The following is a 72,089-nucleotide window of genomic DNA, read 5'->3' as shown; positions in this document are numbered from 1 at the left end:
AGATTTTTAAAAGAGAAATGCCCAAAAGTCCTGGTCAACATGACACAAGATCACAGTGAGAAAATGTATTTAATTATCATCCACCTGTGGTCACACTATCTTCTAAACTGAATGTTAAAATCAATTGCATAATGGATTTTACAAATGATTTTATTCTTTGGCCCTTTAATTCTATTGATTTGGGCATCCTCCACCCAAACTTCACTTTGCCTGACGTTCGTTGCCCGTTCCTTAAATCATACCATCACTTCCATCTGTGCATCTAGTACAATCTTATTTCCTAAGAGAATACTTCCAAATATTATTTTACTCTAAATTATTTTGAAATATTTTAAATTGGTTTAATTCTATTAAAAGTCCAAGGTAAAACAAAACACACTTAAATATTTAAATGTTAATTAATTATAAAGAATTCCAGTATTGTAATTGATTCAACAAGTCCATAAGACCCTTAAATGTATTTATGTAGTATTTTCTCTAATGTGTTCTAAACATTTTATAATTTACTGTTAATTCAGCAAGAATATTTTATTAAGCACATGCTATAAGCCATGAATTCTGCTAGATGCTCTGACAATTCATGACTCAGAGTATTTCTCAATTAGGTATTGCTCTATCATTTACCACCACTCAGATTTATGCTTAATGTGTTTATTTGAACTGCACTGCTTATTAGGAAAACAAGCATTTGAACAGACCATACCGTTTACCGTATTTATTTCTATCAGTTATTTCTTGCAATTTAATATTAAATAATTAAGATAGAAACGAGACTATTTGCATTTGTATTAGTAAATTGATCAAGTTATGGTAATAGGCTCACATAAACAACTTCACATTATTATCTGAAAAAAAGCTATGAACAATGACAAATTTCATGAACTAAATATATAGAGGTGTTTATCATCATGATAATGCAAAAATGGAAGAAAGTTTACGTTTTTAAAATTTATTTTTTGATTTACTCATTTGCAATTGCTTTGTCAAATATTTGAAAGCTTTTGATTCTTGCTGAAGTCATCAACATAAAATTAAACACAATAGGTATTCTGTTTGATTCAAAATAACTAAAATTTCATTATAGTTTCATTATCTGCAATGAAGCTATGACAATGAATAAGTATTTTAGATTTTGCCAATCTGAGATTTTATGTTGTAAGAAAATACATAGTGATATCAAAATAATTGCTTACAGTGATACTTTTTTTTGACAGTTTCTAATTCTGTCAGCCTCCTAGTATGGTATGGAATTAAACATATGTTATATTTTGCGTAAGATAAGGGTCTCACAATATGAAATCATCAACCATATTGACTATAAATTGGAATATGTGAAATTTCTAAGAGGAAGATCTTTAGATGTAAATCTGTGAAGTAGAGATAATTATCCCATCTTTACTTTGACTTCTGGAATGGATATACTACAGATACATATATATATATATATATACACATATATATACACACACTTAAAAACCCTTTTATTTTTCAAGGACAGATGAATAAGATATAAATATCTGTCTAATTCAATGATTGACAGTGAACACAAATTAAATTACTATGGTATATGAATAGGAATACTCTATGCAAGGTCTGGGACCCAACCCAAAAAATAAAAGTACTATTCTGTATCATGGATATGAAGGTTATTGTTCTTATTTGGTAGAAGATAATTCAATATGCCCCCAAATTTCAGTAGTGCCAAAAAGGCAAAGAGGTTAACTATAAAACCATTTGTGGGGAGTGATGCTAATTTAACTTAAATATCAAATTAAGATACCATTTTCAAAACTAACACAACATTGTACATCAACTATACTTAAATTAAAAAAAATAAATATCATTTGCAATTCAGGAGAACGCATTTATCACTGCTGCTAAGGTATAGTTTATTGGTTGTTATAGACTTTAAAAAAAAGAGACACAAGGTTTGATATATATTCATACTGTAGAGTGATTTCCTATTGCAAATGATTGGAACACACTTCTGGCATGCTAATGTTCCTGTGCTGATGGGCTCTTGTTTTGTTCAATGTGTCTAAAGCAATAAAATCTGCTTGTAAGCTCTCCTTTGGCAGCTGAGCACTGCATGCGTTCAGGTCATTATGGCGGTAGGGATGCTCAGTGGGGAAAATGGTATATAAATAACGATAACGTGAGCAGAGTCTGATTAATCCTTACTGGCCAGTGACTATTTTTAGGATCCCCTTGCATTTGGAAGGATTTATGCTTCTGAGGAATTGAATGTAGAGTGTGAATGCTAACTCCATTCTGACAGCACAAGAGGAGCTTTTAGAAAACAATTACTTTAGAAATGAGTTCTGAAAATCAGAGCATTTTTAAGTATATTTATGTAGTTTTTAAGTAAGTATGCAATATGTTTTGAGAACTATTACTATGAGAATATTTTATAAAAGTCCCCCCAAAATGTAAATCTCAGGGAAAGACAACAGTTGTTTTCCATTAGTATTATATTCTATTTCTTAGTGATAACTTTTTGATGCAGTCTCTGCAATTCATTTTATTTTATTTTATTTCATTATTTTAAAAAATTATTTCTACCTGATACAGTTTCTCATTCTCTCCTTTCTTTTCTCTCTCTCTCTTTCACACACACACACATACACACACACACACACACACACACACACACCCCATACAGATATAAAACAATTTTTCCCAAATAAAGAAATAAGGTAGAACTCAAAGAGGTGGATATATTCATGTGTCTGATATTTGGGATATTTATATAATTGAATTTCCAGTTATACAAAGCAACATGGGTAGCTTCCAAAACAATTAAGTATTTTAGCTCTATCAATTAAGAGAAACAAGCTAATCCTGTCAGTTAATAGCATACATTTTCATATCAACTGTGACTACATATTTTAACGTTTTCATTACCTCAAAACCACAAAACATCTGATCGAGCTACACCTGTCTATTATTTGCAGCTTTTTCTGTGCTGGTAGGATCTAATGTTTGACAAACATTATCATAAGCTCTATCAGACACTTAATTTAGATTTATAAGTACACTACCACAAATATCTTGTGTTGATGACCTAACCAGATTGATTGTTATCTTAATTCCAATATGATAGACTTATTGGTGCTTTCGTCAAGCCAGTCTTTAGATAACTGATAATACTGACTGTGATTACTTCTCCTGATACTAGCCACCAATTTTTGAGCATTTGTAAGAGATGCTATTCCAGGTATTCACATTTATGATTTATAATTATCAGACCTACTGTGAATGTTATGTAATATTATCCCTATTATACAAATAAGAAGGGTACTACAGTTCAAGGGTAATAGCTTGACCTATATAACAGAACTAAGTTAGTGAGCTAGGTCTATAATGTAAAGGTGTGTGGTTCCAAAGCCATGTTATTTTACACATTATGTCATGCTACCTGAGGTTGATTTAATTTGATTTCTATTTTTAAATATTTTTGCAATCTATCTGAAATCTAATCAAAATTTGTCATTATCTCTTACCATAGGCAAAATGAATTCTTGAAACTAGTCACAGCCATTTATAGTGAACATTTGTGACTCATGTTGGCCATGGGGCACTACAAAGATGAATGTGATAAGATCCCTAAAAAAAACACATTGCAGATTATAATGAATAGTATTAATACACACTTGGGATTTAAAAATGCTATAAAGGAGTAATTAATTTTAACTTGTACAATCTAGCAAGCCTTGTAGGAGAAATAGGTCTTGACAAATAAGTAAAACTTGAACACATAGATATGGGGACAAGAAAGGGGAGATAAAAGATTTTAAGCAAAGGCACTGAAGTTGAGAAACATTAGACTGAAAACTGCAAACATGGACAGAACATAGTTGTGCTTTCCCGAGATGGTATATGTCTAGGATTTGTGTTTGTTGTAAGATACAATGATAATACCCTCACTACCACCAACACTACAACTTCTTTACTTCTTTCCCTTCCTTCTGAAAATACTAAAGTTGACAACTAAATATAGTAATTGACTAAAATTATAGATTCTATAATATATAATGTGCTTTTATACACATTTTAGGTTATTTTTATAATAAAATAGTAAGCCAATTCTATATTTCAAAATTACCTTTATGACCTATTGAGAGTTGTTATGAATGAAACTGCTTGGACACTGGGAATAATTTGATTTGATGATTACAACTCACCACATTCTAAGGAAGAATTAAACTTGGAAAGAAATTGAACCTATGAAAGAACATGTGTATGCATGAGCATATTTATTAACTCTTATCTCCTATATCATCTCTCAGCATTTTGTACCTGCTTTTAATATATCATTTAGAGAACTGTATTTGAATTATTTTACATGTTTGTTTCTCCCCCCAAATTCAGTCTCTTCTGAATGAAGTTCCACATCTTTCCATTCTCTAGATTAGTAGGGCAAAATACTTTGTCATATTTTCATCTTTTGAAAAAGTGTAGATTTATATTTAATAATGCTTTGTTAAATTCAGAGAATAACCTTTACTATGAAAGCACAAGTATTGTCATATTTCCTACAGAAAAAAATGTACTTGTATGACTCTGAACCAAATGCATCTATTTTATGAGCACTATCTTATTTGTAGTTTAAGAAAGCTCAACAATTATTTCAAAAATGATGTTTTCAATTGGGGTATAGTAATGTAGATAAACATGCATAACTCATCTGGATAAATGCCTAATGAAAAACATTGAGATAATTCTATTTTAAAGAGGGAGAGACACAAGTCATTTACAATTGTTAAAAGAAGTATAATTAAAACCATAACAAAGAACCAAACAGAAATTATGGAGTTGAAGAATAAAATGAATGAAAAATTTTAAAACTGCAATGTAGAGTGTCAACATCAGACTTGATTAAGCAGAAGAAAGAATCTGTAAACTCAAAGACAAATTATTTGAAATTACCCATACTACTCAAAGTGATCTGTAAAGTCAAAGCAATCCCTATCAAAATTCCAATGGCATATTTTATAGAAGTACAAAAAAAAATCCTAAAATTCATATAGAACCACAAAATACCCTGAATATCCAGATTAATCTTCAGAATTAATCTTGAGAATCTTGAGAAAGATGAACAAAGTTGGAGGTAGCACACTTCATGATTTCAAACTATATTACAAAGCTATAGTAATCAAAAGAGTATGGTATTGGCAAAAAACAGACACATGGATCAATGGAGCAGAATAAAGAGCCCAGAAATAAACCCACACACATACGGCCAACTAAACTTCAACAAAGATAGCCAAGAATACCCAGGGAAGAAAGAATAGTATCTTCAAAAATGATGCTGGGAAAACTGGATATCGACATGGAAAAGAATTACATTGTACCCTTATCTGACATCATACACAAAAACCAAATCAAAATGAAGTAAAGACTTAAACGTAAGACCTGAAACTATAAAACTTCTAGAAGGAAGCATAGGGGACAAACTCCTTGACATTGGTCTTGGCAATTTTTTAAAAATTTGATACTGAAAGCACAGGCAACAAAAGCGAATATAGACAAATGGGACAGCACCAAAGTATAAAGCTTCTGCACAGCAAAAGAAGCAATCAACAAAATGAAGAGGCAACCTATGGTATGGGAGACAATATTTTCAAACCATATATCAGATAAGGGGTTAATATCCAAAATATATAAGGAACACATTTACTCAACAGCAAAAAAAAAAAAAAAAAAAAAAGCAATCTGCTTAAAAATTAAAAATTCAGCAAGAACCTAAATAGACATTTTTCCAAAACACATACAAACGGCCAACAGGTATATGAAAAGATGCTCAACATACTAGTATTTCAGGGAAATGCAAATCAGAACCACAATGAGATATCACCTCACACCTGGTAGACAGTCATTTTCAAAAAGTGAAAAAAAAAAAAAGTATTGGTAATGATGTGAAAAAAAGGAACTTTTGTACTCCATTGGTGGCAATGTAAGTTGGTACAGCCATATGGAAAACAGTATGGAGTTTCCTCAAAAATTTAAAAATAGGACTATCAAATGATTCAACAATTCTAATTCTGGGTATATATCCAATGAAATAAAATCACTATCCTAAAGAGATATTCTTCTCCACATTATCACTGACCTCCAGTATCATTTTCCTCTCTCACCAAATGCACATACTCTAATATATTTCAATTCTGTCTTTGGGTGTATATCCATCCTCATAAAATATTTAGTGCTGTGTTTGTTTATAGGAATTTATGCATATTTCCCTTTTTATTTTCATAACTGCTATAACTCTTTAGATTTTATTCTATTCCTTGCTCTTTAAATGTACATAGTTATTAAAGTACATGTATATTTGCATTTGTAAATGCTTTTCCTTAGAATTCCCTAACCGAGCAGCAATTTGATATTTTTGTATTTTTTTCTACTTTATTTCTATTTTTCTAAATTTTAACGTATCTCCATCCTAATTTTAACTTCTGCTTTAATCATACTGAAACTCCTTTGGTCCCAGGCCACTTGTCATGCTTTTCTTTCCTTTCCATCCTTTTCATCTTCCTAAAATTCCTTTTCCTTTCCTGTGTGCTTGAAAACTCTCTTCCAAATACTGTTTCTTTAACTTTTGACATTGCCTACATTATTAGTAAGTTAGTTAAATAAATGAAGTAAATTAAAACTTAAATTGACTTAAAACACACACACACACACACACACACACACATATACACTCATTAATTTACAGAACCAGAGTCTTAAAGAGAAGGCAGGTAGATGATTAAAGCAAGGACAAATTGTTTTGCTAAAATCCTGGCTTTGCTTTGCCCCCAGCATGTTTGCTACATCCTGAGACTGGACCCTTCATAACTGCAGCAGCTATTTGGGCTACACTTCCTCATGCATAGTTGTGAGCAAGGGAGCCTGTCTTCCTCAGGTTGTATTTTAATGGTAAGGAAGCTTCTTTCCATGAAGGCTGTATCAAATTCTTCTCAGGTTAACTGACCAAATTTGCTTAGGCCTGCCCTTTTGTATATCAGATACTTGCAAGGGGGAATGCGTTTACCAGCATTAGATTAGACTGTTTTGAACACATCAATCAGTTTCCCTTAAAACACATGGGTTGAGATCTTGAGGAAGCATACGTGCATCAATCAGGTTTCTCTTACAAAAGGAGAAAGCAGCATTTGCACACTGAGAAGAAACAACATGGATACCACACAGACTCACTCCTTACCCTGTTTAGTAAAATTAAATAAATGCTCCTATCTCAGACTTACACAGCACAATAAATATAAACATGCATATGGGTATCATATGTTTCATTGTGGAAGATCACTACTTTCAAAAACTGGATGAATATTAAAGAGTTAACTTTATTAGATTTGGCTTCCTCATCATTGAAGAAGGGACATGATGTTAATCGCCTCCCTGTGCGGTTGTAGTTTTTAGCACCATTATTAGCACATCATACTTGGTATTGCCCTAAGCCTGGGTTGATTATTCAACAGTGCTATTATTAATAACTCTCCATTCTAGATGAGCATGAGCTCTGCAGTTTACAATTTTCTAGTATGATTTAAGTTATAACATTTGGCTAAAGTCAAAGTTTAAAAAAAACAGCCTCTTTCACTCTTGTTAAGAAATTATATTGTAATTGCAGTTGTTTTTGAAACACACATTTACACACATACAAACACATACACACACACCCATACACACCCTCAGCGTATAGATTCTCAGTTGCAGGTGAGATAGTATCAGGATTTCTTTTCAGAGATATTTGGGAACACCCATCTATTACCTTAACGTTTTTCATTCTCAGATATCCTTCCTGTCTTAGTACACTCAAACTTGCCTATTTATCTTCTTTTGATCTTTCACACTTTAACACGGATGTCTTTTCAGCAGAGACAGCTTCATTGGCCCACCTCTCCAATACTAGGACCATGCTTTAAACAGATACCTAGGACCATGTCCTTTGTATTCATAATTCAGAAGATTTATTAAGTAATAAATTGTACACATTTATTTGTAATGATTTGATTGTCATGTTATTTTCAACAAGACTCTTTGGATTTTGTTCATAATATTATTCATTTCCTACCACATATTCAATAAATATTTGTTAAATATGGTGTACTGGGTAAGATTCTCTGGAGGCTGTTAATTTATGAGTGTTCTGTGTGGCCTGGGGGAAAAAGTCAGTATTCTAAATGGATATCAATCTCAGGCTATAACCTCAGGTATTACAAATGTAACTTCACTTTTCTATTAAAGAACTTAATTTATAAATGAGCTTTATTACATTACATGATAGAGAAACATTATTCAATCAGTAATGAAAATCTCAACCCATTATGTGTTTCCCCAGTCAAAACAGGTCTCTTTCACCCCATAGTGAGTTCTATGATCTGGGGCTTAGGTAGTAACCTACTTGGAGGGTGAGATTATAAGTTCTTTGGGTACAGTCACCTCACCCCACTGGCATCTGCTGAGTCATCTCCATCCTCACCAAGTCTCACAGAGTCAGACCTTATAAAGTGCTGTTGAGGCCTCCTTCTCCCAATCACAAGACTTCTCTAAACCTGGTTGTCAACACCATATCCACACCTTTCTTGGGCACAACTACAACATAATGTTACTCATACTGGTACATAAAAACCAAACAAAACTTTCTCAGGACCCTCTGACTAAAGGGCTCTTGCTAGTGTCTCTATCCTATGACTTCTGAACTATGCTGGATGCCATAAATGCAATGAGGTGTGCCAACTTCTCAGGCAACATAAAGAAAGCAAGGCTACATTAACTGTGTCAGTTAGAAAGGTTTGATTGATAAAGAAGACTCATATGACCCAAAATAAAAATACTTACATACTCATAGTCTATTGCAGGAAAAGATACAATATGACGACAGCATTAAAGTAAGGATATGTATCACAGATGAAGGATGCCTCATAGGAAAGTGTCCAAAGAAGCCAGGTGTAAGCCACTAACTGCCCTGCTTCTGTAGGGTTTATCAAACAGACTTTCCCTCTTAGATCAGGACCATTATATGTATACAAAATACTTCAGAAACAGAACCCAAAATGGGGACTCCCTTGAGGTTTCTGATGGTCATGTAAGCATACTCTACCTAATCAGACCCAACTGCAAATTGTCCCAGAAACCTCACAGATACCAGGTGAAAATCATCAATCTCACTGTTATCAATAGAAGAACGCTGACAAGCTGATACAAACCATCTCCAAACTCCATAGACCTATGGCTACCAACCAACACTATTTAATCAATATGTTTCGTGCCTCGATCAGCATTCAGTGCCCTGCAGGTAATTCAGCAAGCAGAGCAGGCCAATTCCAGGGTGGAATTAAACTCAGCACAAAGGAAGAGCCTGGATTTATTTGAGCAATGTCTTCCAAAATATATTTACACCTAGATTATTTCTCTCCTTTTATCCTCCAACAGCAGTCTATAAATATTTAAATCATTTGGAACTGCACCAGTGTTCTGGCAGGAAAAGAAGGCACATTCAAATACAGCAATTAAGGAGCCTTCAATAAAGAGACATTTTCAAACGGCAGCTGGTTTGACCAATACAGGATGTTGCTATTCCCAGAACTAAAAACAATGGTAAAATATTAGCAGCCCTAGGTCAGAGTAGCCAAGGAAATAATAGCTTTTGAAAACAAGAAAAAGTAACTGTATGGAAAGGATAACTGATGGAAGGTCCAAGAGCTGTGCACTTCAGACACTGGATGCAGCCAACCAATGTTGATCAATAGCAATATGGCTCTAGGGGAATGGAGAATACATACCCTGGCTGTATTCTCTTCCTTGACTCTGATATTCTTCCAGAGGGCAGGGGAAGTCATCGATACATTCAATACAGTGCAGAGTCTGAGACACAGAGCATGTGAAGAATATGAAGAATGCATCTGGAGAGGCAAGAGGAGAATATCCATCATGGTGTCAGGGAAAGGTAAAAACCTGGCTCTTACGTCATGGTGCATTTTTGAAAATCCATAGTATTTTATGGAATATAATTTATGCTCGACTACCCTCAAGGATTGAAAAGTAACATTGCAGGACAAAACAACATGAAAGTATAGGCATTTTATACTCAGAATCATTTTTTTTTCTTTTAATTGGGGAGATTTATTTATTTTATTTATTTATTTATTATTAACATCTTTATTGGAGTTTAATTGCTTTACAATGTTGTGTTAGCGTCTGCTGTATAACAAAATGAATCAGCTATATGTATACATATATCCCCATATTCCCTGGCTCTTGCATCTACCTCCCACCCTCCCTATCCCACCCCTCTAGGTGGTCACAAAGCACCGAGCTGAACTCCCTGTGCTGTGTGGTTGCTTCCCACTAGCTATCTATTTTACATTTGGTAGTGTATATATGTCCATGCCACTCTCTCACTTTGTCTCAGCTTACCCTTCCCCCTCCCTGTGTCCTCAAGTCCATTCTCCACGTCTGCATCTTTATTCCTGTCCTGCCCCTAGGTTCTTCATAACTATTTTTTTTTTTAGATTCCATATATATGTGCTAGCATACAGTATTTGTTTTTCTCTTTCTGACTTACTTCACTCTGTATGACAGACTCTAGGTCCATCCACCTCACTACAAATAACTCAATTTCCTTTCTTTTTATGGCTGAGTAATATTCCATTGTATATATGTGCCACAACTTCTTTATCCATTCATCTGTTGCTGGACACTTAGGTTGCTTCCATGTCCTGGCTGTTGTAAATAAAGCTGAAATGAACATTGTGGTACATGACTCATTTTGAATTATGGTTTTCTCAGAGTATACGCCCAGCAGTGGGATTGCTTTGTCATATGGTAGTTCTATTTTCAGTTTTTTAAGGAACCTCCATACTGTTTTCCATAGTGGCTGTATCAATATACATTCCCACGAACAGTGGAAGAGGGTTCCCTTTTCTCCACAACCTCTCTAGCCGTTATTGTTTGTAGATTTTTTGATGATCACCATTCAGATCGGTGTGAGGCGATACCTCATTGTAGTTTTGATTTGCATTTCTCTAATGATTAGTGATGTTGAGCATCCTTTCATGTGTTTCTTGGCAACCTGTATATCTTCCTTGGAGAAATGTCTATTGAGGTCTTTTGTCCATTTTTGGATTGGACTGTTTGTTTTTTTGATATTGACCTGTATGAGCTGCTTGTATAGTTTGGAGATTAATCCTTTGCCAGTTGCCTCATTTGCAAATATTTTCTCCCATTCTGAGGGTTGTCTTTTCGTCTTGTTTATGGTTTCCTTTGCTGTGCAAAAGCTTTTAAGTTTCATTAGCTCCCATTTATCTATTTTTGTTTTTATTTCCATTTCTCTAGGAGGTGGGTCAAAAAGGATCTTGCTGTGATTTATGTCATAGAGTGTTCTGTCTATGTTTTCCTCTAAGAGTTTTATAGTGTCTGGCCTTATATTTAGGTCTTTAATCAATTTTGAGTTTATTATTGTGAATGGTGTTAGGGAGTGTTCTAATTTCATTCTTTTACATGTACCTGTCCAGTTTTCCCAGCACCACTTACTGAAGACGCTGTCTTTTCTCCATTGTATATTCTTGCATCCTTTATCAAAGATAAGGTGACCAAATGTGCATGGGTTTAACTTTATCAAGATTGCTTTGGCTAATTGGGGTCTTTTCTGTTTCCATACAAACTGTGAAACTTTTTGTTCTAGTTCTGTGAAAAATGCCATTTGTAGTTTGATAGGGATTGTACTGGAACTGTAGATTGCTTTGGGCAGTATAGTCATTTTCACAATGTTGATTCTTTCAATCCAAGAACATGGTATATCTCTCCATCCCTTTGTATCATCTTTAATTACTTTCATCAGTGTCTTATAGTTTTCTGCATGCAGGTCTTTTGTCTCCTTAGGTAGGTTTATTCCTGGGTATTTAATCTTTTTGTTGCAATGGTAAATGGGAGTGTTTCCTTCATTTCTCTTTCAGAATTTTCATCATTAGCATATAGGACTGCACGAGATTTCTGTGCATTAATTTTGTATCCTGCTACTTTACCAAATTCATTGATTAGCTCTAGTAGTTTTCTGGTAGCATCTTTAGGATTCTCTATGTATAGTATCATGTCATCTGCAAACAGTGACAGTTTTACTTTTCTTTTCCGAGTTGGATTCCTTTTATTCCTTTTTCTTCTCTGATTGTTATGGCTAAAACTTCCAAAACTATGTTGAGTAATAGTGGTGAGAGTGGGCAACCTTGTCTTGTTCCTGATCTTAGTGGAAATGGTTTCAGTTTTCACCATTGATGACGATGTTGGCTGTGGGTTTGTCATATATGGCCTTTATTATGTTGAGGTAAGTTCCCTCTATGCCCACTTTCTGGAGGGTTTTTATTCATAAATTGGTGTTGAATTTTGTCAAAAGCTTTTTCTGCATCTATTGAGATGATCATATGGTGTTTCTCCTTCAATTTTTTAATATGGTTTATCACATGGATTGATTTGTGTATATTGAAGAATCCTTGCATTGCTGGGAGAAACACCACTTGATCATGGTGTATGATCCTTTTAATGTGCTGTTGGATTCTGTTTGCTAGTATTTTGTTGAGGATTTTTGCATCTATATTCATCAGTGATACTGGCCTGTAGTTTTCTTTTTTTGTGACATCTTTGTCTGGTTTTTGTATCAGGGTGATGGTGGCCTCGTAGAATCATTTTGGGAGTGTTCCTCCCTCTGCTATATTTTGGAAGAGTTTGAGAGTGATAGGTGTTAGCCCTTCTCTAATGTTTGATAGAAATCACCTGTGAAGCCATCTGGTCTTGGGTGTTTTTGTTGGAAGATTTTAAATCAGTTTCAATTTCAGTGTTTGTGATTGGTCTGTTTATATTTCCTATTTCTTCCTGGTTCAGTCTCAGAAGGTTCTGCTTTTCTAAGAATTTGTCCATTTCTCCCAAGTTGTCCATTTTACTGGCATATAGTTTCTTGTAGTAATCTCTCGTGATCCTTTGTATTTCTGCAGTGTCAGTTGTTACTTCCCCTTTTCATTTCTAATTCTATTGATTTGAGTCTTTTCCCTTTTTTCTTGATGAGTCTGGCTAATGGTTTATCAATTTTGTTTATCTTCTCGAAGAACCACCTTTTAGTTTTATTGATCTTTGCTATCATTACCTTCATTTCATTTTCATTTATTTCTGATCTGATCTTTATGATTTCTTTCCTTCTGCTAACTTTGGGGTGTTTTTGTCTTTCTTTCTCTAATTGCTTTAAGTGTAAGGTTAGGTTGTTTATTTGAGATGTTTCTTGTTTCTTGAGGTAAGATTGTATTGCTGTAATCTTCCCTCTTAGAACTGCTTTTGCTCCATCTCATAGGTTTTGGGTTGTGTTTTCATTGTCTTTTGTTTCTAGATATTTTATGATTTGCTCTTTGATTTTTCCAGTGATCTCTCCGTTATTTAGTAGTGTATTGTTTAGCCTCCATGTGTTTGTATTTTTACAGTTTTTTTTCCTTTAATTGATATCTAGTCTTATAGCGCTGTGGTCAGAAATGATACTTGATATGATTTCAATTTTCTTTAATTTACCAAGGCTTTATTTGTGACCCAAGATATGATCTATCCTGGTGAATGTTCCATGAGCACTTGAGAAGAATGTATATTCTTTTTTTTGTATGGAATGTCCTATAAATATCAATTAAGTCCATCTTGTTTAATGTGTCATTTAAAGCTTGTGTTTCCTTATGTATTTTCATTTTCGATGATCTGTCCATTGGTGAAAATGAGGTGTTAAAATCCCCTACTATTATTGTGTCACTGTTGATTTCCCCTTTTATGGCTGTTAGCATTTGCCTTATGTATTGAGGTGCTCCTATGTTGGATGCATAAATATTTACAATTGTTATATTTTCTTGGATTGATCCCATGATCATTATGTAATGTCCTTCTTTGCCTCTTGTAATAGTCTTTATTCTAGTCTATTTTGTTTGATATGAGAATTTCCTCTCCAGCTTTCTTTTGATTTCCATTTGCATGGAATATCTTTTTCCATCCCCTCACTTTCAGTCTGTATGTGTCCCTAGGTCTGAAGTGGGTCTGTTGTAGACAGCATATATATATATATATGTCTTGTTTTTGTATCCATTCAGCCAGTCTATGTCTCTTGGTTGGAGCATTTAATCCATTTACAGTTAAGGTAATTATCAATATCTATATTCCTATTGCCATTTTCTTAATTGTTTTGGGTTTGTTTTTGTAGGTCTTTTCCTTCTCTTGTGTTTCCTACCTAGAGAAGTTCCTTTAGCATCTGTTGTAAAGCTGGTTTGGTGGTGCTGTATTCTCTTAGCTTTTGCTTGTCTGTAAATGTTTTAATTTCTCTTTCGAATCTGAATAAGATTCTTGATGGGTAGAGTAATCTTGGTTGTAGGTTTTTCCCTTTCATCACTTTAAATATGTCCAACCACTCTCTTCTGGTTTACAGAGTTTCTGCTTAAAGATCAGCTGTTAACCTTATGGGTTCTTTCCAACTCCAGTGTTGAGTGGAGTTGGGTCTTAACTTTGAGACGGAGATCTCTGGGAGAGCTTTTGCTGATTGATATTACATGGGGCTGGGAGGTCTCTGGTGGTCCAATGTCTTGAACTCAGCTCTCCCACCTCAGAGCCTCAGGCCTGACACCTGGCTGGAGCACCAAGACCCTGTCAGCCACACGGCCAGGTAGTGGGGAGTGTCTTGCCTTTTGGGAAGTCTCAGGTCTTCTTTCAGCGTTCAGTAGGTGTTCTGTAATTTTCCACATATATATGTATTTTTGATGTTTTTGTGGGGAGGAAGTTGATCTCCACGTCTTATTCCTCCACCATCTTGAAGGTCCTTCCCTATAACATCTGAGAAGCAGGTGTTCTGGCCTGTGTGATCTGGCTTTGTGTGTCTCTGTGAAACCGGCCTCACTGCATCATGCTTCATCAGATGAAATTTTAATAACCCAAGGGGCACCACTGAAGTCCCAACACATCTTTAACCTGACGCTGTTTTCAAACTCATAAACTCAACATATTGAGAGGCCAACCAGAAAGTATTCAGATTCTTAGTTTTCTTTATTAGCAGTAAATATGAAAACAAGGTTCTCTTTTTTTCACAGCTCTCCCAGGAATCATGAACTGAAGTCTGAGAAAGGCAATTATGTAGAGCTGTGATGGAAATTAACAACTAAAGCAGTGCCATTCGAATTGAACTCCGGATACAAATGCTGGTCCAGGAACCATTTGATTCTGGTCTTTAGATGGCTTGCATGAAATAGATTTTTGGTTAATTACAATAAGGCACAATGGAGGAGACTCCTTGCCTGACAGCTGTCTTCCAACAGCCAGATGAAGAGACACATAAGGCCGGGTCCTGAACAAAGGAGCTCTTGTCCTCGTGGAGTTTGGGGACCTCTTTGGGTCGGTGGGAATTTCTCACCCTCCTCCCCTTCTCGTCCGTTCCCAGCAACTAGAAAGGTAATCACAGAAGGGATCGGAGAGGTGGCGGCAGGGAAGAGGGCAGCAGCTGCTGCAGCCGCCTCTGGCTGTGGTGTGGTGCCTCCCGCAGAATCATTTTCTCTTCTGTGTTTTTTTAGGGTGGAATTCCATCTTGCATGTAGTGATAAATTGGCTGGGGAAAAGGCTATGGGGCAAAATGAAATTACCAAAAGCATAAAAGACATTGTGTTAATATACTAAAGTATCATTTACTACTATGGTTATAAATCCTTTGATTTCTATTATCTCATTTTAATTGATAATAAGATATTTATATCTTTAAATAATGTTTTGATATTTATATATTTATCAATATATTTAAGCTAATCTTTTCTATAGTTGGACAAATAAAGATATTTAGGCTCCAAGAAATTAAACCACTCTTCTAAAATCACACATATTTTGGTTGCTTAGTCATACCTAGAATCCACACCTAGTTCTCTGATTCATTTTTCTTTCTACTATAAATCTGACTATATAAATCACATATTTGATGCAGTATAGTAAATAGATAAGCAAACAAAAATTGGCCATACCCTTTCTTCTACATTTCAACCATTTCTTCTAAATTTTAACGTGACACTGGAGCACAAATATTAGAAAAAAATACAAAAGTTATGCATTTTGAAAAATGAACTCCTCAATTAGACAACAACATAATAGAGTACACTACATTGTGACTATTTATATATTGGGATAATATTAAGAGTCAGAGACTGAATATTTCAACAGCATTTCAAATGTTACAAATTAAAATATGTATAGTTACCATCTCATTTTATGAATTAGATTTTTATAGAAATTACAGACAAAATGAGATATTTCAGACATGAAACTTATTGATTAACATGCCCAAATAAAAATCTATATATTTTTTGAAATTAATGTTTAAAGTCCATCACAGATAAGTGCTACATTGTTATATTCTGGAAAACTTTTGAGTAGTCAACTATACCTATATGGTACTAAAATGAATTTTCATGATTTAAACTGCAATCACTAATCCAAAAGCTGAATTATTGGGTGTGATGACAAATTTTCTATGTCAGCTTGGCTAGGTACCCAGATAGCTGGTCAAATATTATTCTAGAAGTCTATCAATATGTTTTCTACTTTCTTGTCCAGGTTCACCACTAACCACTATTTCCTGTTCCAGGGCCTCTAGGTAAATAACCCAATGAAGTTTGTATTCATTGGTTCCAAAACACTTCATTCTTTATGCTTCTTAGTCTTAGCTCACTCTCTTCTCTCTCCTTGTCTTCAATGATTTTTCAGCACCCTTTCCTTCCACTCCAGAAAAATCATTGCTTATTCTTTAACAGAGTGCCCAAAATTGCACTCTGCTAAGTCCTCTTTAACTTTTCCAGACAAATTTGTCATTTCCTTCTCTGTGCTCCCACTGTATTACTCACACTTAACATGTAGTATTAAATATTTCTGATATTCAAAAAGTTTAAACAATAATATGAGAGAATCATGCTCACACAAGCTATTGTAAGAAACAAAATATTATCAGTAAAATAGAAGCAACCTTCTTCTCAGAGTTAACCACTATCTTAATATTGGTATTTGTTGTTTTTATAGATATTTTATGTTTTTATTACATTTTATATCCTTAAGTATATAGAGATATACAAATATATAATATATATATTATTTGCATGTCTTAAAGTTTTAAATTAATATTCTCTATATATGTATTAATATGTATGTATTAATATATGTAATATATGTGTATGTATGTGTGTTTGTTCTTTCTTCTACAACTGACTTTTTTGGAAAAGAGGTTCAATAAATTTGTGGTGTATAGATTTATGAGGAAACTTGTGGTATCTTTGCATGGCATAGATGTAACTTATTTAATGTTATCCTGATAACAGACATTTTGGATGTCTGTAAATTTTTTTGCTGTTACAAAATCTGTTGCTCCAATATCTTTGTACATATATGTGCATTACTTTCTCTAGGCCTCACACTAAGAAGTGGAATTGTTAGCATCTAGGACATGCATATTTTACCTTAATTTTTATATACTGACAAATTGTTTTCCAAGGTGGTGTTCCAATTTTATCCAACTAACAATGCATAAAAGTTCCCACGGCTCCATATGTTTGCCATCATTCGGTGTTGCTAGATATTTTATTTTTTCATAATTTAATGGATGTGACATAGTATCTCACTGTGCTTTTATTTTCCACTAACTTCGTATCCTCTTGGTCATTTACTGTTTTCTCTTCTGTAAATTGCCCATTCATTTTTTTTTTTTTTCTTCCAGTTTACAAGACATCTTTTCTGTAGCCTGTGATAGCCTCAAGGGCAGAGGCCATGTATTATTCATTTTTCCACCCTGGCATTTTATGATGATCAATTAAATGTTTGATGATTGAAAATCATAAGTTCCCGATAGGGGCTGGTGCAGGCATTTGGTATCTTTCTCATGTGATAGCCACTACATAAGTTCTTACATTTATGTTACCAGTCAGGGTACAGTTTCCTATTGTGCTTTGAATTTTGATATGCTTGGTTAAAAAAGTTAATTCAAAAAATATTCTAGTGGAGAATAATGATACATTTACTAGAAATGCTGCACATGGCTTCCTCTGCTTAGCTTAATTATAGCAATTTTAAGTAGTGAAATCCTGTGGTGGAAAATATTTTTTAAAAGTCTGTCTTTATTTTTGTAGTCTTAAGTATATGGCTAGGAATTCATAAGGCATAACATTTATAAAAGTCATAGTGGAAATGTTTTCCTTTGTTTTCTGTTGAATGTTGCTCAAAATAAATTGTATGTTAGCTGATGCCTGTAAGTATTTAGATTTTATAATAATGCTGTAGTTTAAATAGAATGTGTTTCAAAAGATTTTGAGCTTCATATGAACAAATTGTCCAATATTTTTCTGTCTATGCCAATTATTATACTTAACATTTATTGGGCTTCTGTAATGTACTGTTTGAAAAATATAAATTATATAAAGCATTTAGTAGAGATAATTCACATTGTAGAATTTAGAACGTAAAGATGTTCAAATTGCTACATACAAGGCAACCAAATTTTGACATATTAACTGTTGTGACCTTCCTTTTTATTTAGGAGATATTTGGAAAATTCTATGTTCACTTCTTTCATATAAAAAATGTGACTCCTCAGAACAAAAACAGTGAAATGGTTGGCTTTTGATTTTGAAAGCTAAGGTCTAGGCATATGCAAAAAAAAAAAAAAAAAGGGGGGGTCAGTAAAATGACAAAGTTTGCTTTTCCTAACATTGAGTAATACCTCAAATTAGTTTGACAGGTAGGAGGGACAGTATAATGTAATGAGAGCAATAGAATAGATACAGTATCGATATCTGAATAGAGGGTCTCTGACTTGCAGGTACTCTGGAATGAGGCCGAAAGGCCCATAATGCTATATGAAAGAGTTCAGATTTATACCATAAGGAATGACAAGGCATTGCAAAATATTAAATATGGGAGTAGCAGGATTAGATTTGCATTATACAATAATTAATATGACTGAAGAGTGAAAGATAGAGGAGGGAGTGGTTAAAAGTAGGGGCACTTAGAAGTCAATGGCAGGTCTTAAGGAGAAATGGAAACTGAACAATTGATATACAATGGGGAAAGGGAAGAATAAAATCTAGAGTGGTTGTCCCAGATGAATTGAGAGGGCTTAAGAGTAATAGTAACAATAGCTAACATTTATATTGTGGTTGCAATATGCTAAATAGTAGCTAAGCAATTGTAGCTAGTAAATGTTTAACCACCAGCTCTCTGGAACCAGGGCTGGGTCAGGGGAGGGCCCTGATTTGTAGTTTGTCCATTGTTTTGGTGTAAATACCCCCAGTATGGCCAACTTCAACCTACCAATAAAATATCACTCAATAGCAGTTGGTCAGAGATGTGAAAAATCTGCTCTCACAAGCTGGTGTGAGTTGGCTCCAATATGCCACTAAATTTTTTTTTACATGTGTTAACTTATAATCCTCATGACATATCTGTCTAAGTCAGGGTTTCTTAACCTCGATATTGTTCACATTTTGAACAAGATAGTTCTTTGCTGCAGGGTACTGTCCTGCAAGTTGTTGAATGTCTAATATCATCCTGGCCTCTACCCCTTAGATGCCAGGAGTACATCCCCCACATTAGTTGTGACAACCAAAAATGTCTCCAGTCATTGTCAAGTGTTCTCTAGGGGAAAAAAAAATCAACTCCAGTTGAGAATGACCACTTTAAGGCATATAATTTTCTTCTTTTCCATCTTCTTTTCTTCCTCCACTTCTTCCTGATTCTTTATTTTCCTCTATTTCTTTTTATCTTTGCAAATGAAGAAATTGAAACTTAGAAAAGTTAGATACATTTTCCATTGGACCATTCAATATATAAACTCATAGTCTGACCCCAAAGCAGATAGATGGAAGGACAGATAGATATATAGCGACATAGACATAAATATGTAATCTCAATGCTATAATTATTGGATAGGAATTATCATGAATCAACCAGTCCTTATCCTGACACCCATTTTGCATGGTCATTAATTTCATCCTTGGTTTAACAGAGAGTTTCTGCTTGTAGAATAAAACAATATATTAAAATTAATAAATGATTAACATTATTTTAAGATAAAATTTTGTTGTGATCATTCATAATCATATCTCTGTGACTCAGTTTATTTTTTGTGAAAATGGGATAGTAATATATCTACATCAAAAACTGTTATGCAAAAAGTAAAATAAGAAAAAGACAACTACTATATGATATCCCTTATATGTGGAATCTAAAATAGCTGAACTCACAGATATGGAGACTAGAATGGTGGTTACCAGGGGCTGGAGGGTGGAGAAAATGGGAGACATTAGTCAAAGAGAACAAATGTCAAGTTATAAAATGAATAATTTCTGGGGAATCTAATGTACAGCATAGTGATTATAGTCAATAATAATGTATTATACACTTGAAAGTTGCCAGCAGAGTAGTTACATCAGTACCTGTTTTCACTAACTGAAAGAAATCTGAAGAGGATTTCCACTTAAGAAAAAAGCCGTTACTGTACTAATACAGATATTTTGGACAAGCAAATTGGCATGACTGGGACTTTTGGAAAGTAGGGGAACACCCTTTGCTTTAGGCCATTTCAGCTTAGGAAAGGTTTCAAAGGAATACTCTACTTTCAGAAAGCACGGAAAACCTGTGTTAGCTAACATTATGGTAGTAATCATTTTGCAATATATAAGTGTATCAACAAAATCAACAGCTTGCACACATTAAATTCACACAGTATTATATTTCAATTATATCTCAAAAAAGCAGGAAAAAACCCGGCTTGTTACGCATATTAACTAAGAGACCTACTCTGCTTAGAATAGTGCCTGGCACATAATTAGCTATAAATGAGTCTTAGTATAAAGCAAACAAACAAATAAAAACAATGAAGAGAGATACTATTAAAGAGTAGCAATGGTTTACATATTTTCAGTTTTATCAGATGTTAGGAAAGTTTCAGGTACAAATTTGGGGAATCATAGGTTTCTAAATCTACAAGATAAACAACAAGACCTTGCTCTAAGCACATCACAAATGTTTTAAGAAAATGTTATGATGACATAAATTGTCCTACAAGTATAATATATTATACATCCTCTAAGACACATAATGTTATGGATATGCATACCTAAAAGTTTGGATTGGTAGTTTATCAAAAGAGGAAGAGGAAGAAGTAGGAGGAGAAAAGGGAGAAGGAAGAAGAGGAAAGAGAAAGAAAAAAACTATTTGGAAAATTTGTCTACTTCAGTGTCATTTTTCTTTTTCAAAAATTTTAATTATTTTGGAGTATGCTCAGAGGTCAGTAGCGAACTCACCATAAGTCTAAAGAACAAGAAGCCTGGGAATTAACTTAGGAAATTATTCTGAACACATGTGCCAGTACATGGTTTAACTCTCAGTAAGTAGAAAAAGTCTAAAAAATTTTAGTACAAATAACATTGTTTTATATGTCCCTTTTAGTTTTTGTTTAAATATCTATTGTGCCTTGATTGATAAATATGATTAAATACAATGCTCTCTAACTTCCCCAACGAAGTTAAGGAGAAACTGGACTGAAAGTACAAAATTCCAAGTCCAGCTGCAAAATTATATTATAAAAGTTTCCATTAAAGGCAAGTGTTTTCAGTCCCCTCCCGTCCCGACCTACTGATATCATCTCCATAAAACTTAACATTTCAAAAACTTTTGTTATATATTTGATTTGTTTTTGGTTATTTGAATGAAATAATTTTTAGATCTTCTAAGGTGAAAATTTTCAAACATATTTTGTATAGCCCTTTTATCTTTATAATATATTATCGTATTTGAATACTGCAATATCTCAATCCTGGTGAGTTAAGCAAAACAGGACTTTTAATCCAATTTTTAGAATAAAGAAATTAAGTCTCAGGGAATCTTACATTATAACTTTAGTACATACAGCAGGTAGCTGCCAGAGATAGTAGGAATGTGATCTTCCTATCCTTAGTGACTTAACCAAGCTTGCTTTACACTATAAAAATTCATTCTGATTTCATTTATGAATGTAATTTAGCTCTCTGTGAACCCTGCAGGGGTCCTTTCTTTTCCCCCTGGGTAGTTTTAACTCATAATGAGTATGTCATGTTTGCAGATTTCATATTTTAAAAAGTTGAATTAAAATATACTTTCCATTTTAAATTTACTAACTTCTGATACATCTGTCATAATAATTTCCAAAAGTTGTGAGCTTTCAATAATTAAACTATCTGAATAGTTTCCCCATGTTTCCAATTTTGTAACACTCATCCAGCAAATATCAAATGCTGATTAACGCCAGACTTTGTTTTAGGCATAAGGGATACATGCCTTATTTATTGGAATTCACACTAGAATAGTTTTCATCATAGAATGGATCCAATGAAATTATTTTGGTATCACAAAGAACTTAAATACCAGCTACATAATCAACCTAACAGAAGTACATATATTTATTTAGCCACTGTTTTTAAGTACCTAAGAGGAAGTATAACATGGAAGTTATCTGGGGAGTCTCTGATACCTGACTTATCTTAAACATAGCTTCACCACGTACCAGCCATGTAAATGACTAGTGTCCACATCAGTAATATGGGAGAATATGTATGTCTATAATATAAATTCATATATATTATATTTATATATACATATAAGAGAGAAAAATTACATGTCAAGAAATATTAGTACCTCATATAGCCTTAACTCAAATAGATATGTCCTAGAGTACAGAAGAATTATAGAACATCAAAAAGCTTAAAATTCAGCTTCTAAGACAGAACTGAAGTCACATAATACAGTTGGATGACAGAATTAATTAGTACCTAATGGAATCTTGGCACTGGACTAAGTGCATGGATGGAGGGGGTTAGAATACAGAGGAATGATATAACATTCATCCTACCTTCTAGAAGTTTTCGAATATTAAATGTAGCAAAGTCCAGGATTCTTAATTGTAACATAAAAAATCTGGACTGGTCTTTGTCACAGTTTCTTCCCAATTTAATACTCTGTGTTCAGTGTACCAGTAGCAACAAACAACTCAAGAGGTTAGAGCCTAAGCACTTGATGCAGTCAGCAAGTGTTGTGAAGGTGAGAGGTAAGAAAACTCACCAAGCATTACATTCTCAAGGGGAAATATTAGCAAGTAGATCTTAAAGAATTAGTAGGATATGGATAGAATAAAATGGGAAATCATTCCAGGCCAAGGCCAACCATAAGACTGGAATCGAGAATGAGTGAGCGAAAGTAGCAGCATATAGAAGAATACAAGTGGGATAGTCAAGACGATTTGAGGCTTTAGAATTCAGAGAGAGGAAATATTTTTGTTGTCATAAACGGCAGGATTTTCTTTTTTTTTAAGATAGAGTAATATTTATATTTATCTATCTATATCTATATCTATACCACAATTTCTTTATCGATTCATCCATGGAAGGGCACTTATGCTATTCCCACATCTTGGCTACTACGAACAATGCTGCAATGAACATAGGAGTGCTGGTATCTCTTTGAGGTACTGATTTCATTTCCTAAAAGTACATACAAACTTGGAGGACAATCCTAAGTGAAAAGCCAGACACAGAAAGAAAAATAGTGCATTATCTCACTTCTATGTGAAATCTAAAAGGTTGAATACATGGAAGCAGAAAATAAAAAGGTCATTACAAGGGTCCAGAGGGTACAGAAAATGGGAAGATATTGGTCAAAGTGTACAAAGTCACAAGGATGAATAAATCTAGATATCTAATATACAGAATGACTACAGTTAATAATACTGTGTTGAATACCAGAAATTTGTTAAGATTGTAGGTTTCAGGTGCTCGCAACCCACACAAAAATGGTAACTATGTGCTGAGATGGATATGTTAATTAGCTTGACTGTAGTAATCATTTCACTGTGTATTTGTATATCAAATCATCATGTTGTATACCTTAAATATATATATCATTTATTTATTAAACATAAATAAATTTTAAAAGAAGAAAGAGAGAGGCTTTGTAAATTTTGAAGAAGTGACATAACTCAGTAGTCTAATTACTCGGGCAATAGCAAGGAGGATGTATTGAAAAGATCAAAGCCTAGAAACTAAGGTATGAGTGAAGTGACCCTTTCTGTAGTTGGACTGTAAGGAGGTAATATCCCAGGGTAGAATCATAATAGTGAAGATAAAGGAGAATGGAACTGAGACGTAGATTTCAGAAGTTGGACAAATACAGAACCTGAAGGAAAACAATGACTAAAAGATTACTTTCTGGTTTCAAACCGAGGTGATTGTAAGAATGGGAACGCAGCCAACAGAAACTGAAATAAGAGGAGGGAAGTGTTTATTGAGGAAAGAAATACTCTTCATATGTGACATATTGAGTTTTAAGGGATGGTTAGTTAGCTACCACATAGAAAGCTGAGTGGTGCAGCTTATAAATCAATTGGAAAAAACGTCAGAGATTTAAACTATGTAGGCAGCCATGTAAAGCTCAGATTGTGAGCCTGGGTAATTCTGCAAGGAGAGAAGAGAATGTTCCAAGAGTTGAGTTTTAGAAATAACCACTATTAAGATTCAAGAGAGGGGAAGGTGGATCAAGAAGCTAAATTACCTATGAAACGTCTATTGAAAGAACTTATGTAATGTCAATTGGAATAGCCCCTGAAATGCCACATTTTTATAGCCAAGAACAATTTTAAAAGTCAAAGAATACAAATTAAGTTAGAAAAGAAATATATGTCATTTCATCAAAAACAAATGTTGACATTTTAATTAGGCATGCCTTTCCTCTCCTACAAGTCCTGCGTAACACATAGTACATGTGAATTGAACGTGGGCTGTTTGTGAAACTGAGCTTGAATATTCAATATGGTTGGCAAAGAGAACCTTATCTGGTAAACTGTGACTATTGCTTGATGTTGTGGTAATTAATTTGAATATTTGAAACCATATATCTTACCGGAAAATTCATAAGTCTAAGATGGCTTTTCTAATCTATAAATTATTTATAGATTATTCACAGGAAGAAACATTTTCTTCTCACCCATTCTTCTTCATATGTAGATTTTTGCTAATTCTTGTTTGTTTTATTTGTTTCTAGATTCATTTTCTCTTGATGCTTTTATTTTACTTTATGTTATTGGTCTTATTAATATTATTTTTATTAATTTTATTCATTAGATTTCAGGGAACATTATAGTTTGTGGAAAAATATTCTGCTATGTGCATTTGTAAAAAATAACAATTTTTAGAATCAGAACCAATATTTCTGATATTTCAACATTCAACATTTAATATTTTTTACCATTTACTTTGTGGAAACACTAAGTGCTTTATGTGCACTAACGTTTCATGTACAAGACAATGTTATGAGGTAGGTATTTCTGTTACACGAATGTTTTGAACATGAGAAAAATGAGTCATGGTGCAGTTAAATAACCTACCTAAAACCACACCTGTATGACATCCCAGCTGCTTTCTTAAGACCTCTGAGATTTAATGACAAGACAAATTTTTTTGTTACTGTTGAGGTGAAGTCATTAGAAAACAAAGAATATTGGGTTGTTTATTTTATGGTTTCGTTTTATTTTCCTCCCCATCTGCACTTTGTGAAATCTGTTATCATTTTAAGTTTGTCTAGCAATACTACTTATTCATAACTTACTTATTTCTGATTATCTTCTAGGCACCACAATGATATTTTAGGCATCTGACATCAAATGGAATAAAGTGACTGAGATTTTGGTTTTATAGATCTAATGTTTGATTTTCTACTAGTGTGAAACAATAAAAGAGAGAAAACACTTAGCACAGTTTATTTTGCTTTTTTTCCCCCAAGAAACATATTTTATTAGTTTGCTATAATACCACAGACTGGATGGCTTAAACCGCAGAGATTTATTTTTTCACAGTTCTGAAGGCCAGAAGTCCAAGATTAAGGTGTCGAGAGGTTTAGTTTCTTCTGAGGCCTTTCTCCTTGGTGTGTAGATGGTCACCTTCCGGCTGTCCTCATGTGGTATTTCCTCTGTCCATGTGCAGCTATAGTGTCTCTCTGTTTGCCTAAATGTTCTCTTCTTATAAGGACACCAGTCAGATTGGATTAGGGCCCCACCATAGCACCCTTATTTAACCATAATTACCACTTTAAATACCTTCTCTTCAAATTCAGTCACAGTCTGAGGTACTGAGGGTTAGAACGTCAACATATGAATTTGGGGAAGACATAATTTAATCTATAATGTATTATTAATAAATTCATAATATATAATCAATAAACACAGATTTTGCATATATTTTTCAGTAATTGATACATTAGTGGGTAAAGTTTTATAAAAGGCAAATACCTGGTTACCTTTCTGATACCAGATTTAAGTGTTACTAATCAATGTTAAATGTAACTTTAGTCTAAACCAAGTCTGAAGAAGTATTCACTTTGAAGTATCTCTCTGCAATTATAGCCCTGAAGGGAATATCTAGTTTGTTCTCTGAGTTTTAATTATAGATTATTTTAGGATTTGGCAATAAAGGACTTTTACGAATACTTCCCCCATTCTCTATCTCTGTTAGAGGAGGTCTTGTCCCAATCTAGTAATGAAACCTATATTTGAATATAAGAATCTTTGGCTTCACAGACTTTTATTTTGATTAGTTGATGTTGGCCAAACTCAAATTATTGTGGTTGTGGGTCTTTTGAAGTATTGTTTTAAATTTGTTGTTTGTCACTTATTATGGGTCACAAAATAGATTTAGTTTGTGAGAGCCATTATTATTATTTCAAATGAAACAGACTAAAAGAGAAATAACAGAGTACAGCATAGGTTTTATGCATTTCAGGTGTGTGTGTGTGTGTGTGTGTGTGTGTGTGTGTAGTGTCATGATGCAGAAAGTGTATTTTTAATGTGCCAGAGTTAAGAGGTTCAAAAGTCACCATTCTAAACATATTGTAAAAAGGATAAGTATCAGATTTGCTTCTGAATCAATAATCAAAATCCCCTATTTAATTAAAGATTTTAAGTAATTTCTGAGCCTTTAGAGAATAGAAGAACTACTTTAAGCCTAAATCCACAGGTACTTAATGAAAAACCTTTTAACTGGGGCCATAGTAGCCAAGAATAAGCACTTATTATCAGCTACAGCTATACACTTTATTTTCTCATTCCTGAGAACCACTTATACACCAGCCATATCACTTAGAAATAAGTGTGGCTTGTGATGAATGTTGTAGACAGAATTCCCCTTGGAATTCAATGTTACTAATCAGAAATGCTCATCTTAATGGGTGACTCCAGATAAACTGAGGGGTCATCTAATTTTCAAGATATCACCTAAAGGAACAGAACAATTGGGCCACTGTCTCCCAGATCAGTCAGTTCCTACTCTGTTGTCAAGAGTAGGAGATTCTTCCAAGAGGAACATATGTACCTGAATTTTGGGGTCAAAAATATGCTGTTATGTTTTACTAGCATATTATCTTATATATTTTAAATGATATTAACATTAGACAACAGCACAACATTGCTGCAAATTTTCTGATAATTTAAAAGATGTTTTATCTTTTTCAAAATTGCACTATTAGTAAATAAATATATTTGGTATTTTTATTATTTATTCTTCCCTAATCAGTGCAATCAAATCTGTAAAAGAAAGCCCCTGTACACACATTTATTTATAGGGATCCATGTTAGTGCTGCTATCATGAAAAGATAAACAGGAAAATAAACAAAAAATTTAAAACAACACAGATATTTTGGAAAAAAATTTGAATGAGATAGGAAAGAACAGCTGAAAGATACAACAGATAGAAGAAGAACATATTTAATTTTAGGTAGAAACTATTTAACAATTGCACCAGGTTAAAAAGAATAATCCATTGCTTAAAAAATGAAAGATAACATAGTAGAATAAAATGAAAGCATATCTGATAATGCCTAGAATAGACATTAAGGGGAAAGCAACAATGATTTCATAGAATTTAAAAAATAAATTATTAACACTTAAAACACATAATTAGCACTATTTATAATAAAAAGAACATAGTATAAGCTTTAGGACTCATAAAGAGATACTAATAAGATTGACCCAGGAAAGGAAGAGACTGCCATTAAGAAGAGAATAAATGAAACATAAGAGAAGTGAACTTTGCTAAAAGAGCTTGTGTATGCAATATCAATGTGTTGTAGTCTCATAAAATTTACCAAGTAAAGCAAACAGATGACCTAGAACATAACCAAAAAAAAAAAAAGTAAGCTATTTCTAGGTCTATTTTCCTTAACATTAGACTTCAGAAGACAGAAGACAGAGGAAGATAAAATAATGAACCCCCAGATTTTTCCAAATGAGAACATTTAGAAACACTTATAATGGCAAACAAATGAAATAATGACTAAAACAAATAGTCAAGAATTCTGAAAGGATGTCATCCCTTCATAAAAGAAAATATAATTTGAAATTAAAGAAACCTATTAAAATAAAGTTACAAGTAGGGAACATATGAAACATATGAAGTATATTGCTTCACCACTTCGGAGCAGGAATATGGGAAGGGAGGAATGAAACAGCGCAGAATTCTTGTTTGAAGTAGGACCCTCAAAATCTGTCTTGGGGTCTTCTAGGATATTGTTGTTTAAAGCTGGCTTTTCTTTCAGGGTATTTTTAGGGACTTTTTGAGATAAAAATCCCCATCACCAGGCACTTCCCACCAATGGTTGTTTTTACCCAAGACAGTGAGTCCTTGCTTCATGTGGCTGCAAATATTTCTTTTCTCAGTTCCAAGACTTCTCTTGGTTCACAAGTCTCATTCTGCTGACCTCTCTTCTCCTCTCCAGGTGGCAGTAGTATGCAAAACTTAACACAACTTCATTTATTCTTTTTTTTTTTTGAGGTATAGTTGATTTACAATATTATATGTTTCAGGTGTACAACATAGTGATTCACCATTTTTAAAGGTTATACTCCATTTATAGTTATTATAAAATATTGGCTATATTCCCTGTGCTGTTCAATACATTCTTGCAGCTTATTTATTTTATACATAGTAGTTTGTACTTCTTAATTCCCTAACCCTATCTTGCTCCTCCCCTTTTCCCTCTCCCACTGGTAACCAGTAGTTTGTTCTCTATATCTGTAAGTCTGTATCTTTTCTGTTACACTCACTAGTTTGTTTTATTTTTTAGATTCCACATATAAGTAATATCATACAGTATTTATCTTTCTCTGTCTGACTTATTTCACTAAGCATAATACTCTCCAAGTCCATCCATGTTGTCGCAAAGGGAAAAATTTCATTCTTTTTATGGTTAATTCTTAACAAATGAATGTTTTCACAACCTTCTCTTATTATTCTTCAAGTAAGGGAAGGCATTTAAGAGTCTTCAAGACTCCCAAAACAAGCTCTCTCCAATTCTTTTGACAATCTGCATGTTGCATTTGACATTTTGTTTGTGAATTTCACACCTACTGTATGTCCATGTCACACAGAAACTTAAAATTTAAAATATCATTGCCAGAAAAACTAAATTAAAAGAGAAAAATGTAAGTAGAATAATGAAGGAACTTCAAACTAAGTTAAATAAGGAAATTTTGACCTTGTGGCTTTGACTATGTAAAAGATAAATTTGAGGAAATGATATTTGTCTTCAAATATTTGAGGAAATAAAATTAGAGTTGTTGAAAAATTGATAAAGAATATAACTGTTTCCAGGGGGTAAAACCTTATAGGAGAGAAGTTTTTCTCAATAAAATTGAGATCTTTCTAAGAAATGAATGAATAAAAGTTGAATGAATCAACAATTAATGAGTGAAAACAAGAAAAACAAAAGTCATCCTCATAAGCAATAAGATACAAAGGACACTGATTTCTGAGATTACCTAAATATTTCCCCATATCATTCTTTCTTGTCAAAAATTATAATTACTCTTAACATTATAAGTGCATGGAGGACAAACAGACACATGCATTTTCTCACACATACTACATCATTTGCTACTCAGGAGGTCAAGATCCTTTCATCCTGCTCAATATTTTTACTGTATTCACAGCTTTAGAATTTTGCTTGGCAAATATGCAAGCATATCAAAATGAAGTTCTCATTTTAAAAAATGCACTTTAGATACTGGAGTCAAATATTACTTAGTAGTAGATTTTTGTGTTTTACGGCCTTCGGTTTTCAAAGACAGAAAAGTCCTCTGGGTTCTTTATTAGTTTCTGCCATTCTTGAAGTGGTAATAAATAAAAAAAGTTTTCTCATAAAATAAACTGAATATTTCACTGGTAAAAAGTGATTATCTTCTTTATTCCCATGGCTGACCTTAATAACTCACAAACTCCGTAGGCATTTTGTGTTGTCTATGAGTTATGAAACTTTCATACTCATAAAAGAAATAGAATAATCACCCTTCACTGCAGAGATATTCTACACTCCTCATATTAAATCAGTAAGAGGCACATGGTTCCTTTTGATTGCAAGAAGACTGAATAAACATGTCAGGTATCTATCTAAATTCATATGTATGACACCTGAGGATCACTATTTTGAAAAGGGATTTTATGTCTGCATTGCCAATTTTTTTAAAAAGTCTGGACATTTTATTATACTTGACTTGAATTAGGAAAATATGATTCTGTATAGCCTAGTACATTTTAGGAGGGCTCCTTGACTTATTTTATAATTGCTTATTTAAGCATATCACCTTCACATTAAAAAATACAATTAGATTATTTTAGTCTGTCATCATTATATTTTTATAGAAAGAGATTTAGCAATTATGTTAACTTGTAATTTGTACGTATCATCTGCAGAACACCCACTGTGGTATATAAAACCGTGGGGATTCCAACAAAATTGGTTCCCTGACAAAAACAAGGTACTGCATACACTGCATTAACAGAAATGACTAGATCAATTGAACTTTCCTGAGAAACATAAATAATGCATCTCTCTATACTTACTGAATAAATAACCCTAAACAAGACAGAAGGATATGATAGTGAGACAACATTTTATATTTTAGAGGTAGCAGTCCTTCAAAAATAACAGTATTGTTCTCTTTTCATTTATGAAGAAACACTGGCTGGAGAAGTTAATAATTTATTCAGGAATACAAAATTATATTTGGCCAACTGAAAAACTAGAACTAATTATTATTTAATTAATTTTATTTTTTTTAATTAACAAAGAAAATTTGAATCTTCTTGGTGTACAACTTTAGCACATGTATAGATTTGTGTAATTACCACTACAATCAGGACATAGAATGATCCCATTGCCCCAAAAACTCTCTTGTCCTGCTCCTTTGAAGTCATATCCTCTTTCTACTGCTAACCTCTGGCAAACACTGAATATTTTTTGTCACTGTAGTTTTGGCTTCTCCAGTATGTCATATAAATGGAATCATATAATATATAATCTTTTGAAACTGACTACTCTCAATCAGCATAATGCCTTTGAATTCATCCATGTTGCTAAGTCTGTCAGTATAGATTATTATACCAATATATATATTATTTATATATATATATATAATATATATATATTGGGGGGTTCATGCTAGCTCTTCTGTGCATAGTAGAGTATAGGCAAGAGTAGAAAAAAGAAGAAAGGTAGGACAGTAAGGAGGCTAGAGCTATAATCAAATGTGAGAAATGGTGACATATTCTGGAGGTATTCATGGTAGATGTGAAAAGAAACAAATACAATATATATTTGGAAGTTGGGATTGACAGAATTTGCAGTGTGAGGAAAAAAAAATCAGGCATTATTTTTTGCTGTCTTAATTTCTGTGGGCTTTGAGGTTTCTCTGGTTTAGACACCTCTGTACCACCTTATTCCATCCTATATTTGCTCTCCCTAGCCCTAGTTTTCCACTGAATGAGCAGAGTAACTGTATAATTAGATTCAGTTGCACAACCCAAAGAGGACACCATATTTAAGGTGTGGAAAAAGATGTTAAATGTCTTATTTATGTCTTTGCCAATGAAGAACCTAAAATCCACTCAAATACTCAAATACAGTAGAAGAGATATTGAAAAACTGGCAGAATGTCTTCAAGTGTACATTTAGAGTAAATGTCATACCAGACTACTGAAGAATTAAGTATTTGTTCAATTGTATTTTTGTTTTCAATTTTTATTTGCACTGTCTAACTTAATAGCTTATAGAATGATTGGATTGGATTGAAGAACTGGCTGTAAATTAAAAACAGCACACAATAATATTATTGATTTAAATTGCACTGTTTATATCTAAGTAAAATGTTTAACTGCTATGTATGTATCTATCTATCTAATATTTCATACAGGTTCTCTTTATCCTCCAAACCTGTAAGTTACATTAACTTTTTACAATTTTTACATGATTCATGTTAGTTCTGTTCAAAGCAAAGGAGATCTGTGGTCAGATAAATAGAATAACCCATTGAGTGTATGACTCTTACCCTTTCCAAAGGTTACTTATGCATACTTCAGATATATTCTAAGAATTCATTATTTAAAGAAAGTATTATATTTTATACTTAGAAAACATGGTTTTCCTAGGATTAACTCCAGGTGTTAAAAGAACTTTAACTGTGGATACAATTTTTATTAATATGTTATATGTAAATTATTAACAGATTAAGAAAGTAATCAAAAGTCATATCAAATATTCTTATTTATATCTAATATATATGTCCATAATTTTGCAAGAATATACATATGTACATATATAATCATGAGCAATAGAAAATACAAATTTTAATAAATAGAAAAATAGAATGACTGAAGGAAGGCAGCATAAGGAAATGCCTCTGGAGTAGGGAGTATTTTGTTTTCATGTTTACTTGATCTGCTCTGTTTGTCTGGATCTCACTGGAGTAATCTATTCACCAGGATTAAACATTCATGAGTCCCTTAAAAGCAGGTGTTTAGTTTTTCCAACTCTGAATATGGGAGTTCCAAAAAGGCTTCACAGAAAAGTGAAGCTCTCATAGGGGACTGTTTCTTTTTGAAATGTTTAATGAGTTTTCAAGACTCTCACTGAATTTCAATAAAGTTGAGCTGTTGACCAGAACACCTGCTTGGCTTTGAAGACCACTTTCAGTTTAATTTTACGCTTGTTTAGGTTCAAGTAAAATTAAAAATATACCAGCAGCATTTAAAAATTAAGATGTTATTTGCATTAGTTCCTTTGGTAAATACTGTTACAATATCCATCTAGAGATACTCACTTGATAGTAATAAGGATATCATAAGAATATCTTTGGGGTTTCATAATAATTTAAAATTAATTAAAAGAACTATTAGTTTAAACTGTAATCATTTTCAAACACAATAAACACAAGAAGATCTTAGTATTTAGTGTTTTTAAATTATTATTTATAATACATTACCTAGAATCTCTCTTTTCATTATCACTTCCCATTAAATTTTATCAAGTAATATACAGTGGAATTAAAATATTTTAATGCTATTAAAACAAAAATTTTATTCAATCGAAATCAGTATTTTTAAACCTAGAAAGTTGTTTTGGGGAACACGTATTTATATGTGTGTGAGTTTAACATTGTGAACTATATACACACACATATATAAACACACATTCATATATGCATAAATATGTATATATATAATGCATTATTACAAAACACACATTATTACTATAAATGACATTGAGCTTGAAAACTGAGGCCATTTTTTAATGAATGTGGTTATTTTTTTCCCCATCCTTTTGTTTTGATCTATTTCATATAACAGGGTAATACCTTAGTGAATACATTGCTGGAGGAAATAGGCTGAGGAACCAAAAAGGGATGAATATGGTGTCCACAGCCCTCCTTTCCCTCTTCTTCTACACTGTGGCCTCTTCCTTCATTCCCAGACATCCAGGGCCATTTGCCTATGCTTAAGCCACCCCCTTCACCACTTTTGGGTATTCTTTTATTATTGATTTACTTTAGATATAATTTTATAAATACTTGTTTCATTGTAAATTTTCATTGAAATAAATTAAGATCTTGGTGAGAAAAAAATTCTGACTCACAAGTCCTCTAAAAGTTATAACAGGTTTCTACCATAATTCCATCTGGTTTCTTTAACGTCAAAAATCCAGAGCACAACTTAAGGCTTAAAATAAGTAATGCAACTTATTTTTTAATAAACATGTGCATTTTTTTAGAGTACTGAAATAAGAATTTAGAGCTTGAGTTCAAATTCTGAGTCTTAACGTATGATGCTTGGGTAATTAACTTAAACATCCATGGATCTAATTTGTCTTCTCTGTAAAATCAAAGAGTTTTTACTAAATAATTTCTAATCAAACACTGATAGCAAACTATGGAAATGAGAGCACAAAACAGAAAAACAAAACAAAACAAAACAATTTGCCAATGTTAGGGAAGTAGGTAAATGTGGCGATATGGTTGATAATCTGGTGCCCTATGCAAACATTAGAATTCATGTTTTATATAGCATATACTAGGGGACAACACTCCTGATATCATGGCAGAAACAATTCCATTAACAAAGACTATGAACCTAATTTAACATAGAAAATAAAAATACACTTAGGAAAAATGCCTAAAATAAAAAGTACTACAATTTTATTGTATTTTCCCCGGTTTTAGGAGTATGTGTACTCTTTCTATACTTTTATAGTCTTTGTTTTATAGAATTATTATAATTTCTCTTATTATTAGGAAAACCATGCTATTTTTGAAAATGATGGATTGATGTACTTTTAGGCAGTAATACCAAGGCAGTATTATCTTGATCTCTTGCCTAGTTGTTCTTAGTAGCATAAACTGTGAGGATCCTGAGTAAGACAATCACAAAGAAAGCAAAGCAATAATTTATTATTAGCTAGGATTTGGCTTACTCCTATGGTAGAGCTCTATCATGCGGAGCTGGAATACGAACATGGCACCTTTCTGCTGTACTAGGAAAGCCAAAGTCTGGAAATACGTCTTTTCTTTAAAGTCAAAACAGGTTTTCTATTTATGTGCTGACTTATTTGTACATCAAGTATTTATTTTGCACCTGCCATTTCCTCCAAGCAACAGGAAAAAAACCTATAAAAACCCCTGCCTACATGGAGTTTATATTCTAGTGGAGGAAGAGGAGATAGACATTAAACAGGTAAACAAATAAAAGGTAAGGTACATCAGATAGTAAAAAAATAATAAAGTCTACTAACACAACATTGTAAAGCTACCATACTCCAATAAAAATTTAAAAAAAAAAGAAAAAGAAAAGAATAGGCACACTATAATTTGTAAAACTGTCCTTTAAAAATTAGGAGCAATGATAGGAAAAAAGAAAGATGTATTGAATCTAAATAAATCTCCCTGCCTGTGCAAAATTATCCTCTTCAATATACTTTGTAATACTTCATCTAGGCTAGTTTTAAATGTCTCCAGGGATTGTATTAGAAATATTGTACAGAATAACTCTATTCTCTAAACTTGCTAACTATAATGAGTTGCAATAAGGGTGGAGTGGCAGCCAGAATAATATTTCTATTAAATTTTTGTCAATTTAAGTAAAAAAAAAGAAAATAATAAAGTCTAAAACTTCAATGTTAAATAGAGAACAGGGAGAGGATACAATGATTGATTCAAGCATATCCTCTGCACCAGAGTAGAAGATGGTTTAGCTCATGAACCACAGAACTGTGAGCTTTTGAGCCTGAGGCATCAGGTAAAGAAGGATGTCCTATACAACAGCACCCATATTATGGCATATGAATGGGAGAGGGAGAGAGAAATACATGAAAGAAAAGATGGTAGGGCTTTCTTTCTTAAGAGCCCTGGGTTTATGTCCCCTTGAGACTTGTGGAAGTGAGAAAGCAGGAAAGGAAACTGATTCCAATGAAGGGAGCACAATAAATTAATGAGCACCTTCTTTGGAAAAATTAACCTTGCTGTTATTTCTACTCCATTATGTAGGAATAAAAATGCAACAGCAAAAGAAGTCTCAAAAAAAAGGAAATCACAGAAAATAGCCACTAATTCTTACTACTCTAGTTATATTGGAGAAAGTCTCAAAAGGGACCATAACTATGTATATTTGAAATTTTAACTCAGTATACCAATATTACCCATTGTCATGGTTACTCATTTTATTATTCTAAAACCTGAATCACCCTTTTACTCTCTGGGGATGAAGCGACATGACCAGTTCTTGGAGACTGGAAGAGGATGCTATGAAGGAGTTTTGAGTTACCTCTAGAAATTTAACAAGGATTGTTTCTAAAGGGATTATGATCTATGACATGTAATCTAGCAGTTACAGATCCACCAGAAATATGATCATCAAATGGCTCTGTCTAAGCAGAAATACTAAATATACCACTTAGGCATACTAAATGGAGGACAAGGGACACAAGATTTCCTTCAGCCATTATAATTATATTTCCTCTTCTTTCTTGGATTTGATGTAGGCCCTTAATATCTGTTGTTAAAATGTGTCTTCTACCAGTCTATCCACAGTTGATACTTTTAAAATAATGGCTTTTATGGTATCTAAAAATTGTAAATGACATACATTAACTCAACACTGAACTATGCATTTTCCATATATAAACTCCTGTAATTTTCAAGCGTGTATACACACACACACACCTTATATGTTAGTTTATAATTATTCAAAAGTTTTACACATCAAAAAAACTGAGGCTCAGTGTAAAAGTAAGGAAATTCCCAAGTTACCAAGAACCAGAAGTGAAATCCAGTTCTTGTTTCCAAGCCTCTGCACTTTTTACTGACTAAAATTTTCCTCAGGCATGATGACAATGATAAACCCATATCTCTTAGAGCACTCTTTACTTTAGAAAGCATTTTATTTCTTTTACGTCAGGTAATCATATCATCAGCTCTGTGAAGAGAGTAGGATAAGCATTTTTATTCCCATTTGACAGGAGAATGCTTTCGAATACAAAAAGTGCTATACAAATGTAATATGGTATTATCAATGTCTTTGAAAACTAAACTTGAGTGGTAAACAATTGAAACAATATTTACTGTACAATTCTTCCATTTACTGCATCAAGATCCCATTGATTTTCTAGTGTGTCTAGGACTAGGTCGACAGTATGTGTTTAGTGATGAAATACAATCTAAGTTGATGATAAAGTTGTCAGAAGAAAGAAATATACCAGTATCAACATTTGTGCTAAAACTTCAGTTGTTAAAAATGAAATGCTACTTCAGGACAACAAGCTCCATTGCTTAAAACTACAGTTTTATTTCCTACACAATGAACTCTCTTAGAATTCCTGAAGTTAAATGAAGCATAGATTGGGGATATCCACCATTCTCATCACAGCTGTTGCAAAATCATGGAGCACATTGCCAGCTCAATGGGAAAGAAATTAACTGCCCATCTGTGCAGTATATATTTTTTGGCTTCTCATGCTTGATTAGTGGGAGGATTTTTCAGTATACAATAATCTAACCATTTCACAGAGATTATGTGTGAAATTGAAACATGAACAATAAGATCCTTCCTTTACCTGGAATCTTCTAGAAACAATTAGGACCTACTGCATGAATAAGTTATATTATTGCAATTTAACAAAAATATTTGAGAGAATTAGTATCTCTGAATCAGACAGTTAAGGATTAATGGCCTCAAAGCTAGCATTTGATGGACATTAGATATGTGCCCTTTAGGAGTAAAGTAATAGCTATAATATTGAGAGGGGGTTAATATTTTTGTGACAAAAATATAAATGCTGCCTGAGAAATAAATAGTTTGCATATGACTTTGCTAGTCCTCATTAGAGAATCACCAGCAAAACATGGCCATATTCTGCTTTAATAAACAGAAAACTCTTCACAAAAGAAGTCAACATATATGATCAGTAGACTCATAACAGTGAATATAAAGGAAATTTAATGGAAACTTGATAGTAATCATTAAAAAGCAATAATCAATGTAATAAAATAATGTATGACTTCAAATGATTGAGATATTTTTAATTATGGCTACTTTACACAGTGCAAAGTCTGAGCAAGGACTAGAAGATGGCGAAATAAAAGTATAACATTCACGTTCAATCAGTATTTCTCATTTGTCTACCTTAGCTCACTTATGCAGCAGGAAGATAAAGTTCAAAAGATAAGGAGAAGAAAGACATTCTAAATCAAAAGTGCACTCTACTTTGTAACCAATAGCAAAAAGGTAATATATTCAGTAAGATGTTGCATACCACACAGTCATATCCTGAAAATTAATTCATTATTTAGGTAGTGTTCAGCCTTTCATTAAAGAAAAGGAATGCAAATAATAGATCTTTCAATACAGATAACGTTCATATTATCTCTAAATGTCAGCTCTTTCCTTAAACATTTTAAGGAAGAAACTTAAAAGCAAATGATATGTGGCTTTGCTATAACAGAAGTGAGAGCCACAGGCTATGAAAAGAGGGAGAGGGATGGGGATAGGAATCAACTAGCCAGCCTGGGTGAACTTCGAGTTTAATTTGGAAAGGTTATCAGTCAGGTTTTGAAACAAAAATGCTGTTAAAAATCACTCAAAATTCAGTGGTTTATTACAGCGAACATTTATTCTCATGTTCACAGGTGTGTGGATTGGAAGAAAGCTTGGGTAATGTCAGCTGGGCTTGAATGGGCAGCTCTGCCTCAAGCAGTGGTTACATTCAGCTTAGACCCAGCCTGTGGGTGGAGCCCACATCTGTCATGTATTTTTTATCTTCCTTGGTTAGTGGCTACCCAAGACATGTTCTCTTCTAGAATAGTGGTAGTGCAAGGGCCAGGTCAAACTACACAAGCACATTTACAGCTTCTGAAAATACCACAACCACTCCTAATCCACTGGCCAAACCAAGTCTCATGGCCAATGCCCAAATCAGAGAAATAAGAAAGTACACTATGCTATGATGAGAGGAGGTGCTGAAGGCATTCAAAACATAGGGACTCTAGGAAACAAAGTCATACAATATACTATAGATTGGAACAGAATTTCATGGGGGAAACAGATAACACACCCTTAAATGGGTCTTTGTTACCTGCAGTGAAAATCATAGGCAAAGTGAAGAAATTGGTTCACTGAACATTTTGTTCTATGATGAAAGTCCAAGATTTGCATTGATTTTATTTTCAACAAAACCAATTACACCAGGTGAATATAGAGAATCTTTGAAGGAACTGTCCATGATAACTACTGGGTGAAGGTGCAGCTAATGTTACAGAATCTCAGCTAAACCTGGAGTATATAGTAGGGTTTATTTATTTTTTGCTTTCAGTTTTACTCTGACTTTGATTTTTCATGTTTTGCTGTCAGCAGGAAATAAATGTATAGGAAGGTGTCCAACCAGAAAAGCAAAGTAAAATATCCATGAGTACGTATTAATATTTCCTTTCTAAAATAATATTTTAGTTGCACTAAACATTGTATATCTGTACTAAATAAATCAAATATATAGGGAAAATTACAAATAAACTCATGTTATTAATCTAAATTCTCAATCCATTATTATTCTCTATCATACTTTAAGCACCTACTATGTGTTAGCCACTGTGGTTACTCCTGTGGTTACAAGGATGAAAATGACATATTTTCTGACTTGAAGAACTAGTGCAATTGGGGTTAGACTCTTTAGACATTCTTTCTATCCTTACAGCGGTTGAATTTTTTTTCTTTTAAGAAAAAATATTGGACAATAATAGGAAATACACTTGACTAAGTTTCAGGAATTTGGATTTTAGCCCTAAATTTGTCTCTAATTATACATGCTACTTAAGCAAGTGACGAGAATACACTGTATCTATTTCCTCTTCTAGAGAGTGGAAATCATGGTATTTGCCACACACATTACTAGAATTTCTGTGAAGGTCAAATAGAAGTGAACATAATATCAAGTTAAAGAAAACTATGGAAATTACTCTTTCGGGTCTGTATCTTACTTGTGACTCCTCGGTCACTTGACATGAATATAATAAAACTTAACATTTGAATTTTGCTTTTAATTTTTAAAAATATTTCCCATATATTATTGTGGAATAATGGCTCCACAAGTGTTCCTATGTCTGAATCCCTGGAACCTATAAATATTTTTCCTTACATACTAAAAGATACTTTGCACATCTGATTTAATTAAGCATCTCGAGACAAGGAGATTACTCTGATTTATTTAGATGGGCCCAGTAAAATTACAGGATCCCTATAAGAAGGTCAAAGTGAAGAAAAGTAAATGTGATGGAAGCAGAGGTTAGAGTGATGTGGCCACTAGCCAGTGAAATTGGTAGCCTCTAGAATCTTGAACAAGCAAAGAAAAAGGAATGTCCTAGAGCCTCAGGAAAGAACCAGCTCTAGTGACACCTTGACTTTAGTCTAGTAAGACTTTGATTTTGGACTTCTGACCTCCAGAAATAAAGGTAATAAATTTGTGTTTCCCTATGGAAATGTGTGGCAATTTGTTTCAGCTACAGTAGGAAATTAATATACCCATGTATTACTTTATCTCTTTATTTTGTTATTATATTACTTTATTCATAGTTTTATCTCCTTATTCCAAATTCTTTCCACTTCTTTCAATGTATGTGCAAGTCACTGCTTTTACTCAGTATTATTTACTATAGACACATATTTTTCCCCTTCAAGAGAGAACTGATTAGTCATTTCAAAAAACCTAACAAATATTAATTATCTATATATCAAATTTCCATCATATAAATAGTACCTATTAATATATATTCATTTAAGACTAGTAAGAAGAGTAGAATTATATTTTTAACTAAAACTACACATGAATGCGAAAGAATTTTCACATACAACTATGAGATAATTTATGATATTCAAATGATATTTGCTAGAGTTTATACAAAAGAGTGACAATGGTAAAGCTTACCACTAGTTCAGAGAAACTAAAACTAGGAAAATGAGCTAATACTTAGCTTATACACTGAAAAATGAGATTTTTAACCACAGGTTATAAACCATGAAATCAATGATTTGAAAATTATCAAAAACCTAACAATTGAAATAGAGCCAAGAAGAGACATAATTTGAAATAAAAGAAGAGGTAGATGAAGAGGCCAAGTAGCCTTGTAATTGAAGCAAGAGAGATGGATCTAAGAGTAGAGGCAACATAAAGAACATTTGGAAGTCAGTAAGAGAGAGAAAGGGAGAATGAGGTGAGGGGAGAGATAGAGGGCAAGAGGAAGAGAAATAAATTATATTATAGTGCAAACAGATGTCAGACCACCTATCCAATACTGGATATAGATTATGTAATTAGTATAGTAATATTTTATATATGTAAAAAGTTTTGAAATTCAGGGCTTCTGCTTGTTTATATCTGTTAATTAATTACAGATTTTCTAAGAATTTGATTCTCTGATGGATAGAAAAATTTTAAGGAGTATAGATTTTCTTGGCCTTATTCTGACAAGTAAAACAAACATGGAAAACAGGAATAATAAAATTCCCATATTGATATGGCCATACCTAAAATAAATTGTGACTATATAAGCACAGACCCCAGACCCCCTATGCTGGTGATGCTCATCAAAGGGGAAATTAGTCTTTGGAGGCTAAGGAGAAGGAAATATTTAAGTAAGAAGAGTATCTGCTTCAGAGTTTGAAAAGGCAATTGGTGGTCCACATTCAATACCACAAGGACTTGACATATTTTTAATGTAATAAATGTTTATGGTTAAAAAGGAGTGAAGGACAGAAGAAATAATGAGGAGGAAAGGAGACAGGAATGAAGAGAGGAATAAAGGAAAGAGAAGAATAAAAGTATTATATGATAATTAAAATCAGATTCAGGTAATAACATGAGTTTGCAGGTATGAGAGAAAATGGGTTAACAAATCAAGGAGGAAAGTTTGGTGAAATGCAGCATTATGAGATGCTAGTCAGAAATTGTTTTTAATGTGCACTGATGAAAATTCTGTGCAAAGAATGTAAAATCACCAGAGGCAAGATACAGTCCTAGGAATTGAATAAGTAGATATTTGATGTGATAGACCTGCATTTTAACCTCTGATGTGATAGACCTGGTTTTCAATTCTAGGCTCCAGTTTTCCTCTTTCCCCACCTCCTTTTGTTTCTAGTATAGGGGTATATGTAGGGAAGTCTGGGAAACTAGCAGAGAAGTCAAGTCTTGGGGACTTAGGCATAAATGATAACTGTTTAAACTGGTCGCTCCTCAATGAACAGTAAAGAGCTCTTCGAGGGTTGAGCTCTCTCTCTCTCTGTCTCTCTGTCTTCCTCTCTCTCTCTCTAATGTTCATGACCATAACTCTTAGTGGAGATATTGACTCTTTTCAGAAGCATCTTAGATAAGGGAGCTATATTACTCTCCAGCTGGCTGTATGCTTATTTCTGGCAGGTTTAGGTGGAGACTGTCTTTACATGGCTAGTGAGAATAATGAACTCTTTTTTCACATTTGTCTCTCAGTTTATTGAGCATACCATGCCTGTTCTTACTCTAGGGTCTTTATGTTTCCCCTGAAATACTTTTTTTCTCCTTCAAAACTTATGCTTTCTTATAATTTTTCAAATCTTTTCCTTAACAGATTTTCCTTGGAAACCCTTTAATAAACATTCATATTCAGTGGATTTTCCCATCATAGTTCTTCCACCACAATTGTAATTATTTATTGTTTGATTATTTGTTTAACATCAGATGACCTCGACTGTAAGCTTCCTAAGCATAAAGATGGAATATCTTTTATTCACTACCTCTGCTTACCTATCAAGGTGTCTGAAACATAATAAGTGTCTAACCTTTACCAATTAAATTAATTAATGGATGGATAGGTGGATTGAGAGACAATGTATCAATTTGTGTGGCTCTCCTGAAAATTCACATGATTAAGTTATATAAACAAATAATGAAAGGATTGGCAATATACTGAAGAACAAATAAGACAGAATTCTCACACACCTGTAAAAGTAGCATAGGAAATATGAAAACAAAGGTAGATGGTGTTTATAAAAATGCTGAAAACAGTTAAAGCTGTTTTGCATATTTTGTTCAAAACAAGAAAATTTAAACAAAACAAAACAAAATAACACTGCTCTGTTCTATGGTTTGACTGTTTTAACAACCTGGATCTGAATTAGCAAGTCCCTCGTTAAGCTGTTGCCTTAATTCTTCTTAATATTTTTATGACTCAGATAGAATTCAGGATGTCTAACAGTCCTCTATACATGTTCCTGCTGTTTCATTCAGGCTGCTTCTTCTCTGGATATGGTTACTGAGTCTTGATCTCAACGATGACACTGCTTTGTGAGGAACTTCCTCTCTATCAGGTCTAAGACTGATTTTCTAGAATAGATTGCACTGGTAGCCATTCCTGACCCTTCTCCTTTCTTAGTGGCAAAAAATTCTATCCCCTACACACCAGGCTAGTACAGCAGCACAGATGAGAGAAACAAAGGAGACCATGTATTATGGAGAGAGAGGGGTAGGCGTAAGCTTTGCCCATTCTCTGCTCTCCCATTGGACTTGAAAAAACATTAGAGTGATCTTGTCCTTGATTCATAAATTCAGATAAGTTTATCTGTCAAATTGTGAAAAAGAAGTGGGAAGCATTTGTATTTTTATCAATAAATGGAGACCTGTTTGTTACAGCAAAAATAACAAATAAATTATTAAAAAATAAATAAAACTAAAGGATACAGTTGTAGACATGTTGTTTAAGAAGCTGTCCTTGAGGACATTTCAATGTATCTTTATTTCTGTGAGAGAGCCTCAGTTTGATAACTAGATGTGTTATTTTACTAAAAGTTTCAACTTAGAACTGGCATAATGGGCCTGGGGATTCAGTACACTGAGGATAAAATTTTGGGACATTGTCATTTCATGTTACTGTGGGATTAATTGAAAGCCTATGAAGCCTTAGCATTGCTGGATCAAGTATTCAACTGCTTGGATTTGAATTATGAATTATAGCTTCTACTCTTTATGAAGAATCTTTCTTTATGAAGAATAAATTTTATGTATCATTCTCTCATCTGTAAAATGGGGATAACAATGATGTGTAGTTCATATATTCATTTTTTTGTTGAATCAGCTAATACAAATTAAAAAACTTAGCACAATCTTTGGCACCCTACTCAATAGATGTTGGCAATGTTTATTTTAGCCTTCAGAATGCAACTGATAACTGAACAGGGCATGTGCTTATGGCAACTAAAACTACCTTGGTTGAGGACATCACTATGGATCAAAGAGCAACTAAAACAGAGATTAAGAGTTTCTTTACAATGGAACATTCTTCAGGGTGCAGGGTAATATTCTTCAGGGTGCAAGGTAGTATCAGAGTCAGATGTGACAAAAGGGGCCTGAATATATGTGTCCTGACACTGCTGTTCATGAAGAGGGTATCTTGTCATACAGTTGGTGGTGATCATGTTTGCAGAGTCCAGGAACAAGGTATCCAGTGAATGCTGTTAGTGCCCAGATGTGTGGTTTGGCTCTCCAGTGGTTTAATTATTTTTACCTTCATATTTTGTAGATTACTAGACAGTTTTATAAAATCCTAGTTCCTATCATTCTTGGATATATTTATGTTGAACATGTGCAATTCTCTATTCCACTGTATCTCAGGTATATATCCATCAGATATATAATCACTGAAAGTCAAAACCTGTGTGAGACAAAAATCACTCCATTCAACATGACTGACTACAATGTCTGTCTTGTGGCAAAGCATTCTGTATCTAAATGTCATTCGTTACAGGGTCAATACCCATTAGAGTCAAGCTTCCACTAAATGCTGGTTAGTGATCTTGATGATGAAAAATACACTTTTAAATTTGTTAACTTAAAAGACTATTTTTTATTATGCCATATAACTGTCTAGGACTATTATTCTAAACACAATGGATGGGATGGGTCATGAGACTATTTTACGTTCGCAGGTTCATCCTAACTCAAATAATTGTTTTCAGAAACCACACCTTTAACTACCTATAATATATAATCATCATTCTTCCCTCCTGTGACAGATTAAAGCAGCTTGCAAGTTATAAAACTGATTTAATTCTGGGGAGCAAATGCCTTTCCTCAAAATTTAAACACCTTGTTCTTTTTTTTACATTAAGAATATTTCTTGGTGATAAATATCACTTGGTTGCTGGAGCCTTCTGCTTGTTTGATTTTTTTGTAAACTCAGTACATTTTCAATTTTTTCTATTATTCATAAGAGAATTCAGAACTGCTGTTCTTTCTATAGTTACACGATAATTACCTGTTTCCTCTCTTGGGACATATATATGAGTAGGAGAGGCCACTCTTGGGAAAAGTTGGATGCAGAAGAGGGTGCTAAAGTTATGTGGTGGAGTTTATAACAAAGAAAACATAACAAAATGAAGTTTTAAAAAATGCCTTGAGGTAAATCCAATTATGCATGCAAGTTTTATATTTTTATTTAATAATTGTGCTATTTTATTTATGGTGTTCTCCCACGCTCTCTCCCTTTTATAAATGAAATTCAATCTACCAATATTTATATTTATTTATTTGGTTTTGTGGCTGGTGGTGACTTCTGGTTTTACCAGATATTTGATTTCAACAGCTAGACATGACTGTAAGTCTACTCTTAGAATTAGGTGGCACTATATCCTGCATAAAATACATTTTGAAGAAAATATACCTCATCCTTTCAGCATAACAACAAATTTTGAGTAATTTGAACAGCATGGATAACATCTTAATATACTTCATTTCAATCAATGATGTATAGTTACAAGGCACTTTCACATATCACATATTTTGCCCGAATTTTGTAGAATGGGAAATTAAATGATAAACTGACTTGCCATTAGTCTGGGCATAAGTGCCAGATCTAAGACTTGAATGCAAATATTCTCATTCCAAATATTACTATAGCTCTAAAAAACTAACATGTGTAAAATCAAAATAACTCTATTACATCTTATGATTTGGAATATTATAATTAAAATAGAAAAGTACCTTTTATACTTATGTTGTAATGAACAACCTTAAAAGTGTCCGAAACATAATATTAGAAGCTGTAGCATTTGAGTCTTTAAGAATTAACTTTGGCCACTGAAATTTCTTTAATTTTAAAGAAAGTAAATTCAGTGCATCCATTTTTTCTTCCTTCAGAATCTTTGAAATAATTTAAAATATATTTCCATGTAATCACGAACAAGTCTTTATGTATGATAGTAAAGATTAGATAATAATCTGCTTAATTTGAAAACTGTAGTCATACTCTATGTGTTGTATATTTTTGTCTGTATAATTTTGTCTCAGACATGAACTGGGGTGTGTTTATTTTTATGTTTTGCCCTTTTCCCTCTAAGTTCAGCAATCTGATTCAGTTGAAAATATTTGGTGACTGCTACAGTTCTACATTTTATGATCTTCCTATGTACTGATAACTGTGTTAAAGATCATAGGGTGAAAAAGAATAGTTCTGTTCCTCATCAAGTTGATAGTCTAATGGGAAAGACATCTGTAGTGAGATCATTTCAATACCTAAGTCAGAGAGGTGTACAAGAAGCCATAGGATCACAGAGGGCAAGCATTAAATGCAGCTGTCACTTAGAAAAATAATGCTCAAACTTGTCTTTCTTGGTGTAATTCTTTTAAAATATTTGCTCATTTTACATTTAAAAAATGTTGCAGAACATCACTTTCTTTATTAACTTCAATAATTACATACTCTGATGGAAGAAGTTCCCTGGGTCTCAGACTATGTTCCTGCAACATTCCAGGGGAACATATAGCTTTTATGTCTCTGTGACTACTTACATTCCTTAATATTGACTTCTTTTTATATAGAACAGGAATTTGTGAAAAGTAACTTATGGGTTTTTTCTCCTGCAGCCCATATGCTGAACTGGCCCCCTGGAAGTGGACTGCTCTAGATGTTATGCAGGTGGCCAAGCCCTTTAAAGGTATTAAATACCTTAACCACTCAAATTGAGTTGGATGAATTCATATTCCACTTATCATACTGCCCTGTAACTGTCAAATTACTAGCCTGTATCTCCAAGATCTTGTCAACTCCTCAAAAGCAGAGATTTTCTTATGCATTTTTCTAGTCATTGAATCTGGAGTTGTAACAAGCACATAGTTCAATATGCTCAATAAATATACGATGAATTAATTAAGACAGGATTTAAATCCACCTCTTGAAATTAAAACTCTTTTTTTTTTTTTTTTTTAACGTTAGGATACCAATCGTGTTGTGTCCTAAATTCTGTGTGTCCTGAAAAGAGGAAAAGAAGTTTTCCAATGTAATAGTAAGCAGCTGTTTAAAACAGATCAAAATCATTTAAAAAGGTTTCCTTCCTTATATAGGAATTTGACTCTGGAGAACATTTGATTCACTTTGGTTATTCAGGGCTGTAACTTTGGTACAAGAAGTCTAAGTCTCTGAGTGGTTACTGTAACTTGTCAATGAATCAGAATCCTTCGGGAGCAAATCTGTTGACAAGTTACAGTAACCACTCAGAAACTTAGATGTTTTACCAAATGTCTATTTTTATTCTCTTATGTGTGTGTGTGTGTGTGTGTGTATATATATATATATATATATGCCAAAATATATATATATATATATATATATGTGAATAAAGATAGAATATATAGATGTTAAATAGAAAAATGATGGGTGAAAAGAGTGAGCAATCAATTAATTAAAGGTCAGGGAAAAGGGAAAACAAAAATAAATAGAATAATAAAATTAACAAAAAACTAAAACTAAAATACAAAATATGTATACACATGTAAAATCAATAGTTATATTCTACAGTTCTTCAAACTGGATAGAAAAAAATCCAGGTATTTTATTTATGAGCAATACAACTACAGAAAATGCTTAATACGAAGGTTCAGGAAAGGCTCTAGTAAAGAAATGTGAAAATAAAGAAACAAAAGCAAAAGACATAAAAGACAAAATAGTCTCTATACCAAAATAATTATTAGTAATAAATAAAGCCCTTACATATTGGTAAAATAAATAATACAAACAACATGCAAAAATCTTGTACCTGAATTCACTTCACAATACATTCTCTACATATGTAAAGCAAAATATGAAACATTGCAAAAAGAATTAGACAGTCAGTCATAGTAGAAAATCTAAAATATTTGTTTCAGAAAATATTCAATGAAGTATACAATTTAAGGATATAGGTAATTCGCGAAACACATGACCAGGTGGATATACATAGATTCCTACATTCAATAATTAGACAATACTCAGTTTTTTTGTTTTTTACAAATGCACACACAACAGTTAAAAAATGGAAGTCATAAATAACAAAGATTGGATAACACAGTAATCTGTCAAATTAAAAATTAGAAAACAGTAACTATGATGTACCCCCAAATCTCCATAGTTTGTGAAATGTAGCATCTATATACTTCTAAATACCTCATGGATCAAAGAAATCATAACAAAGTAAGCATTTATGAGAGAAAAATAAGAAAACACTACATGTTTAAACTTGGATGTAACTAGTGCAGTACTTAGACGTAAATGCATGGCCTTAAATGCTTATATATTTGAAGAAAAAGTAGAATATTAATGAAATACTACAAACTAAAAATGGAAGATTAAATTCATTCATTATGTTCATTCCTGAAAACTCACTATGACAATAATAAAGAATTAATAGTGTATAAATTCACACCTACAAAGAGGATAAGAGACACATTTTGGAGGATGGAAAGAAAATACATTAATTTTTACTGACTTACAAAGTGCAAAATGCAGATTTGTAATGCAGGATTCCCCTTTTCCCCCCACTGCAAAACACACACACACACAAGACCAGCTGTCAGAAGCATCAAGTTTCTTTAAAATTAAAACTCGTGATAGATTTAGGAAAGATAGATACAAGGCTAAAATGAGGATGGTTGCCTATAGATGGTTAATTCCCTCACCAAGCTTGCCCAGACAGGAACCCCCTTCCCATAACACACCACCTAGCAGAACTACAGAATTTTATGCTTAAAATAATTTAACTAGGTGAGATATGGACTGAGGAACTCCAAAAAGTTCTGGTGGCTGGGCTGAGGCAGACTTGGTGGGGTGTGAAGAGAGAGAGAGAGAGAGAGAAGAAATGAGAATGAAAGAGCTGCTATGAACATTTGCATGTAAGTCTTAGTGCGTGTGGATATAGCTTTCATTTCCTTGGGTAAATACCTAGGAGTAAAATTCCAGAGAAATGCAAATCAAAACCACAATGAGGCATCACCTCACACTGGTTAGAACAGCTATCATCAAAATTCGACAGATAAGAAATGCTGGAAAGGATGTGGAGAAAAGGGAACCCTCCTACACTGTTGGTGGGAATGTAAATTGGTGCAGCCACTATGGAGAACAGTATGGAGGTTTCTTAAAAAACTAAAAATAGAGTTACCATGTGATCCAGAAATCCTACTCCTTGGGAATAAATCCAGAATAGATGAAAACTCTTATTTGAAAAGATACATGCACCCCAATGTTCACAGTAGCACTATTTACAATAGCCAAGACATGGGAGCCACCTAAGTGTCCACTGACAGATGAATGGATCAAGAAGATGTGATAAATATATATCTGTATAAATATATACCTACACAATGGAATATTACTCAGACATAAAAAAAAGAATGAAATATTGCCACTTGCAGCAACAAGGATGGACCCAGAGATTACCATACTGAATGAAGTAAGTCAGACAAAGACAAATATTATAAAATAACACTTATATGTGGAATCGAAAAAATAATACAAATGAACTTAGTTACAAAACAGAAATAGACTCACAGACATAGAAAACAAACCTATGGTTACCAAAGGGGAAGGGGGAGGTAAATAAGGAGTTTGGGATTAGCAGATACAAACTACTATATAAAAAATAGATAAACAAGGTCTTATTCTATAGCACAGGGAACTATATTCAATATCTTGTGATAACCTATAATGGAAAAGAATCTGAAAAAAATATATGTGTAACTAATCATTTTGCCTTACACCTGAAACTAACACAATATTGTAAATCAACCATACTCCAATAAATAAATAATAAATAAATGGTAGTGTTCTTTTGTCTTTTGAGCTAGTTAGATTACAGTGTTGTTCAAGTCTTCTACTTGCTTATTGAACTTTTGTCTAGATGTTCTATCCATTATTGAAAGTGGAGTTTTGAAGCCTCCAACTCATTATAGAACTGTTCTCTATTTCTCCTTCCAATTCTACAAATATTTGCTTCGTATGTTTTCAGGTTCTATCGTTTGGTGCATATATGTTTACGACTGTTATATCTTCTTGATGAGTGGACTCATCAATATATAATGCTCTTCATTACCTTTTATCACTTTCCTTTTCTTTTTTTTTAAACATCTTTATTGGCATATAATTGCCTTACAATGGTGTGTTAGTTTCTGCTGTATAACAAAGTGAGTTAGCTGTACGTATACATATATCCCCATATCCCCTCCCTCTTGCGTCTCCCTCCCACCCCTCTAGGTGGTCACAAAGCACCCAGCTGATCTCCCTGTGTTATGAGGCTGCTTCCCACTAGCTATCTATTTTACATTTGGTAGTGTATATATATCAATGCCATTCTCTCACATTGTCCCAGTTTACCCTTCCCCCTCCCTGTGTTCTCAAGCCCATTCTCTACAACTGCATCTTCATTACTGTCCTGCCCCTAGGTTCTACAGAACTTTTTTTTTTTTTAGATTCCATATATATGTGTTAGCATACGGTATTTGTTTTTCTCTTTCTGACTTACTTCACTCTGTATGACAGATCTACGTCCATCCACCTCACTACAAATAAATCTGTTTCATTCCTTTTTATGGCTGAGTAACATTCCATTCTATACAGGTGCAAAATCTTCTTTATCCATTCATCTGTCAATGGAAACTTAGGTTGATTCCATGTCCTGGCTATTGTAAATAGAGCTGCAATGAACATTGTGATACATGACTCTTTTTGAATTATGGTTTTCTCAGGGTATGTGCCCAGTAGTGGGATTGCGGGGTCGTATGATAGTTCTATTTTTAGTTTTTTAAGGAACCTCCATACTGTTCTCCATAGCGGCTGTATCAATTTACATTCCCACCAACAGTGCAAGAGTGTTCCCTTTTCTCCACACCCTCTCCAGCATTTATTGTTTGTAGATTTTTGGATGATGGCCATTCTGACTGGTGTGAGATGATATCTCATTGTAGTTTTGATTTGCATTTCTCTAATGATTAGTGATGTTGAGCATTCTTTCATGTGTTTGTTGGCAATTGGTATATCTTCTTCGGAGAAATGTCTATTGAGGTCTTCTGCCCATTTTTGGATTGGGTTTTTTGTTTTTTTGATACTGAGCTACATGAGCTGCTTGTATATTTTGGAGATTAATCCTTTGTCAGTTGCTTCATTTGCAAATATTTTCTCCCATTCTGAGGGTTGTCCTTTTGCCTTGTTTATGGTTTCCTTTGCTGTGCAAAAGCATTTAAGTTTCATTAGCTCCCATATATCTATTTTTGTTTTTATTTCCATTTCTCTAGGAGGTGGGTCAAAAAGGATCTTGCTGTGATTTCTGTCATAGAGTGTTCTGCCTATGTCTTCCTCTAAGAGTTTTATAGTGTCTGGCCTTACATTTAGGTCTTTAATCTATTTTGAGTTTATTTTTATGTATGGTGTTTAGGGAGTGTTCTAATTTCATTCTTTTACATGTAACTGTCCAGTTTTCGCAGCACCACTTATTGAAGAGGCTGTCTTTGCTCCATTGTATACTCTTGCCTCCTTTATTAAAGATAAGTTGACCATATGTGCATGGGTTTATATCTGGGCTTTCTATCCTGCTCCATTGATCTATAGTTCTGTTTTTGTGCCAGTACCATACTGTCTTGATTACTGTAGCTTTGTAGCATAGTCTGAAGTCAGGGAGTCTGATTCTTCCAGCTCCGTTTTTCTTTCTCAAGATTGCTTTGGCTATTTGGGGTCTTTTGTGTTTCCATACAAATTGTGAAATTTTTTTTCCTAGTTCTGTGAAAAATGCCATTAGTAGTTTGATAGGGATTGTATTGAATCTGTAGATTGCTTTGGGCAGTATAGTAATTATCACAATGTTGATTCTTCCAATCCAAGAACATGGTATATCACTCCATCTGTTTGTATCATTTTTAATTTCTTTCATCAGTGTCTTATAGTTTTATGCATACAGGTCTTTTGTCTCCTTAGGTAGGTTTATTCCTGGGTATTTTATTCTTTTGGTTGCAATGGTAAATGGGAGTGTTTCCTTCATTTCTCATCATTAATGTTTAGGAATGCAAGAGATTTCTGTGCATTAATTTTGTATCCTGCTACTTTACCAAATTCATTGATTAGGTCTAGTAGTTTTCTGGTAGCATCTTTAGGATTCTCTATGTATAGTATCATGTCATTTGCAAACAGTGACAGTTTTACTTCTTCTTTTCCATTTGGATTCCTTTTTTCTTTTTCTTCTCTGACTGTTGTGGCTAAAACTTCCAAAACTATTTTGAATAATAGTGGTGAGAGTGGGCAGCCTTGTCTTGTTCCCAATCTTAGAGGAAATGGTTTCAATTTTTCACTATTGAGAATGATGTTGGCTGTGGGTTTGTCATATATGGTCTTTATTATGTTGAGGTAAGTTTCCTCTATGCCTACTTTCTGGAGGGTTTTTATCATAAATGGGTGTTGAATTTTGTTGAAAGCTTTTTCTGCACCTACTGAGATGATCATATGGTTTTTATCCTTCAATTTGTTAATATGGTGTATCACATTGATTGATTTGCATATATTGAAGAATCCTTGCATTCCTCGGATAAACCCCACTTGATCATGGTGTATGATCATTTTAATGTGCTGCTGGATTCTGTTTGTTAGTATTTTGTTGAGGATTTTTGCATCTATGTTCATCAGTGACGTTGGCCTGTAGTTTTCTTTTTTTGCAACATCTTTTTCTGGTTTTCGTATCAGGGTGATGGTGGTCTCGTAGAATGAGTTTGGGAGTGTTCCTCCCTCTGCTATATTTTGTAAGAGTTTGAGAAGGATAGGTGTTAGCTCTTCTCCAAATGTTTGATAGAATTCACCTGTGAAGCCATCTGGTCCTGGGCTTTTGTTCGTTGGAAGATATTTAATCACAGTTTCAATTTCAGTGCTTGTGATTGGTCTGTTTATATTTCCTATTTCTTCCTGGGTCATTCGCGGAAGGTTCTGCTTTTCTAAGAATTTGTCCATTTCTTCCAGGCTGTCTATTTTATTGGCATATAGTTGCTTGTAGTAATCTCTCATGATGCTTTGTATTTCTGCAGTGTCAGTTGTTACTTCTGCTTTTTCCTTTCTGATTCTGTTGATTTGAGTCTTCTCCCTTTTATGCTTGATGAGTCTGGGTAATGGTTTATCAATTTTGTTTATCTCCTCAAAGAACCAGCTTTTAGTTTCATTGATCTTTACTATTGTTTTCTTCATTTCTTTTTCATTTATTTCTGCTCTGATCTTTGTGATTTCTTCCCTTCTGCTAACTTTGGGGGTTTTTGTTCTTCTTTCTCTAATTGCTTTATGTGTAAGGTAAGGTTGTTAGTCCACTGCCTCAGTTTTAGGATGATTCATTGTCTATTCAGGTATTCCACAGATGCAGGGTCCATCAAGTTCGTTGTGAAGATTTAATCTGCTGCTCCTGAGCTGCTAGGAGAAATTTCCCTGTCTCTTCTTTGTTCATGCAGCTCCTGGGGTTCAGCTTTGGATTTGGACCTGACTCTGTGTGTAGGTCGCCTGAGGGCGTCTGTTCTTCGCTCAGACAGGAGGGAGTTAAAGGAGTGGCTGATTAGGGGGCTCTGGCTCACTCAGGCCGGGGTGGGGGAGGGGGAGCAGGGGGAGGGGTACGGAATGCAGGGCGAGCCTGTGGGGCAGAAGCCAGCAGTGGCAGAAGCCAGCGTGATGTTGCAACAGCCTGAGGCACGCTGTGTGTTCTCCTGGGGAAGTTGTCCCTGGATCACAGGACCCTGGCACTGGCGGGCTGCACAGGATCCCGGGGAGGGAAGGTGTGGACTGTGACCTATGCTTGCACACAGGCTTCTTGGTGGCTGCAGTAGCAGCCTTAGCGTTTCATGCCCGTCTCTGATGTCCACGCTGATAGCCGCGGCTCGTGCCCATCTCTGGAGCTCATTTAGGCGGTTCTCTGAATCCTCTCTCCTCGCGTACCCGAAAACAATGGTCTCTTGCCTCTTAGGCAGGTCCAGACTTTTTCCGGACTCTCTCCCTGCTAGCTGTGGCACACTAGCCCCTTCAGGCTCTGTTCACGCAGCCAACCCCAGTCCCCTCCCTGCGATCCGACCGAAGCCCGAGCCTCAGCTCCCAGCCCCGCCCGCCCCGGTGGGTGAGCAGACAAGCCTCTTGGGCTGGTGAGCGCTGGTCGGCTCCGATCCTCTGTGCGGGAATCTCTCCGCTTTGCCCTCTGCACCCCTGTGGCTGCGCTCTCCTCCGTGGCTCCGAAGCTTCCCCCCCACCCACCCCCCCTTCTCCGCCAGTGAAGGGGCTTCCTAGTGTGTGGAAACTTTTCCTCCTTCACAGCTCCCTCCCAGAGGTGCAGGTCCCATCCCTATTCTTTTGCCTGTTTTTTCTTTTTTCTTATGCCCTACCCAGGTACATGGGGAGTTTCTTGCCTTTTGTGAGGTCTGAGGTCTTCTGCCAGCATTCAGTAGGTGTTTTGTAGGAATTGTTCCACATGTAGATGCATTTTTGATGTATTTGTGTGGAGGAAGGTGATCTCCACATCTTACTCCTCTGCCATCTTGAAGGTCCTCCTATAACTTTTTATTTACAGTGTATTTTGTCTGATATTAGTATAGCCACCCCAGCTCTCTTTAGATTACTATTTTTCATGGGCTATTTCTTCCATCCTTTCACCTTCAACTTGTGTGAGTCCAAAGTGAGTCTTTTATAGACAGTGTGTAGTTGGGTCATGTCTTTTATCCATTCTGTCAATCTCTGCTTTTTGACTGGCAAGATTAATCCATCTACTTTTAAAGTAATTACTGATAAGGAAGTACTTCTGCCATTTTGCTATTTGTTTTCTGTATGTCTTATACCTTTTTGCCCCTCATTTTCTCCATCACTGCTTTCATGTTGATTTTCTGGTAGTATTCTGTTTTGATTTCCTTCTCTCTCTCTCTTTTTTTCTTTGTGCGTGTGTACATTTCTTAGGGGTTATGGTGACAATGTGTTTTAACAAGTCAAGCTAAAGATCTCACACTACATGTCTTGTGTTGAGCCCTGTGCTGTGTGTGTTTTAGTGGCATCTCCTCAACATTCTGTAGCTCCTGAAGTAAGCAGTGGTGATTGAGACCACAGTGATCACAGCCAGGGGCTGACCTCAGTGAGTTTCCTGTATTTATCCATTTTACAGATGAAGAAACTGGGGCTTAGAGGCTTTGAGAGATTGAGTGACTTGCCACGTTTACAGAGGGGTCACTGAGCTGGGTGGCAGATGGGTGGGGCTGAGGAAAGGGCTGGAGAGGAGGAGGTAGGAGTCCCTGGACCTGATACTAAGCAGGGCTCCACACATATCTGCTGCACAGAGAAGTGTGGAACAGTGTGACGACTGGACAGTGCTACAAGAGGAAAGTGCAGAGCCCTGCCTCTGCCTCCTAGTGCCAGTGGGCTAAGCAGCTGCATGTTTTAGGTACTGAATCACAAACTCCTTGTACTTACTCAGCTCCTTCCCAGCTGGGCCAGAGTCTCTGGGCCTCATCAAGTTCCTGGCCAGGCTGACCATGGTGTGCCTCCCTGGAGGAGTTGAGGCTTGCATTCTGACCCAAGATGGATCCCTGGTAAGTACTTGGGTCTTGCTTCCTTGGAATTTGTTTCTGGAAAGGGAGTAATATTTACAGTTGAGCATGTGGGGGAAAGTGCATGTGGGGAATGCTGGAGACAGATTGAACTGGGGTCCCAGCAAGCTACTCCACTCCCAGGAATGGGGTATGGTCAGGCCCTGTTTTTGCAGCACTGGTCTCAGAGGAAAGGACAGTGATGCTGACACTGGCAGGGCAAGGCCAGGCTACACAGGCTAGGGGACAGCTGCATCGCCCCCGGGGCAGCTTCCCAGAAGAGCTTTCAGGTCTAACTAGGAAGAGCCTGTGGGTCCTTAGGATCCCAGCCAGACCATGCTTTCCTGTACCATCTCCCAATGGGAAGATCACGCCATGTCCTGAGGGTACTGCCCATGCTCAGGATGAGACGTGAGAAGTGATGGCTGTAGATTTTAAGAAGCAAACCGACAGGTTGTGGTCAAAGAAAAACTTAGTGCAACAGTATCAGTAGTGGGTTGATGGTTCCCAGGATGCATGGGGACAAGCGGGCAGGACCTGCTGAACACGAGGTCAGCCTCACTGGGGAAGGGGGTATATGGGTGCTATCTCTGACCCCCAGGCCCTTCTGGAGGTGGGGTAGGATCCAGCCCTGTAGTTACCATGGGAAGAGCTTACAAAAGTGACCTTCTGCAGGAGGAAGCTTACCTTGGATTGGGACGTAGATGGGTGCCAAGCAGCAGAGAGAAATGGCACCCTACCCCTGGTCTTTCTGGGGCCCCCATGGTCCCAAACCCTCCCCTAACCACCCAGGGGCCGGCAGCATCTACCCCTTGGGGTGCATCTGTGTCACGTCAATTGGAGGGGCTGCCACAGGACAAGGGTGGGTAGGTGGTAGGTGCTCCCCTGTGCCTGCCTCATCTGGCCTGGGTTACCCATTGGTGAGGCTCTCTAGGCTTGGTCGTGGGGGGGGCGGGGTGGACGGGGTTGCAGCAGGACAGCTGAAGCCACTGCCACTTCTTCCGTGCTGGGACAGCTGTGATTCGCGGTGCCCAGCGGTCCCAGAACACAGACCCCAACCAGTGGTGAGGAAGCCACAGCCTAATGGATGCACCTCACCGCTGCGCCTTCTTCTCAGACAGCTCTCCATCATGCTCATGCTGGTGCAGTTGAACCCGCTCGTCCAAAGGTCATGAAGAACTGGAGCCCTTCGAGAAGCAGGAGCAGCCGGAGCAGCTGAGCCCGGCCAAACTGCTGCTGCTGAGCAGGAACAGGGGCCACTGGGCCGACTGGCTCCAGGTGTACCCGTGAGGCCAGCCATGCGTCCTGGCGGTCAGCAAAGCTCCACGTTGTTGGGGTGCCAACTGTCACCATTTCCCCATGAGGCGGCCACAGACGAACCCCGCCCCCCATGCAGGGAGTCAAATGCGGGAGGGGCGGGAGTGAGGGGCTGCATTTGCGGGAAAGCCAGGATCCCAGAGTTCCACTAGTAAAGAAAGAGAAGCGCGCGGCCGCCGCCGTTTCCCGGCGCGCTGAGCGCATGCGTGTCATGCAAGCTGAGCGCCCGTAGTACGTAGTACGTCCCGCGGAACTACAGCTCGCAGAGCGCCGGTCCACGCTGCCGAGCCGAGAACCCGGACGTCTCAGAGGCAAGGAAATAAACCCCTGTCCCTTGTCTGTCCCTCTCTTCATTTTCTGAGTAGTGCCTTCAGACGGCCAAAAATTGTTAATTTTGACAAAGGTTAATTTATCATTTTTTTCCTTTAAGTTTTGTGTATTTTCTGTTCTATGAAAGAAATATTTGCTAACCTAAGGTCACATGCTTTTTCCCCAAGTTTTCTTTTAGATATTTCTGATTTTAGCTCTTATATACAAATCTATATAATACGTTTGAAATTACTTTTTATATGTGTCATGATGTAGGAGTGAAGGTTATTTATTTTTTTCCACATGAGTATACGGTTACTTCCGTATCCTTTGTTGGAAAGACCATACTTTTCCCATTGAATTATCTTGTCACTTTAATAAAATCAAATTGAATCCATATATGTGTGGGTCACCACGTGGGCCCATGCAAACACTCCTTTCTGTCCCAATAACTTACATATTTAATATCTATGCTTGTGACAATACCATACTGTCCTGATTACAGTATAACAATGTACTGCAACTCCTTAACTTTGTTTTTTAATTTTAAAATTTATGTTGCCTTTTGTAATGTCAATTTTTTTATTTATAAATATTGGGAATAAGCTAGTCAGGTTCTTTAAAAGGGCTGCTGAGATTTTGTTTGGGATAATGTTAAATCTATAAATCACTTTGGGGAGAATTATCACTTTAACAAAACCGAGTCTTACAACTCATGAAAAGAATGTAGTTTGCCATTTGCTTAGGCCTTCCTTAATTATTTTCAGTAATATTTTGTAGATTTTAGTGTATAGGACTTGCATGCCTTTGCTTAAATTATTCTTATTTTCTTTTAATGATACTATGAATGGTTAAAAACCATTAATTATAATTTATTTTGGAATACTTCAAGTATATATAAATAAATTAATTGTTGTAAATTGATTTCCTATTCTACAAATTTACTAAATCTATTTAGTTAATTCTAGTAGAATTTTGTAATTGTTTTAGTATTTTCTACATATACAGTAATGCATTTTGAATATAGTTTTTTTAAAACTCCTTTTCCAATAAGTTTACCATTTATTTATTTATTTTTGCCTCATTCTTGTGTTATTGTAACATATTTATATTAGCTTCCTTGAAGTCTTTTACTGCTAAATTCAAAATCTGAGTCTTCTTGAAATTAAGTTTTTATTTATTGGTTTTTCCTGCTGAAGGTGGGGCAGAGTTTTCTGTTATTTTGCATGTCCAGTAATTTTATATTTTTATTATTTTCTTATTCAGATATAATGGACATATTACATTGTGTAAGCTTATGGTGTGCAATATCTTGGTTTGATACATTTATATATTGCAATACAATTATCACCATAGCGTTAGCTAACACCTCTAACATGTCACATAATTATAACTTTTTTGGTGATGAGAACAATTAAATTCTAGTCTCTCAGAAACTTTGAAGTTTATAATACAGTATCGTTGACTATAATCACTATGCTGTGCATTACATCTCAGAGACATTTATCTACTTACTAGTTGCAAGGGAGATGTTGTTTAAGGGTAGTACTTTTGTTTAAAACTTTGGGCATTTTATATAGTTGGTTGCTGCTTTTTAGTAGACAATATACTTATTAATATTTAAGATTTGCCTGCACAGTTGCTGTTGTTATTGTTTTTGCCTGACTCTGTATGTCTCTCTTGTACACAAGTAGTTTAGTTTCTGTGTAATATGATTTGTTATTTTCAATATTCACATGTTGGATTTTTGTTCCCAATTATCTATAATGATAATTATCTGTCTCTCATAATGTTCATTTCTTTGTCCTTTCTTTTCCATTCTAAGAGCTTTTCTTCAAACTTGCTCAACAACTGATTAGTTGTTTTAGTGGTTTATTGCATTTTTTTGTTGTTTCTTTTGTTTTGTTCTTTGTTTTTGTGTTGATTGGATTAATTCTGCTCTTTACTCTTTTTAGTATAGATTTGAATAGATTTGTCATTTCCATGACATTTTTCCTTATTTCTTCTATTGAGTATTTAATATTTTCTTGCTTTTTAATATTAGCCAGCTTTCTCCTGGTGATTTTAGATGTTATGCATTGAAGCCACATTCTTGTTATCTATTAAAGAAAAAAGACTACAAGATTATCCAATAATAGGGAGTAGGGAGTACCTGTTTACCTTTCAGCCTCCTAACAAGGTTTTTTTCTTTTTTTAAAATTTTTATTGGAGTATAGTTGCTTTGCAATGTTGTGTTAGTTTCCACTGTACAGCAAAGTGAATCAGCTATAATGTTTACATATATCCCCTCTTTTTTGGATTTCCTTCCCAGTTAGGTCACCACAGACCATTGAGTAGAGTTCCCTGTGCTATACAGTAGGTTCTCATTAGTTATCTATTTTATACATAGTATCAATAGTGTATATATGTCAATCCCAATCTCCCAGTTCATCCCACCCCCTCCCTTTTCCCCTAGCATCCATATGTTTGTTCTTTACATCTGTGTCTCTATTTCTGCTTTGTAAATAAGATTGTCTATACCAATTTTTTCAGATTCCACATATATGCGTTAATATACGATATTTATTTCTCTCTTTCAGACCTACTTCACTCTGTATGTGATAGTCTCTAGGTTCATCCACGTCTATACAAAGGACCCAGTTTCGTTCCTTTTTATGGCTGAGTCGTATTCCATTGTATACATGTACCACATCTTCTTTATCCATTCCTCTGTTGATGGACATTTAGGTTGTCTCCATGTCCTGGTTATTGTAAATAGTGCTGCAGTGAATGTTGGGGTACATGTGTCTTTTTGAATTATGGTTTCCTCTGGGCTTTTTAACTTTGTTTTTCAATTCTCCAGCTAGAAACGAACTCAAGAAATGCCAAACTTCTAGCACAGCTCCTTGATTTTAGCACTTTTTAAACATTCTTTTCTACTGGTGTCTTCCTTTTATTCTGTTTGCCTGGCTTTCAAGTTCTTAAAGCTTTTGTGGGTACACAAAGTCATAATTCTCTTCCACTTCATGACTGGACATCTCTAAATATACAATGCTACCACCAGTCAGTTCCTAATTTCAGCGTGGGACTTGTGATATTTACAACTACCTACCCTACTTTTAAAATACACTGTTAATGTGGAGAATATGGAATTTCAGAGGTTGAAGGGAGAGGTCATCTTAACTTACAAGTCAATTCCCTATGTGAGGAAGTAAATGTCTGCCATCTTCTCTGAGCATTCTGTGCCCCAAGTTTCTGGGTCAGCAGATGGTGGGTAATAGATATAAGAATGAAACAACTTTCTAACTTTTTCCTTAGTGTCTTCTCATGAAGCAATTGTGGTACGTGCCGTAAGTTCAATTTCTGTTAGGTTTTTCAGATTTGGATGCCATATCTTATCATTAATTAGAGATTCCCCCTCATATTCTGTCAATTTGTTTGCCAGTCTTTCTTTTTCCAAGTTGCTGAGAGTTTTCATTTTTCTATATATCCATGCATAAAAAATTTGGAAACTCTACAGTGGTGAATGCTCAGCCATTTGTCATTTTGATCTAGGTGTGTCTAGAGATACATTTGAAAGCTTTATCATGATTGAACCGTATCTATTCCTTTTGACAGAAGAGTCTCCTTGATTTTATTTTGTGAGGTTATGTGGGGAAGCTGTGCTATAAATCCTTCATCCTCTTCTTGTTCTTTCATAAGCCATCTTTACTCAGTAAAACTTTGATTTCAGAGTTTTTGAAGTCTATTTCCAAAAATCTTGCTACCAAGACTGCATCCAAAGAGATTATAAGAACTGGATTCATACTTTTGACAAGATTTCAAGCAGTTTATAACATTTAAAACAAGACATTTTACCTCAATGTGTTCTGTTGCATTGTGGAGGAAGGGGTATAAATTAAAGATGTAAATTACTGTGATTTTTAAAATTAAGTAGTAGCTAAAGAGTAATTACTAGTTTTAGTAATTATTATGTTGATTTCTGTGTTCTCTGCAAGGTTTTAGATTTGATTAAGGATGGGTAGCTCTTCTCATCAGTGATTCATTTGTGCTAGCAATAAATAATTATTCCATTAACTATTAGTATGGTGTTAATTTATGCAGATTAAAATTTGATATCTTTTGCGTTTGTTACTTAGAGCTTGCTGTAAGACATGACGAATAAGGTTAGGAGGCTCAAGGTCTCCTTTTGTTTTCTTCAGTTATTGCTTGTATGAGTCTGAGCAGGTACCTTTATTTTTCTAATACAAATTCTGCATCTTAGAATGCTGATAGAATACCTGCATTGCCTTTTTCATGTCTCCCACCCCTAGGATTGAATATGGTAGTATATGAGATAAATTTAGGCTATAGAGTGATATCAAAACGGATGTCATTACCATAAGTACTATTAACCATCCAGTTTATAGAATGATTCTGGATACACACTTACTCATTAGATATGTGGAGAAGTGTATCTAACTGCAGTTAAATCCTTACAATATCCTCCCAAATGACACCCTTGATTTCAGTCACTCGCATGCCATTTCACCTTAGACCATTCCCTCACTGTTCATTTTTTATGTTTCTTCTTATTGCCAGTAGAAAAACTTTAAAATGTCTCAGCATGGCAAGTTGAGTACTTCATAAGATTTCTTCTTATAAGTTCATATAATCTTATCTCTTGCTATTGAACCCTCTTCTTCTGCTATTCTTTACGTATTTTGTATTTTGTAGGTACCAAACTGCTTGTTAACACCTGGGCATGCCAGGGTCTTTCTTGACTTGTCTTTACTCACAGCCTTCAATATCACTGAAGTAACCTAACTTTTTTGTTTGTCCATGCAAATCCAGGGTCAAATATTACCCTATCTGGGACTCATGCTACACTTGCTAAAGGCAAATTTAAATGCTAACTCTATAGAGCCCGCTAATCATTGTGTTTAAACCTGTATATATTCTCCTAAATGTACCTAGTTGTGTTGTTAATTGTGTGTTCCATCTATCATTAAGTAATGAAAGCTTTGAGAGCAGGAACCAGTTGTTCTCAAATTTGACATAAATGCAGAGTACTTTTCTGGCAAATAAACGAGTTAAAATCGTGTACATTCATATAGTTGAATGATACTAAGCAGGTAATTTAACTTTATCTCAGTTTGCACATTTATAAAATTGAGATTATAACGTGCAGGGAAAAAGCTTGTTCATGCAATTAAATGGTATCATTTATGTTATTATTATTATTTTTAGTATTTTTTAAACCTGTTGGTCACAGTATTCATTTGCTTCTCCTACCACACTGTATTCAGCACTCTGCTCAGATATACGATAAGTATTTGTTGAAAAAAATTCTCAGAAGTTTGACTATATGCCTCTTTAGCTGTGTTTTACAATATCACTTGCTGAAAGGTGTATACTCACTGCTCTAATAGACTCATAAAATGGACTACACTTCAAGGACATTTATAGTTAGGTACTGGTCTTACATTTCAATTAGGAATTGGCTTGCTGATAAAATATTTAAAGCAAGAAGAACTTGATATTAAATTTTACTTTAGGTAGTAACCAAGTTAAACACTGCATCTAAGTAAAAGTAATACTCTAATTACTGTGGAATTGCTATAAGCACTTGGTGACACTCTTGCTATTGTATTCTCATCAGGCATGACCTTCCATTCTGCAAAGTCTTCAAAATACTGAATGAACTGGCCATTCATTGATTATACCTTCATACTAATGCAGTGTAACATTTCACATGCAATTAGGACACATTACTTTGAAGAATAAAGTGGCAGAATGAATCTCACTGGGCTGTTAAAAGCCAAGAACACTGCACAAAGTATTGGATTATTTGATGTTAAAATGTGTACATGTTTTATTGGTATTGCCTACTTTCTTTTTCAGACTTTTAAGATATATGTTAATTAGGCAATGTGAAAAGCCATAATAGAAAGTTCCTGAATAAAAAGGGAACCGCAGAAAGGATTACTGTGCTAGGAGTCAGGATGTCTGATTTAGATTTAGCTGTGCTACTGGCTAAATGTTTTCCTAAGAGGTACTTCACCCTTATGAGCCTCAGTGTCTCTGTGAGTCAAAAGAGAATTGACTTGTAACTTCAATAATGATTATCTTTGTAATCATTAAAACTTTTGTAATAGAGAGACATTAAATATATCTATTATGTATACCTTTATATTTATGTCTTTATGTGTAGATAGCTGTATCTATCTCTTTATCACATGTATCCCTATGTATGTATACCTAAATACAGATATGTTTGCATTTCCATTTGCGTGCATAGATGTAATATAGCTTAACAGTGTTTAATACAGAGCATCACTATATTCTATAATTTTATTTTTGGAACATAATACACAGTTTATTCTCCAATTAGACCATTTTGAGGATAATAATAAAGAATCTTCGGTTTACAACACATAGAGACTTGAAAAAACACTCAGTGGTTTATTTGGAAAATGTGCTTGAGTGTTGTTAAACAAAAATTACATTACAATTTAAAAACACAAAACAAACCATCTAATTTAATTGAACTCAAGGGATGCAAGGATGTCCATCTAATTTACCATATCATTAAGTAGATAAAGGCTGTTGACTTATATAATTGGTAGTTGGTTTTTGTGTTTCAAAATGTACTTCAGTCATTACTTTCTGAACAAAGAATCTTTTACTTCAGTACTCTTAGCTATAGAACAATAATTACATTTCTCTGTTTACAATCATATGATATCTTGTATTAATAGAACATCTTGTGAGTAAACTTGGTGCAGTGTAGAACCCATAAGAGTGCATGCATCAGAAAATGCTCATTTCTGTTAAGTGTTTAAAAAGAACCCTCAAAAAGGGAGTCAACGAGTGCATGAATGCATAATTTATGAACTAAAACTCCAGTATGATGGGTTCCATACATTACTGGCATGTAGCTGAAAATTATAGACTCAGTTCTTAATTCAGTAACTTGTTATCTTTAGACTTTTTTTCAGAGCACAAAAAAGTTTTCTAAGTTCTTATCCTCAACTAACTTCATATCTTGATTTAGAGATAAAATGATGGAACTTAAAATATTAGTTAATACAAATGACCAATGTATTTGGGTGAAATTGGTGTGTCACAAACTTTAATATTCTTAGGGAATGCCTACGGATATTGATAAAATGCAGATTTCTGATTCAGTAAGTTTCAGTAAGTCTTCTAGATGATGACAAAGCACTTGGTCCCTGGCCCCGTACTCTGAGTAGCAAAGTATATGCTTTAAATGATGGCTAATCTACTCTGTATGTTAAAGGGGTTTATAAGAAAGAGAAAATTAAAACTGAAAGAATTTCAAAGGAAGAGAAATGTTCTCTTGAGGAAGGAACTTGTAATGTTACAGCAAATGTAAGGAGTAGCTAGCTATTTCCCAAAGAGATCCATGGTCATTTATGAAGTAACTATATCCTGAGTAAAAACATCTTTCAAGGGCTCTTGGATATAGAGTCTAGGGAGAAAACTAATATCAAGAGACTCAAAATACTGTCATAGTTGCCTTCTTACAATGGGATTATACAGAAGACCTGTGATTAGGATAAAGACTTGGTCCTGGTCCAAGGCCATGCCACAGCAGGTCTATTAGTTTACAGATCCAATCATTGGCTGTTTCACATATTCCTGAGTGTATAATTAGAGAAGATAGAGTTAGCAGAACACTAACATTGGGTCCCCTGACCTATGCAGTAAGAACTACTATCGGGGAAAAGGCAAATGGGAGTCTTTAAAGCTTCCCTCCTTTGACAGATTAATGAAACTGAAACAACATTGTATCACAGGTGCAATGACAGAAATTAGAACCACTCATAATATACAGACTTAAAGAATGCAGCACTGACTGTGCCCATCATATTTGCTTTTATTTTATCAGAATTACCTATGCAAAACCCTGATGAATTATGGCAGAAGATAATTAAACTTAAAGAGAAGTTGTGGTCCCAATTTGCTCTGCCTCACTTGATGTGGTATCTTTCTATAACCTATTATTACTGCCTCACTTGATTTGGTATCTTTTCTATGACATATTATTACAGCCTCTGGCACTTTGTAGTCAGCTGTTTATCTGATGAGTTCCTTCTTTTCAGTCCCATCAAGAAAGAACATCAGACTGTAGTTTTTAGTTTTGTCCTGGGGCAGAGTTAACTCTCTTGCTCTCTGTCCCTATATAGTTCAAATAAATATTTCTCATGTTGACATTCGACAGAACATCTACTGATGCACTATCCTGGTGACATTGTGTTACTAAGACTTGACAGATATTTCTGATACATGGTAAGACACCTGCATACCAGTGGTTGGAAGATAAACTTTCCTACTGTCTTTCATGATCAGTGAAAAATATAGAATGTGAGCATGCTGGAATAACTCCTCTAAAAAATGGGGTGGCAATATATTTCACTTTGAACCTCCAACAATTAAAAGAGGCACAGTGTTTGATCAGCTTCTTTTGAGTTTTGGAAAGATTGTATACAGTACTCTTTGGGAATACTCTTCTGATATATTTGCCATGTGACTCAGAAGGTTGTCATTTTTGAGAAGGCTCTGCAGCAGGTCCAGGCTGTGGTCCAAGAGGTATTTATGGAATATAAATATGCCTTGTGAAGTTCCTGACAAGTCGTGATAGGGTATCTCAGTGCAGACCTCTAGGTTCTGGAGGAAGGGTACATCCCTCCAGGCTTAACGTGTAGCCTCTTCAAAAGCATATTTAAAAATTTTTTCTTAATCATGGATAATGGAGCAACCATACCACTGTTAGTGGTCCTCTGTGTCCCTTCCCTTCGTCTGAGCAAATTACCCACATAGGACATCTCTCAGAGCCCTTCACATTAAGAGGACTCTACCTTTCTTAGAAGTCATTTTGACAATCATCTTGTGTTCATTCATGCTTCTTGAGGACCTCATCCCAATCTAATAGGTTAACAGTTATATCTTTCAAATATATAGTACTGCATGGTTTTCTCCACACTGATATTTTCATAAGAAACACTCCAGGAACTCAAATAACATGTTTATGTAATAGATTCCAAAACTCAGTATTATTTATAACAAATATTTTGCTTTAATAATAATCTTGGTGCTAGCATTATAATGTTTTCTTGATTAATATTGAACTTCGCAATTTGTAGAACAGCATGCTAATGATAGACATTTCTCAATTAATATTAGAGCATGCTGTCATATATTTAACACTACAACACTAATAAGCATGTTACTGTCCAAAAATGTTGTGGTAGGGATTTAGAAAAAATAAATAAATACTTGAAAAATTATGCAGACATGATATATTTTTTCACAACTAGTCAGGGAGTAGTAAGATTTCTTCCACTGAAATAACTGATTTTTTTTTCAAAGAAAGAATGAGAGAGAGACAGACAGGGAATGAATGAAAGCACTTGCAATAAGACTGAAGGCTTGGACTCTTGTTCCAGTTCTGCCATTTATTTTAGTCTTGGGCAAGTCACTTCACCTCTTTATGTCTTACAGGATTTTGTGTAGAATGAGAAAGAATACATAAAGTTCTTTTTAAATAATTAAATTAGATTATTACAATACTAAAGATACCTTTTAAAAGTGATATAATCCTTACAACCCAAAATGTGTAATGTGTGTGTGTGTGTATTCAAGTTTTTTGCCACCTGGATATAAATTTTTCATAGTTAAAATAAATCACATAATTCTGCTTTTAATTTTTGGTATGGCTTTATAGACTAATACATACATAACAAACCAGTATCTTTATTTGATTAGCTTGGAGTTGGAAGTGTGGTAATACAAAGGTGAGAAAATGAGGAGATGGCTGGTTATTTAAAAATACCACTTTAGTGTTTCAGTGATCACTTTGAAAATGAGTTAATCTCTGTAGTTTTCATATATTATAAAAATAAGGTAAAAAAGAAAACTAAATTTGTATTGCTATCACATTTAATTGAATTACCAGCAAAACCCAAAACAAATAAAAAGTACTTACATAATCATTACCAAATTAACATTAATTACCTCAGACACTGGTGTACTTTCTTCCAGGCTTAGGTGAACAACATAATGATTTTATAATATAAAGAAAATGTGCAAAGAAAATGGCCAAAGCTTTGGAGTCAAGCAACCTGATTTTCTCTCCCACCTATCTTACTTCCCAGTTATTTGATAAGGAACTAGTTTTTTAACTAATATTCACAATGCAAAGTAAGTGATGAATAGTTAGTTTGCTTGCTTACATTCAGTTACTTTTGTACAGACATCTATACTGCAACCTTGAAAAAGTACCTAAGCTTCTACCAGTTGGAATTTATGAAACATTAGATGATACATAAGCTCTTCATTTAGAATAAATGTAATAGAAGCCCAATTATCTTTTCTATTTGCCACTCCTTTGCTCTTTAGAGTGGATAAAAAATAAAGACAATATTCAAATACTACTGGCTTTGATTAAGATTGAAAATACTATTAAACACTTTTGTTATTTTTATTTATTAGGCTTTTATTTTCCTCAGATCTCATTCATGCTATATACTTTCTCTGAAAATGGAGCAAGATTTTGATGAAATTTCTTCAAATAAAGGACAGATTAAAGGTATCCATCAAATAGGCCTAAAACCTATACTGGGGGGCTGGGAGATGTTATATCTTTGGGCACTTTAGTTAACAGTGCCTGATTATGTTTAAAGGACCCATTACATGTTTAGCATATTTACACTTAGCTTCTGGGTAGTTTTTATATTGCCATTCTGTACATCCAGATACACACATATAAATTAATATGCATATTCACATCTGTACACATGCATTTATATATATATATATGCATTTTATATCTATATATGCCTCCATCTACATTTAAGTACTTGCATAAATTTAAATATATTTGAGTGGTCCCTTAATCATCTTTGCTTGGTAAAAAAAATTACCTATAATAACAGGATACGATGCTTATGAGTATGTTTAAAAGCTATTTGGTTTTGTGACATGTATATTCTGCGTGTTCCAAAATACCCCTCATTAAACATATAGTACTTTTCCATGTATGCATTCAGTATTATTTTTAATATGTCAATGTCCTTTCCCTGCATTCATTTTTTTCTAAATTCTGGAATATATTTATGGGATATAAATGCTTCATTTTAAATGCTAATTTAGTTTCAGATGTCAAGCTGCATCTTTGCAGATTGATTCATTCAGATATCTAGACAAAAGGCTTTTTCCTGTAATATTAGCCCCACATTGTTTTTAAAATGGACTACCTCAACGTGAAATAAAGTCCTGCTTGAGAAAAAGTGGAAACTGCTACACTCAGGGGAAAAAAAAATAAGAGTTGTAATATTTTCTTTTTAAAAATTGCATAGAATTTTACTTCATATATAAGTTTATATGGACGGTCTAAACAATTCCTTCTGATGTAAAAAAATCAGCTTTTAGTAACTATAATCTTTAGAAATTTAACATTGATCTCTCATGTCATCTCTTGCTCCTGAGTGTGCATATTATTTATACATATTAATATTAAACATGCTTAGCAATATTTATTTTAATCAAGGAGATTATCATATTCTTTACCCATTATTTATATATAATATAGAATCAGTTTTTTATAGCTGAATATTTTTCTAACCAATCTTTGCACTTATGATAATTAAATATCAAGGAATGTATAATGCCAATGGTAAACCTTTCTAATATTGCAATGAATTTTCACATTTAACTTTGAAATATATTTTTATGAAAATGTACATACCGTTGTTAGTTAAAAATGCATTATTTCATGCTGGAAAAAATAGTGTCTTGTTAATATTGTTGTTTTTATCCCTCTACCCCTGATCAGTTTTGATAGTTTTTAAACATTCCCCTGGTGTAGAGATATAAACACTTTTTATTTTTCCATTTCCCTATGGCAACTTATGCTGTCATATTAAGTATTTGAATTTCTATAAGTCCAATTCAATCCTAATGTAACAGACATATTTAATAGATTTTAATTAAATAATTAAAAAGTAACAGCATTCAGAATTTGAAAACTTTTCTCCTGATTTTTCTGATCTAATAAAATTGAATTTATAAAAACAATCATAAAACTTGGTTTTACTGGTAATGAAAATAAGATGCATGTTTAACATAAGTATTGTTTGAATAAGAATATGAATATCTGACCTAAGTGGTATATGTGAAGAAAATTATATTGAGCTTTAGGTCTTTATATACTGTCTTCTAATTTTTATATCCATTGCTTCTTTCCAAATACTATGCAGGGAGCTGTACCTTTGTACTCATAATAATTCTACCAAATGTAAAATAGATAGCTAGTGGGAAGCAGCCGCATAGCACAGGGAGATCAGCTCGGTGCTTTGTGACCACCTAGAGGGGTGGGATAGGGAGGGTGGGAGGGAGGGAGATGCAAGAGGGAAGAGATATGGGAACATATGTATATGTATAACTGATTCACTTTGTTTTAAAGCAGAAACTAACACACCATTGTAAAGCAATTATGCTTCAATAAAGATGTTAAAAAAATAATAATAATTCAACTGTGATACTCACTTCTGTGATATTCATTTTTTCCTTAATTAGGTATCTCTGAAATTGAAATTTTTCTTTGGCTTTGGATGCAATGATTCATTTCATACTATGTTTCAAGGACCATTCACCCATTTACTCATTTATTTAATATATAACTCTTAAGTAACTAATATGTGGAACACTATGCTCCCCCTATTGTAAGGAGATATAAAGATGACTTAGAAGCTGGATGTTACCTTCAAGCAGTGGATACCATATTTTAATAGAAAAATGTCGTGCTTTTATTTTAAAATCATAATACAATGTAGTGTATGATCAGTGCTATGAAATAAATAGGTTTGTTGATAAGATTAAATGAGGGGACATATGTAAAATGTGTCAAACAGTGCTAATAAATGTTAGGTAATGAAGCTGATGATGGTGTCTGTGCTGGTGGCGATGATCATGATTATCAGTGCAACTTGGTATGTGGCTTGAATTTGCCCAGCTCCTCATTCTTTTTTTTTTTTTTTTTTTAATTAAAACATTTTTTTCATAATACTCATTCTCCCACTCCAGCCAAGCTGGGCAAAAGTGGGAGTGCTCCATCCTACCACTGAATTTGGAGGATATGGAGTCATGGCAGTAATGCTGACCACAGAAGTAGGGTGAATTGCAGCAGCTATTCAAATTTAAGGGCCACTCATGAGTTCAGTATACCTATTTTATAAAACTGAATATTCTAAAACTATTTGTTAACTGAAAATGATATAAGACTCAATGGCTGAGAGCCTTGTGTACCCTTTAGCTTGTGCATTTATTCTTTTTCCTTTTTCTTTTTTTTTGTGGGTCTCATGCCCCCTTCACCCATTTGTCCCACCCCCTCATCCTCATCCCCAGCTCTGGTAACCACCAATCTATTCTCTATATCTATGGGCTTTTTTCAGATTCCACATATAAGAAAGATCATACAGTATTTATCTTTCCTTTCTCTGACTGACTTATTTCACTTAACATAATGCTGTCAAGGTCCATTCATGGTGTTGCAAATAGCAAGATTTCACTCTTCTTTTAATGGCTGAATTACATATAATGTATGTATATATATACACCTAAATAGTTTTCGTATCTTGGCTATTGTAAATAATGCTGCAGTGAACATGGGGGTACATTGTTACTCCCTATTTCTAAGTGTCCCAAACTGCTTTATGTATTTGTTTTCTTACAAGCAATATATTTTTAAGTCTATTATATGTATCTATAAAAGAGGCTATATAATATGGTGGTTAAAAGAACTGAACTCTAAAACCAAACTTCCTGTTCAAATTTCATCACTCACTTATATCTGAGTGACTCTGGGCAACTGAGTTTCTCTCTGTACTTCAGTTTTACTATCAATAAAATGAGGATGATAATAAAACCATTTACCTCATAACAGTATTTTGATTATTTAGTTAATCTGTTACATTAGAAAAATATGTAATATATAGTAATTACTTTGCAAATTGAGTTATTTTTTATTGTGAAACCTCTAAGCTTCTCTTTGCATTTGGTGGGGTGGGGGGAGGGAGGATGGATAATGAGTTTTCCTGACGTATAGTTTCCTTTGTTCTATAATCTGAAAACTTTTGTTGAGTGCCTAGAATGTTTCAAAGACTCAGTATTCTTTATCCCATCTACCTTAAGTTTTGGCCTAGGAGCCGAACTTGTAGTGAAATCAGCATCAATTATGAAGCCAGAGATACTTTGAATGAATTCCAGTTTACTTATTAAATATGCAGTTCAAGAATATTAATTTAATATTTATGCCTTAGTTACCTTGACTATAGAAGGGTAACAGTGCTTGCCTGATTTAAGCATAAATCAAATAACATGAAGCAAATATTTCAGCCAGCTCCTGGCACTGTTGCTTCTTCTGTTTAGTTATCTCCTACCATACTCCGATGTCCTGTTGACACCCAAAAATATGAAAAAGAATGTTCTTCAATCTAGTTAAAGAAAACTATGTCCATTATTTCAGAGGTCTTTAAATGTGGAGGATCACAAAACACACATGATATTTCCAGAATCAAAAGCTATCTACCTAACAACAACAGAAGTGGTTGAAAAAGCCATATCATTTGTTGCTACACAAATGATATATAGCTATAGTACTACAGGCACAACTTATTTTCTTGCTGGTGATGGGAGAGCAGGGCGACACTAATTG

General features: G+C 34.3%; 1 protein-coding gene across 1 annotated transcript; it reads right to left on the bottom strand.

Annotated features, from left to right (window-relative positions):
* Positions 1-11,623: 11,623 nt before the first annotated feature.
* On the bottom strand, positions 11,624-69,660 carry LOC309659142 (uncharacterized protein). Its single transcript, XM_082458464.1, has 3 exons — positions 56,859-69,660; positions 55,650-55,804; positions 11,624-15,622 (listed from the first exon to the last, which is right to left on the bottom strand). The coding sequence occupies exons 1-3, from the start codon at positions 57,063-57,065 to the stop codon at positions 15,550-15,552; spliced, it is 435 nt and encodes a 144-aa protein (XP_082314590.1). The 5' UTR covers positions 57,066-69,660; the 3' UTR covers positions 11,624-15,549.
* Positions 69,661-72,089: the final 2,429 nt, after the last annotated feature.

Source organism: Balaenoptera physalus (genome assembly GCF_965194825.1).
Source record: "Balaenoptera physalus genome assembly, chromosome: 4".
In the NCBI taxonomy this organism is placed as follows: domain Eukaryota; kingdom Metazoa; phylum Chordata; class Mammalia; order Artiodactyla; family Balaenopteridae; genus Balaenoptera; species Balaenoptera physalus.
Note: the sequence above shows the minus strand (reverse complement) of the source record. Positions and strands in the feature narration are given on the sequence as shown.

What these genes read in the sequence shown, in the direction of transcription:
- LOC309659142 (XM_082458464.1), bottom strand. Translation starts at nt 57,065, where the DNA reads ATGGCTGGCCTCACGGGTACACCTGGAGCCAGTCGGCCCAGTGGCCCC. An exon ending in GAAGAAGGCGCAGCGGTGAG is followed by an intron (nt 55,805 to 56,858) that starts GTGCATCCATTA and finishes CTCCCTTTCCAG; the next exon opens with AAACAAATTCCAAGGAAGCA. An exon ending in CCCAGCTGGGAAGGAGCTGA is followed by an intron (nt 15,623 to 55,649) that starts GTAAGTACAAGG and finishes TTTGCCCCATAG; the next exon opens with CCTTTTCCCCAGCCAATTTA.